The sequence below is a fragment of the Cupressus sempervirens genome, chromosome 3 (genome assembly GCF_028749045.1).
Source record: "Cupressus sempervirens isolate cs-2001-9-10 chromosome 3, ASM2874904v1, whole genome shotgun sequence".
Classification (NCBI taxonomy): domain Eukaryota; kingdom Viridiplantae; phylum Streptophyta; class Pinopsida; order Cupressales; family Cupressaceae; genus Cupressus; species Cupressus sempervirens.
In genome coordinates, this window is record NC_143120.1 from 765,806,352 (window position 1) to 765,878,440 (window position 72,089).

The following is a 72,089-nucleotide window of genomic DNA, read 5'->3' on the forward strand; positions in this document are numbered from 1 at the left end:
GCTTCAACCCTGTTGATTCATGAACCAGGAAGCAAAGATGATCAAGGTTATCTTGCGATCTGATCTTAGCAATCAATTCTGACCTACCTGAAATGAATGCAAGGCATAGGGAAACACTCCACCATCTCAGTCGATCCATCTACTATGTCAAGATCATTCATTGACGTCACTTCTATCTACTCGAGGCGTTCCTTCAGTCAAATATCCAATTTTGTACTTCAGAACCATGCTCGAGTGTGATCTTTGATCAGATATTTTGGGGTTCAATGGCAGTAGTTGAGCAGTTAATGCAGAATCATTTCCCTCAGTTATGCCTGAACTATAAAGGCAATTTTGTAATCTTTTCCAAGGGTCGACTCTTTCTAATTTCTTTGATATTGCTCTGCAACTCTCAGTGTAACATTCCCTGTGCCTTTGAACTGAATGATTCTCTGTTTTATCTCCTTCAGCCATTGATGTGTATGTGCATCCCTTTTGCCTCTCATTGGTGTATTGTCGAGATCTGTAACTTGCATACTTTATCTATTTTTTGCCTACTGGATAATATATAAGTGAGATTCCTCTCTCCTTGTGTTATTCAATTTTGCTTCTTGATTTGCATGAGGTTATTAGATCAAAACAAGCCTGTATGTATATATCCTTAGTTTCATTCTGGTTCAATAGTGCATATATGGGCAGAAATGGGTCTGAACACTCTATTTTGGTGCATCACCTCCGTAGTTTAAGTAGGGTAGAGTTGTTTTCTACATCTCCTTCTTCCCCTTTTCCTTTCAAGAATAGTTAGGTGCGCCCTGATAGTAAGAGGAAGCCGGCCTTCTTCGGAGACTCAACCTCGCAATTCAAGTCCCACAGCTTGGAGGTTGTTTCCATGTTTCACTAGGTTGTCCTCGCGCAAAGGCCTTGGAAAAGGGTGCAAACCTAAGTGACAACAGGATCATTCAGTACTTCACCTTTTGGGGTTGATAGTCGATAAGCTCTAGAGCCAAAAGATTTTGTGACAACATATTAACCAAGCCATGTGGGTTCAAACTTGACCTTCTTTTCTCGGCTGACCTAGACTTAAATATTTTCTTTGAGGACCATGTCAACTTCTTGAAACAATCATGGTTGAAAATTTTTATTGAAGTTATGATTGAGGCAATTTTGTTAGACTATGAGATGGTCATAGGCTTGTTTCCTTTTTTCATCAAGTAGGCCTAGTTGTGTGAGTATGCCTACTCTATAGTCTTCATCTTATATTTGTCCTCACAAAGAAATGTGCAAGGATGAGAATTAAACTTCAATAGGTAGGACTACTTTGGCACCATAGACCAGGGAGTATGGGGTTGTTCCTGTGGATGTACAGAATGAGGTATGGTAAGCCCATAAGGTGGAGTTGATTTGTTAATTCCAATCATGGTCAAAATCATTGACAACTTGCTTGAGCATCTTGAGTAGGGTTTTGTTAGTTGCCTCAGCCTGACCATTACCTTGTGGGAAGTAGGGGCTAGAAGAATGGTGATGAATGTGGGGGAGGTGCACAACTCTTCCATATTGAGGCTTTCAAAATTACCTCCATGGTCTAAAAAATTGGTAGTAGTGATACCGAAGTGACATATAATGTGATAAAGGATAAACTTTGATACTTGAAATCTTGTGGCAATGATAAGTGGGACTGCTTCTACCCACTTGGTGAAGTAATTTGTTGAGTTGTGATTATCCATTTGTGACCTTCTAAAGATAGAGGTGCAATAACACCAACAAGGTCAAACCCCCAGCATGCAAATGGCCATGGTGGTGCAATGGGTTGAAGATCTTGAGTTGGAGCTCATATTAAATTTGCATGTTGCTAACAAGGTAGACAGCATTTGACAAAGTCACAAGCATCAAGTTCTATGGTAGGCTAGTAGTATCCAACTTTGAGTATTTGTCTGGCTAGGACTATATTGCTTGTGTGAGCACCATAAAGTCTGGCATGTACCTCTTTGAGAGCCATTGTAGCCTCATTTTGGTCTTTACACTAAGAAAGAGTATCATGATAACCTTGAAAATATAGAGTGTTATCTACGATAGTGTAGTAGGATGCTCTATGAATAAGATTTTGGCGTTGGTTTCTTGTGAGGTGAGGAGATATGATACCATTTTTAAGGTAAGTGTGAATTTTGTGGTACCATGGGGATTGGGGACCAACCAAGATGCATACATGTGATGATTCATCATTCTTGTATATAGGCTCATGTAGCTACTCAACTAAGAATTCATATTGTGTAGATTCTTGAGGGATATTCAAGAGTGAATCAATTGTGGTCATGGCATCTGTAGCCTTGTTTTGTAACCTAGGCACCTATGTGAATTGGATTTGAATGAAATGTTGTTTTAACTGATCAACCAATTCTTTGCAGGGTTGAATTTTATCATCCTTTGTTTTGTACTCATCAAGGACTTGCTTGATAATCAGTTATGAGTCTCCAAAGACCTATATCTCTATGATGTTCCATTTAATGGTTATCTTGAGTCCTGCAATAAGAGCTTCGTACTATGAGATGTTGTTCGTGCATTGGAATTGAAGTTTAAAGGATTTAAAAAATGTAGTCACCTTGAGGGGTGACCAACAATATGCCAGCTCTGAAGCCATGTGATGTGTAAGATCCATCAAAGTATAGTTTCTATGATGGTTATTCCTCTATCATTCAAAGATGTTCATCTAGAAACTCTATAATGAGAGGGTGCTCAGTGACTAAGGGTGCATCAACCCAAATGATGTGTTATAGCTTGTCCTATGATTACCTTCTTGCTAACATATTGGATGTCAAATTTACTAAGAAGCATGACCCATTTGACTAGGTGGCCTATGAGTATTGTGTGTGACAACATGTATTTCAGAGGATCAATCTTAGAGATCAATTGTACGGTATGACTCAGGATGTATTGACAGAGCTTTTGAGTGGAAAAGAGCACAACTAAGCAAGCTTTTTCCATAGATGTGTATTTAAGCTCGTAACCAACTAAGATGTGACTAATGTAGTAAATAGCCCTTTCCTTTCTATTGTCATCGAGTTGTGCTAGAAGTGCACCTAGTGTTGTCAGAGTAGTTGTTATGTACAATATTAATGGTCATATGGCAACTGGCAGAACTAGGATAGGTGGGTTAGACAAGTATTGCTTGATCATTTCAAAGATGCGTTGGCAAATAAGATCTTATTTGAAATTATGATCCTTTTTTAGAAAATGTGTGAATGGTTATTTATCTACAAGCTATGAGATCAATCTTCTAACTGATTGCAACTTGCCTTGGAGAGAGTGAAGTTGTCATAGTATTTTGGGAGGAGACATACTCTTGATACAATGAAGCCTAGAAGCTTTCTAGATAATATTCCAAAGACACATTTCTTGAGGTTCAACATGAGATGATACTTGGTCAATCAATCAAACACTTCCTTGAGGTGAGATAAGCGATCAAGGGAATTAAGAGATTTGACCAAGATGTCATTCACATAATCTTCAAGGGTTTTGTGGATGATGTCATGATTGTCATAGCTCACTAATAGGTTGCCCCTACATTCTTTAACCCAAATGGCATCATGTTATAGAAAAAGGTTCCCCAAGGAGTAGTGAATGTTTTCTTATCTTGGTCTACTTTTTCTATATGAATTTGATTATACCCAGAGAAACTGTCCATGAGAGATAATAATCTCATGGCCTGTTGTGAGATTGGCAATCATGTCAATATTTGGTAAAGGGAAATCATCTTTTGGACAAGATTTATTGAGGACACTGAAGTTAGTGTAGATCCTGATATCACCCAAAGGCTTGATGACCAGTACCATGTTATAGATCTAATCAAAATAGTCAATGGGGCAAATAATCTTCACATCTAACATCTTGTCTAACTCCACTTTGATGAGTAAAGCAACTTTGGGATGCATCTTTCAAAGTTTTTGCTTTACTAGTTTAACCTTTGAATCTATAGCCAAGTGATGTACCACTAACTTAGGATCGATTCCTGGCATGTCTTGATATGGCCATGTGAACCATCCTATATTTTTCCAAAGCACCTCAATGAGAAGGTTAGCTTGTTCTAGTGGTAAATATGTTGCAATATATATGATCCTTCATATCTCTGTTAGACTGATATTGACTGGTCTAGTGTCCTCTATTAGGATGGATGATACTGCAAGCCTGTGATCTTGTGGGAGAAGGATGAAATCTCCATATTTAGGTTCCTTAGAAAGGTTTTCACTATCGAATACATCTTTTATTTTTATTTCATTTTTTGAGTGATCTGATGGCACTTTGGAAGAGTTTTCACCAGGGGATACTTTTGGTTTTCTCTTTTGCTTTTTGTTTTCTTTCTTTTTGATCATTTTTATGACTAGATATTTCATCCTCCCCAAAGTAACCTTTGGGATCCAACTCAAGTAGACATAAGTTGATTGTGCTGGCGACATTTTGTGTGGTGTCTCAACTCACATAAAGTTGAAGAGCACATGCTCCATAGAGAATTTGTCAACATGAATAACGCTTGATTGACCCCAATCGATGAGTTCAGGATAAGTGAGAAGGAGGTCTATGAGGTTAATCAATAGTTCACAGAGAATAGAGGCTCCTACAATAAGTTCATCAAGGAAAAGATCATCATAGGCTTTCTTTTTTACTTAGGGCTTTTTTCAACCTTGATGAGATTATTCAAGATGTTTAAAAAGGCATGACTGTTCGTTGTGGTGCCCCCACTTGTGGGGAGTCCATAGTCGAGATCTTTTTTTCTCTCTTTCTTGAATGCCTCTATAGGGTGTCTAATGCCTGACTCTTCATGTCCTAGGTCGCCTCCTTGGTAATCCCACTTTTTGATAGCAAGGCGATGTGAGTGTGGTTATTTTTGTTTGAAGTAGTCAAGGAGCTCTTTACCTTTTGGAGATGGTTCTTTGTATAACCATTTACTAATATTAGGGGTGGTTTCCTCTCCATTGAGAATCCAATTTTCAACAAATATGGTGAATCCAAGTTGTTTGATCTAAGGATTCATGTCTGGCTTTGGCCCCTAATAGGTTGGGTGCCCCTAAGTATGTGGATCAAGTGGTAAAGCACCAAAAACAAAGGCATCTAAAATACTATATTCTCCATGACCTTGCTAGTTGATCTTAACTGTGGAAAGAGTGGAGGCTAGTATGGTATCTAGATCATGGCAAGTACCAAAGGAGTTGGCCATGGTGTTGCCAATCTTGATTCTAGGGAAATGGTTATCATATGAGGCATCAATTGCATTGTAGTAACCAAAGGGTTCAGGATCAGCATGGATTGTTATCTCAGTGCCACGATGTGGAAATTTAACACATTGATGATATGTAGAGGGAATGACCTTGATAGCATAGATCCATGGTTGGCCAAGGAGAATGTTGAATGGTAGATTAAGATCAACTACATGACAAGCTATCTCTTGAGTGGTAGGGCCAACTCTGATAGGTAGCAAAATAGTTCCTTCGGTGGTCCACTCCAAGTTATCATAGGCTTTGAAAGTGATGACTTCATTTATGATATTTGCCTTAGTGTATCCTGCTTGTTTGATGAACTTTAACATATAGAGATTTAAGGCTGATCTGTTATCTATCATGACTCTTTTGATAACAAAGTCAGAGACCGTGATGACTATGCAAAGTGGCTTAGCAGCTGGGATATCAAAAGTTTTGAAGGACAAGGCACATGAGATGGAGAGATGGCCTACCAAATTTTGGAATTAGGTGGCATTGATATCAGTGAGAACACAAGACTCATGAAGGACACTATTAAAGATTTATTTATAAAGGGGATTAGTGTATAGGAGATCTAAAATAGAAATTTTGGCTGGTGTGTTCCAAGATATTATATTGTGGGCTTGATGGGGTAGGTGCAGATGGTCCAGCTATGTTGACTCACTTCCTCCTGGTGCTAACTACACATTGGTTATATGGGCCTTTGATATTGATAAAATTTACAAAAGGCTCTATTTGAGATATGCAGCCAATCATATTTTTGTAGTCTAAGTAGGATGGGTATAGTTCTATGATTTATTGTGGTTTTCACCCTGTTTGGTTTTATCATTTTTTGGTTTGTCGGTGTTGTTAGCGGTAGTATTATTCATAGGGGCTTTGCCTGCATTTTTGTTGTGTGGAGGAAATGCATTTTGATATATCAATAATCCTACATTTGGGGAAGTTTGTGCCCCACTATAATTTCCTTTTAATCGATGAGATCTTGCAAAAATTCTTTAAGCTCCATACACTTGAGGGTGGGGTGCCCTTTAACACGATGGAATTTATAGAACTCATTTTCTTTATACCAGGATGCCCTTGATTGACTATTTTCTAATGGTTGAGTATGTGGGTTTTAGATAAGATTATTTTTAGCCAACTTTTCAAAGATGACATCAAGTGGTTCCCCCAAAGGGGTGTATACTCGGGATTGCCTCTAGATGCACGACCTTGACCCGACTATGATAGTAATGGCATTCATCTAATTTAGAGGATTTTGTGCTTGTGGATTGTGTTGGGTGTGTTGTGATGGGGGTTGTTGGTATGATTGTTGGTATGTGATCTATTGATAAGCAGATTGTTGTTGTGGCATTTCTGGACAAGGGGGATTAGGTGCACTGGGTGCTACCCCTACAACATGAACTTTTCATTTATCGGTGGCACCATCAGTGACTATGTTTTTATTTATGTTCCAATATCATGGTTTGTCATTATATTTCCCTTGGTCTTGGGTGTTTTCTTTGTAAATTTTGATGACACCATCTTTAATGAGTTCTTGCTCAAGGCCCATTCCCTTTTCCTTGATGTCTTTGTATGTTTGTAAGTAGTTTATAACCATGTGGTGTGCAAGACTAGGATGTGCATTGTTAATGAACATCTTGATAAGGTGCCATTCATCTATGGTGCATGAGATCTAAGTTGTGAGAGTTTTCTATTGTTGTAAGTAATCTACAAAGCTTCCCCTTCTTTTTGTTTGGTATGAACTAGATCCACTATAGATAACTTGGTCTCGACTAGATGAGCATATTAGGCCACAAAGGCTTCCAAAAAGATCAACAAAGGTACTAATTATGCCCTAGGGTATGTGACAGAACCAATCAAGAGCGGGGCCTCCTAGAATTTTAGGAAAAAATCCACAAGAAGAATATGTCATTGTAAGCCACTTCTTGGTAGTGCATATAAAACTCTTTGACATGTGTGACCGGATCATGTTTTCGCCTAAATTTATCAAAATTTGGAATTTCAAAGTGTTTAGGGAAGGTCATCATTGTTATAGTCTTGTCAAATGGATATGGATAGTCATTTTCAAACTTGAAGGTTTTGGACTTATTTCCATCCTTGAGTGCTTTTAGAGCACTTCTCATTTCTTCCCATCAGGGTTGATAGGTGTTATTATTATTGCCCCCAATCTCAATGCCCCCGATGAAGGGTATGTATCAGATTGTACTAGTGAAGGTAGGTGACTATGGTTTGTATATTGTAGTGGATGAAATGTGGATTGTACCACTATTGGGATGAAAGTGATGGGTTGTTGGAATGACAGTTGGACATACTATTGTGTTTATTAGATGTAGCTTTGATAGGTCGGGTGTTGTAGCAGAGGGTGACATGGGACTATTATCCAATTAGATGATGTTGTATGGGACTTTGTACATGTGATGACTACAATAGGTTTTGTTAGAAGGGTAGAGGTAGTGGATATAGTGGTGTTGCAATTTGAGATTGAGTGCTTAGTTGAGGTGGCAACTAGGAGTTGTATGGAGCCAAATAGTTAGTGTAAGGAAATGCACTTATTGCTGGCACTGACTAGTGTGGCCTAGTTTGGTTGCTTCCTAAAGGTGGCATGGAAAAATAATTTGTGATTTTAGGTGTGGGGTTGAACAAAAATGGTGGCGTAAATTGGAGATCAGGCATGAATATCCCCTAGTGAAAAGGTTGGTAGGTGGACCTTGTGATTGCACAAAATTCAAAGGACCTAGTGGAAAAGAGGTGGCAGTGTTATGACTAGTAGCAAATGGGTTACTATTGATGGTGGGTAGGATAAAAGGTGGATTTTTGGACCCCAGGGATGGCATTTATGTGGTATAATGAGATGTTGATTGGTTGTGTTGTTAAGAGGAATAGATTGTAGCACTAGTAGATGCATATGAAGTGGAAGTGGAGGATGTAGTACTAATGAATGGGATAGAAGTAGATGGAGTAGTGAAGGTGGTGGTGTTTATAGATGTAGTAGGTGTAGTGGTAGTATGTTGGGATGTGGCGTGGACTAAAGATTGTGCTATGGCAGGTTTATTACTTTGTAGAATAGGAGGATTGAGTTGGATTAAAGGTATATTTGGATTTTTGGGTTCTCATTGTGTTGATGGATATCCTTTGTTTGGTATAAAAAGGGGGTCATTAGGATTAGATGGACCAATAGGTGGTGGTAGTCATCTAAACAATGGATGTCTAGGATCATTTATGTTGAAAGGTGACGGTCTTCCAACATTATCTCTTAAGAAGTTTCCCATGATGGTTTCCCTATTTTGATCTATGATGGCATTGATGATAGTTGTGTGTCCGGGTTGATTCATAAAGGACTCTATGTCTAGTGAAGGGTCGAATTCCTCTAGATTCTATGGCAATGGATCATGTGTGATTGTAGATACTAGTGGGTATGTCGAAGGCACCAACATTATCTCTTAAGAAGTTTCCCATGATGGTTTCCCTATTTTGATCTATGATGGCATTGATGATAGTTGTGTGTCCGGGTTGATTCATCAAGGACTCTATGTCTAGTGAAGGGTCGAATTCCTCTAGATTCTATGGCAATGGATCATGTGTGATTGTAGATACTAGTGGGTATGGTGGTGCACTAGCTGAACTATCGCTAAGACTAGGATCCATGTCTTTCTTCTTTCATTTATTCTTGGTGAGACATGTGGTAGGTAGCATGAAATGATTATGTTCCTAAGGATGAATTGCAAGATGGTAGGTCAATCAGTGCAAGGATAGATAGGTGGATGCACAAAGATGTATGATAGATGTGTAGGAAGGACCTTATGTCTAATGGTATGATACCAATGAAGCCTAAGGATGAGTGGTGTGATGCCAAAGTAAGAGAGAGGATTTTTTCCCCTATGTGTATGCTCAAGATATGATGGTGATGTCAACTCTAAGGTAGATTTGTGACCTTTTGGAAGACAAATGATGATCAAGTGTGGAGCCCAACCTTTTTCTCAAGGTGATGAGGGACACATGAGACATAGATAGTTCACAAAACATTAATAAATTTGGGGGATATATACATGTCTCAGCCCTCTCTACTATAAAACCCTTCTCTCCATCATTGACGTACCTTGTACTAGTAGCTAGAAGATCATGTATACATACTCCAAAGTCATTGTCATCTTGCCTATCGACAGATGAAATATACTGGTCTCATTGTACCAACAGTTGCACAACATTGTCACCATAGCCATATGGGTCTATGTGTGAGGTATTTTGGCTAGGTATCCCATCCCAATGGTGTCAATCCTCGCCTAGCCTACTAGTGTGAATTTCTCCCTAGCATGTAGCACTGCATCACGTCACTCTCATGACACTAATGCATCTAGTGACCATTTCATCCAAAGCATAACATGATATCAGATCTACTTTCATTTAAAAATTTCTACCTATATTTCATCCCCCCTCCTCCCATTTCCACCAAATTAGTACCTTACCCTTTATCAGTGTTTCCACAAGCAAGTTTGCATTCTCACAACCCATATTTTCCCTAGTTGTCCTACTCCTAAATTTTTTAGTGATATTGTGCCTTAACCCTTTGCTCTTCCCATCAACCCTAACTCATTCCCACGTTGACTCTCCCTAAATTACCCATCCCTGTAGGACTATATTCCCACTAACGGGAATACTTTTTCACATCCAAGTTCGCTTTCCTGCCAAACCTATAATGCAAGTTCACGTTCTTGTGACAACTATGAACCAAATTCACGTTCTCACAAAAATGGCTTTCATCCCCCATTTTTCACCCTTATCCTCAGCCCTTTTGCAAGATCATGATCCCACTAGACCCGTGCTTACAGGAACATCTTTTCAAATTTTTAGGAATGTTAAAACATAAACATAAAAAATCACAAATTTGGGTTTTTAACACCTACTAATCGGTCTAGCATCTGCCATGCCCACACTCATCGTACCACGTCCACATGATGCTCTAGTTGTCAATGTGCAGCCATTATGTACTCCAACTTAGAGCTCCAAATCACAATATGTCGATGTCAATATAGAGTAGATAATCTTTTTTGGGCCCTCCTAGACCCTCTTATAGGCCCCCTACAATGCCCTATTTCTCTCTTTGACCCCTCTAGCCTCCCTAATTCATTTGACCATGCTCTTTTCAAAATTCTATTGTCATTTTCACACTCTTTTAATCCTTCTACATCTTCTTGCTCACCCTAGATTCTTGTACCTTTTAAATTAGTCATTGAGCTTTGTCTTCTCTCCTTGCCACCTTCTTAAGGGAGCATCATGCAGTCTAGTCTCTCCTCTTCTACTCAATAATCCATGTGCTCCCCTCTTCTTGAATCCTAGCCCTCCTTTATCAAACCTCCATCCTCACATCCTAATCTCCATCTCACTACCCATTAGCCTATAAATTGGACCCTTCCCCTTTCACTAACCATCAACTTTTAATGAAAACTTATAATGCTCCGTTAGCCACCACGGCATAGCTATTACATCCTTACCATGTCAAAATACATCCACACCTCCATTTTTGAATCCATCTTCATGCTTGACCAAAAAACCCACCACTTGAAGCTTGAGCACACATCCCTCAGCATTGGACAAATCAAAGTATCAAGGCTACACTCAGGGAGCTTACCATTCTTGGTTTTCCTTCCTCCACATTGTTCCCTTCACCTAATCGTACATGTTGCTAGTTATTTAATCTGTGAATGTTAGACTAGTTATTAATGTTCTTGGCATACTAGGTTCCATATCATACAGTTAATAGCTCTAGAATCAGTACACATTCTCCATTCTCCATTCTTCTTATGTGCTAATAAAGTAGGCACATCACATGCACTCAGACTTTCTCTAATAAAAACTTTATGTGACAACTCATGCACTTGTTTGTCAAGTTCTTCATTCTCTATAGGTGTCAATCTATATGGTGCTTTATTTCGTAAACTAGCTCTAGGAATCAAGTCCATACAATGATTTATACTCCTTACTAGTGGTAAACCATCAGGTATATCTTTTGCAGCAATATCTTTATACTCATTCAACAAATTGGCAATTTCTTCTGGTACTCAGGCAATACTATCAGCTTTTGTTGTCACTCGATTTCCACTATCTATTACTCGATTACCACCAGGGTCTTCCACTCGATTGCCAGTGTTTATCACTTAGTTATGACTAGCATAACTTGGTCTCCTTGGAATTATGGAAAAACAAATTTGATTCGTCTTCACTTCTTTTTCAAATTGCTTTCCATTAACCATGTGAACTATCATAGTAATACAATTAACCTCATCTAGACTTTCAATCAAAGGCAACAATATTTGCTTTCTTCCATTCACCCAAAGAGTTTATTGGTTCAATCTCCCATCATGTATAGCATATCTATCATATTGCCAAGGTCTACCCAACAAAGAATATGATAAAAATCCATAAGCATAATACCTCACAAAACTTCATCAAAATAATGTCGAATCTTGGACTTCACAATGCATTGTTCACTTACCAATATCTTATGCTAATCTTTGATCCATGAAACATGATAGGGTTTAGGATGCTTCAGCCTCTGCAACTGCAACTTTGTAACCAGCTCTTCTAATGTCAAAATTGTAGAATTTCCACTATCAATGATCACCTTGCAACATTTTCTAGCCATCTTACATCTGGTCTTGAAAAGACTTCTCCTTAAAATAGGTTCTTCATCACTTCCCTTATTACTTTAGGTTCTTCTTACCATCATATTTTCTCTAGCCTTAGGTCCACTCAGTAAACTCTTAATGTATCCTTGAACCATATCATTTATGTTTTTTTTATTCTTAGAGGATGTGCACTCAAAGAATATATACCCTTCTTTGCCACATCTGAAACAATTACCATGAAAACTACCTCTAGAATAAGAATTACTTCTTCCTTGGTAAGAACAAGTACCTCCTCGGTAAGAATTACCATGTTTCTACTCAATCTTAACTTTTTCATCATTATTCCATTTAAATTTTCCCTTATCTTGCACAATGTTGTTAGATCTACCACCTTCTCCATAAGATTTACATTTAGCTCTCTAGAATCTTCCATCTCTACCTCTTTGTCTTTGTTCATGCTTCTTTGTCAAGATCTCCTCAGATTTCAAGGCATATTGATATGCTTCCTCCATACTTTCCAATTTCACAAAACTTATTTCATTTTGAATTCCATATCTCAATCCATTTAGGTACCTTGCAACTTTCTCAACATCACCATCCACATGTCCAGATCTGATGTCTAATCTATAGAATTCCTTAGTATACTCCTTTACAGTCATGTCCCTTTATCTCAAATTTTGCATCTTTCTCAACAAGATAACTTGGTAATTAGCAAGAAGGAACTTCTTCTTCACCTTGCTCATCATTTTGAGCCAAGTTTTGATCTTCTTCTTTCCTCTCCTTTGTCTATCAATTTGCAAATGCTCCCACCACAGTGAGGAATGACCCTTCAACCTAGTAACTGAAATTTTTACCTTCATATTATTAGATGTGTTTTAAAACTCAAATAAATTCTCCATGTCAGAGATCTAATTCAACACAAGGTTGGTGTACAATTTTCCATCATAAGTAACAACTTCTATAACAGGCTTTGAATGTGCCCTAGACAATACTCTCAACAATCTTTCCTCATCTTGATCTTCTTCAGGTTTTGGATTAGGGTTGGTGATATAGCTTCATCATTACTTGCATCATCAATATGTGCTCCTCTCCTTTAGGTTGTCTCCACAACATCTAATCTGGCTGAAATTTGTCTCAATGTATCCAATATGGCATTGTCAGCATTTCCTCTACCTCAAACCATCTTCATAATCAGGGTCCTGCAAGATCGTAACCCTCTACAAGTTATAGGTCAAATCCTCAAATTTTTTACCCTACAACCAAATCAACTTAGGGTTCTACACAAACCAATCTTCACAAGTATGAACCTCAAGCTCTGATACCACTTGGTGCAAGGAGAGATGAAGAAACTAGGGCCAAAGGCACACCCAACTATCCAACCACCTTGCTAAGTAAACACAATAGAAGAAAAACACAGAAAACAACACCAAGGAGAGAGAGAGAGAGAGAGAGAGAGAGAGAGAGAGAGAGAGAGAGAGAGAGAGAGAGAGAGAGAGAGAGATTACTTTTATTGATTCATCAAATGTTCAACATACATACCCAGTTGTCAAGCCTTCTAGGTTACGGCCAAACATAAAATATATATCACTAACTTCTATATTCAGCTTCAAACTTTCAACATTTTCTCTAACTCCCAGTCCTCTAAGTTCTCTCCTAATCTAAACCAAATACCTCTACTTATACTTGCCAAAATGACTTATAGAAGGTTATAGAACATTACATCAAAGAAAGGTCGACCTCAAAATGGTCAAGACTCATCCCTAGACAAGATCCTATCATTAAATTCATGATCTAAATTAAATACAAGAGTTGTCTCCAACTAAGAACCAAAAACACAAACAACTTAGTCAAAGAAGGACCTGAGCATCAACAACATAAGTTCACTCAGTGAATAATGAAATGCTTAGTCAGCACAAGAAAAACTTAGTTCATACTGATGGAACTTAGTCACCAAAGGAACAGCTCAACTCATACTAATGGAACTCATTCACCAAAGAAATAGCTCGGTTCATCTAAAGAGCTCAAAACTATCAAGTGCAGGATTAAAAGGAAACCCAGGATGCTCTTGCATCATATTTCACCTTAGATGTTCGATTTTGATGAAACAAAAGTCGATTTAGGGGTTTTTTCACCTTTTGAATGTAATGCCAACATCTTATTTACACCAAAAAGCTCCAATATTGACCTATAATTTTTTTTTTCTCCAATGGCTATGTAATGAAACTCCTATGGCTCTGATACCATGTAAGAATCTGGTATAGTTTTGATACCATGTAAGAATCTTCCTCAAGATATTTTACCATGTAAGAATTTTCCTAAGGCAAGAATGAAATGGAAATATCTAGAAGCTCAAGAGATAACACAAGAGAGATAAGATATGATCAAATGAGAATGGATTAATTAGATAATTGGATAGATACATCAAAGAAGTGCCTTGTATATAAAGGCAATCAAGATGAGTATGAGTTATGCAAGAGATAAGCTTAACAACTAAGCACATGTCCACCAAGAGTGGATTATCCTCTGTCATGCATGAATGTACACACAATAATGAGAGGATAAGAATACAAAGGTGTATCCCATAAAGAGATGTAGTAGACAACATGTGCTCAATTAGAGTGCGAACTACTGTATTTTCTACATGACAACTCATATGAATATACAAACTCCTAGGTTTCTACATGATAACTAATATGAAAATGCATTGACCCAAGTAAACTTAAGTAAAGTGAAAATAGTAAATACTTATTTACACCAACAAAGGAGATATTAGATAGTCATGTTGAGAGGAGCACAAGGAACAAAACATATGGAGTATCTAGTCAAATGGAAAGGGAGACCAATAGAAGATGCATCATAGCTAGCAAGGGAGGAGGTTGACCATTTTGGTTTTCCTCTAACTACCTCAGACATGATTGGGTCACTTCTCAAATTATCTCGAGTATCTAATGCAAGAATATCATGGGTGTAAGAGAAATCATGCATCACCAAAAATGTTTCCTTTCTATTTCTTGGATAAGGGTTGTCTTAGTACAAAGTTTTTTTCTATGGAGGACTTTTAATTAGTAATTCAATCATACAATCTCATAATGTCCTAATTTCATAGGTGGATGTTCATCTTGGATATATCAACCTATTGGTTGAGGCTCACTATCATATCATGAGTATTCATGAAGTTATTGCAGATTTTTGGTGTGTGATTTTGGTACAAAAAATTCACACTCAATTTTGAAGGCCTTAGAGGCTCTAGATGGGCTATGGAATGAGGTTGAATAGAACTTGCACAAGTTGTGCTCTATATATCAAAAGATGAGGTTTCTAGAATGGGGTTATAATAGCTAATCTAATCAATAATTTGCAAGTTATGGTCTTCTAAAGTTGGGTCAACCAAAATTTCCAAAATAAAATTTATAATTGATTTGAATTGACTCTATATGTAATTTTAGGGTTAGTTGGCCTCAAGGGTTAGGGTTTGATGTCTAGAGACTTCCTAGGTGGTGTAAAATTGCATATATAGGGAAGGCTCATAGATTGTCTAGGATAGCTTTGGGTGTTAGTTCGTAGCTCTATCATGCAAAGTATCATAAGGAAGGCACCCGTGTGGGTTTGCATATTGTATTTCAAAATTATATAATTTTGCATTTGTGAAGATAATAAGAAGCCCATATTCTGTTCTCACAAATCGTTGTTGTTTCTTTATTTTTGTTATGTGTTTATGGTATTAAGGAGAGCACCCTTCATCAAGGCATCTCCTATAAAGGTGGTGATTTACTTATGGATGGAGACTAATGGTTGCTCTATATGGTTTTATTTTGATTTTGGTTGCTCAAATGTGATATTAGTGTTCATTTTACTCATGGTTAGTGATTTTATGCTTCATCTTATTTCTTTCAAAATACGTGGATGTGGGACTCTATGGAAAACTTGGAACCTTCCAAGGTTCAAAAGAAGTGTCTCTCTTTTGTTGGATTCATGTAGTTGGCACCTATGTTGATCTATTACGTTATCATTTTTTTGTTTGGTTTGGTTTGTAGTTGTTGTCTCATCTTTTCAGTTAAATTACTTATCTTTGTTTTCATAATCAATGGGTTTCTTCCCATTAACAAGATATTTTTGTTATTTTTCAAAGGGTTTTGTTAGAATGTTTAGAATTTTTTGGGGGGGGGGGGGGGCGTGAATCAGTTATCCAAGGTCCAGATGTACCGATTAAACAAACAAACACTTAAACCACTTCAACTTTTAACATACATTAGCTTAGCCTCTATAGTAAGCTTTTAATAACATAAACTAGTAGTCTACTATCCTAAATATAACAGACTTGCAGAATGTAAACATTAACACTAAATCATCACAAATAACATCCACAAAATTTTGACACTAGGATTTAATGTGGAAACCCAATTTGGGAAAACTAGCAACAAAACAAGCCATCAATCTTTTCACTCTTCACTCTTCTATAGTGAGCTCTATTAGGAGCCAACCCTATAAAAGGTTACAAAACACACTCTTAAATGTGACCTTTTTAACGGATTTAATCACCTTCTTAGGAGTGGTCTTGTTAGAGGACTTTAGAACATTCTATTAGAATGCCACCTTGATTAAAGAATTTACATATGACTATTAGGTCAACCTTGATTAAAGGATTTCAATACTGATACAATAGTTAGAAAGTAATAATAGGTTTTGATCTGGAAAATACAACTCACTTTGTAAAGACAAATCTTAGATTGACTCAAATGTTGATCCACAAATTGTCCTTCATTGTCATCTTAGTCTCTAATTCGCTTGGCAACCCTTCAACCAATCACTCTTCACCTCTTCTCAACTCTTCTCAACCTTTTACTTAAGTTCACCAATCAATAACAACAACAACTTCTCTAACTTCATTAGGTTATCCCTTCTTTAAATAGGTAATTATGATCTTTTTCTGCTAAAACACCACCATAGATCTTAAGTTTAGATCAGATTCATCAAATCCTTCCAACACTTCATATCTTATTTTCTCTTCTAGAAACTTCTCCTTGAATCCTTGCATAGAAATGTACAGACATAGTTTTCCTTGATTTAAATGTTCCAAGTCATTCATCCTGATCTTCATCACACTACATATTCCAAGAAATGAACAATGTTGGATGGAAACCACAATTTCTCATAAACTGTCAAAATGCTACCCCTCGGCCAACACTATATTATGACACTCATTCATTTAGTTACTCAATTGCTACTAACTTTTTTTTTTCAAAACATATGTTGTCACTCAATCAATACTAATGCTCAATCAACACTATTTCTATTCAGCACATACCGTGGCTCAGTCAACACTAGCATCACTCAACATATATTGCAAGGTCCTTAATCTTCTGCTCTATTGCTTGGTTAAGCCTGTGCATTTGGTCAATATTTAATCACTTCTTCAAGGCTTTAGCACAACTATCTTTCCTACTTGTAGCATGATTAAACAATCATTTTAACTTGTCAAAGTTTAACTAATCAAGTGTCCATTGTAGTTTCTTCTCATAACTCAACCTTTCATCTAGGTGCTTTAGTTATGACCAACTTCTCAAATCCTCTTCATCAATCATCTAGATATGACACTCAAAATAGATAGAAAACTATCTTACCAGTAAGGTTTGACATCAATGAAAACATAATAATTGTTCCAATTGTAATTTTTTCCAACAATCTCCCTCTTTGGCATTGATGACAACACCTCTAGTTACCATGCAATCCAAAACATGTACTTCATCAAGAAAACTCCCTTTGCGTATTGTATCAGATCTTCATTAATATCCTTAGTTTCATTATGCTTCTCATCTTTGAGTCCAACAATCTCTTCTTTTAGTTTCATTATGATTCTCATCCATGCAACTTTGATATGCAACACATTTTCTCCCTCTATCATATCAGATCATAAAGTCAATCAGATTCTTCTGTATTGCTACCAATGCCACTAGTTCTATGAACTCCTTCTTGCTTATTCAATCTCTCATGGTAACACATAATCTCCCTCTTGCTGATCACTTCACAATTAATTGTTTCAATATTCTCCATCTTCATGGTAATTGAATTATATCTTCTTCTTACATCTTCTCCCTCTTTGACAATAATGCCAGAGACACTTTATCTATCATATGCATCTTGATTATGTAGATATCTTCATGTCAATTCTAAATTCTTCCTTTGTCATCTATGTGTGATTGATACAACATTATGTCCTTCTTCCTTCACTACTACTTTTGAAAACTCCTAAAGTAGGATTGATTGCATCAATTTGTAAGATATTTTGATCAACACATTTGATGTAGAGCACTATTTCAGCTTAAGTAGCCTTATCTTGGGGAATCACCCCTAATTTACCTCTTACATATTCATGAGAATCCTTAGGTAAAGCGTTAGTGAATATATCAACTATTTTCTCCTTGGTGTTCACATACTCCAATCTCACTTCTTTGTCTTGAATATGTTAGTCTTTATGTGCATTACAAGATTCTTTGATATGTTTATAGCACTAGTGTTATCACAATAGATAACAACTGGATTAGTGATTTCTTCCTTCATACCTTTCAACAATTGTTTGATCCATGTGATATTTGAATAGTTTACTTTTGTTGCCACATACTCGGCTTAAGTTATTGATTGAGAAATGTAGTTATGCTTCTTGCTTGTCCATGAAAGTAGTCTCTTTCCTAGAAAGAAAGCTCCTCCACTTGTAATTCTTATGTCATCAACATTTCCTGCCCAATCTGAATCAGTGGACACCTTTAGTTCAAACTTGTCATTCTTCTTGTAATACAACCCATAGTCTTATGTTCCTTTTAGATATCTCGGTATCCTTTTCGCTACCATTATGTGATTCTCCTTAGAACTTGCAAAAAATCTTGCAAGTATCCCAACAGCTAATGTAATATCAAGTTTTTTATGAGTAACATATTGTAGCTTTCCCATCATTGATCTATACAATGTCTGATTCATATCAGTAGAATCATCATTCTTAACTAACTTATGTCCTGTCACCATAGGTGTACTAACTAGTCTTAAATCTTCTATTCCAAATGTTTTAAATATCTCCTTGATGTATTTGGATTGAGCAATGAAGATACCTTGCTTGATTTGATATACTTGTAAACCAACAAAGAATTTGATCTCACTAAATATATACATTTCAAATTCCTTCTTCATCTCATCTACAAAATATTTGCATAATGCTCCCTTGCCTCCAAATATGATATCATCAACAAACATTTTAGATAACAATACCTCATTGTTATTGCCAATCTTCAAGTATAGATTAATGTTATCATTAGTTCTAGCACAACCAATCTTCACCAGATAATTTTGTAGTCTTTCATACCATGCTCTAGGGGCTTGTTTCAGACCATATAGAGCCTTGTGCAACTTGCATACCATATTATTCTTGCTAGGGTCAACAAATCCTTTTGGGTGCTCTACATAGACTTCTTCTTCAAGTATTCCATTCAGAAATGCATTGACATCCATTTGGTATATCTTAAATCCTTTATAAGGATAGTATGCAAGTAGTGTTCTAACTCCTTCTAGCCTTGCAACAAGGGAAAATGTTTTCTCATAGTCAATTGCTTCTTCTTATGCATATCCTTTGCATATCAATCTAGCTTTGTTCCTTGTGACTTCACCTTTTTCATTCACTTTGTTCTTGAATACCCACTTTGTTCCAATAATAATTTTGTCCTTAAGTCTAGGTACTAGTATCCATGCTTTATTCTTTTCTATATGTTCAATTTCTTCATTCATTGCTTGAATCCAAGCCTCATTCTCTAGAGCATCTTTTATTGATTTGGGCTCAAACTCACAAAATAAGCATGTCTCACTTCTAAGTCTTTTCCTTGTCATAACACCAAATTCTTTTCTCCAATTCTTTTCTTAGTGCATGATGTCTTGTCACATATTTTACTAGTATAGGTTCTTTTCTTCTCACTTCTTCTATAAGGTCATCTTGAAAAATGATTTCAAGCTCATTTTCTCTTTCTTGTTCAAATTTTGGTTCATGTTCTTCTTGTTGGACATTGTCTTCCTAATGTTCAACTCCTTTTGTTTGTGACTCGACATCATTTTTTTTTTGCTCGGCACCCACAACCTACTTCTCAACACCCACAATCTACTGCTCAACAACTTGCTATTGCAACTCAGCATTCCCATTTTGTTGTTGGTTTGCAAATTTGTTCTCTTGGTTAGGTGGGGTGTTGGGAGTACCTTTATTCACATATACGAATGTACTATAGTCATCAAGTTCTATCTTGCATTGAACTTTATTCTTTTCTATATATTCATCAACTTTTAGTTTGCATTTTTCCACAACTTTGTTAGTGTTGGTTTTTAAGCTTTGTCTTGGTGAACTAACCTAGGAATATGCCTTCATCACTTTCAGCATCAAGTTTTTCATTTTTATTATCCTTAAGTATATAGAATTTGCTTCCAAAAACTTTAAAATACTTTACATTAGGTGCATATCCATACCACAATTCAAAAGGTGTAACATGTGTACCTTTCTTGACTTTCCCTTGATTTGTAACATCCAACACCATTGTTACTATAAAGTTGATTATTTGACAACCCTTGGGTTATAATGTAGTAACGGTCAACCCCCTTATTAGGTCTTTGAACTTAATCAAAAACATCTTTAGCTCCTCTCAAACTTAATAAATACATTTAGTTATTGCATCTATTGATCAACTCAATTAACTTTATCTAAGGTTTGAATATAGTCTTTAATTAATCCTTATTCTTATATTTAATATAATTTATGTAGAGAGTTAAATCTTCTTCTCTACAATATTATCATATTTGTTTCTTATAAATGTTGTATTTGTGAATAACCTTTCTTTATCATTCATTTATATTGATTAAAGTGAACAAGGTTACATTAGGACGATTTCATCTTCATTTCATCAAAATATTGAACAAATCTTGTAAGCACTCTAACTTTGATAACAAGGCTTTATGTTACATACTTATCCATTTGTTTTGATGTAAGCATTCCAAGTTCTTACACATTGATGGTTCTAGATTTTTATTTACATATATCAAAATAAAATTTTATATATTTTTATTTTGAATACAAAAATGTATATTATGACACTAGCATGTGCTCAACTAATGGCCACTGTTCCACTTAAGGATTTGTAACGTGGCTTAACTACCTCATATGTTTTATAAGTCTAGTGGTTGTATCAGGCATTGAAATGTTGATCTTTTGGTAAAACAAAAACCCTAGCTTATAATAAGTGGTATCAGATCTTGGTCACATGTTTGAATATTCTCGGATAATGTTGAGGGGGGATTGTTGGACTCACCAGAAATGTTCCCCTTTGGGATTTGTGAGATGGCTTAGCCACCTCCTATGTTCTATAAGTCTAGTGGTTGTATCAAGCATTAACAGGTTGAACTTTTGGTGCAATGATAACCCTAGCTTGTGACAACATGTTCACCAATATTTTCATATATAAAAATATATATTTGTAGATGCACTCTTCGCAATGAGTATCCAAGACAAACATTTACCCTCTTCAAAGACTTGTATAATGATCCCTATATCTTTATGGGTTACAAGGAACAAAGATGTTGGATTCCCATCTTTTAGAAAATATTTTATCTTTGTTAATATTTAATCAAATAATTTGCTTCTATAATAGTCATACTTTAAAAAAAATCTCTAGTCAACTTATTTTTCTTAAGAATGAAATAAATATCATGATGAAAACTAGATAAATATTATTTTTTACTCATATGTTCTCATTCCTAATTTCTTACCATACCTTTTAATCCCATCGACATTTTCAACTTTTTCATGGACAATAACATGATTATCTTGACTTATCTTAAACAAAAACAACATAAATATTATTTTTGTTTTCATTTACTTGTTGCATTGATTGATGAAGTCAATGAAATTTATCTATATTTTGACTAAGTATGTAACTACTTCCTATTATCAAATATGTAACTAGTTCATGTTATTAACTTTAATATATATTTTATACATGATTTTATCCCATTATCTCCAATTTTAACACATTTTATTCTTATATATGTTCTATGTATCACTATCCCTCCTTTATTATTCATTTATATTCATCAAAGCTAACACATTTACATATCCATTTCTTGAAATAATTGAAGAGATCTTCTAAGTACCCAAATTTTGATATCATACCTCTATGTTGCATACTTGTCCACTTTTCATTAATAGTTACATTCCAAGTTTTTACATTATGATTTCCATATACTGATGTAGACTTTTGTGATTTTGTTCGATTAAAAAATGTATATTATGACACAAAAAAGCCTGCCAAACTTTTTATTTTAAAGCCATCCAATTTTTAGATGCCATCTTCACATTCAACTCTTTGATAATATCAATTAGGGTTAGTTTTTATATTCATAGCTTGTGGTCTGGTCTTTGTTTTCTAACCATGGCTAATCTAACCATTCTTCATAGTGAGAATGTGAGGCAATCAATTAGCCTATTCAAAGACTTGTCTAACTCTTCCTAGATATTTATGGGGTACAAGACAATATTTTAGCTCATTTCCAAGACTAAATTCCTCTCTAGACCTTTATAGCTTCTTTTCCCTATTACAAAAAATATTTTAATTTTGTCAATGGCTAGGCAAATATTTTGCTTCTCCAATATTCATTCTAAAAAAGTATATTTTACCCAATTTATTTTTTCCTTAATTATCAAATAAGTATCATGATGAAAGCCAAATCAATTTATTATATTTTACTCTTATATTCAACAATTGACCCATTTACAAGGATGATGACTTGACAAAAATCTTTATGGTGTCATAATAATAATTTTAACTGTGGCAACTTTCTTGAGAAGCAAGATTGTGATAGATTTGGCAAGCTTGTCAAAATTGTGAACAATATTTTTAGTGAAAGCTCGCGTATGTACGAAAGTACTTTGTAGGGTGTGAGGTGAATGTTCATTAATGACAATAATTATGATAAAAGGTGGTCTTGCACTTGTTATTACTCTTTGATAAGATATTTTGGGTCTAACTTTCATATTAAGAGGTGTCTTTTTGCCATTTTTGCTAGCATTTGTTTCTTTTTGTGGTTTACCCTACAATTCTTCATCACGGGAGGAGAAAATCTCATAACCGAGCCTAGTAAAATTGATTAAGTTTACAAGAAAAACTCAATGGTGATGTTTGTTTGTAAAGAAGGCAGAATCCTACCCTTCATGGAAAGTATGGCAAGAGGGTATGATAAGATGGTGTCTCTCCAATTCATCTCTAGCTAGAATGAAGGTCGTGTGACTATGAATGGGATTTCTTTAAAAATCAATGAAGTTGTGATAGCTAAGACTATTGGGATCTCCACTATGGGGCATAAATGGAAGAAGACAAGTCAAATTTCAGACTAGGGGAGTTTAAACCAGTTATTTAGGGCCCTTGAAGAACAATCAATAAATAAGCAAGGAGGTTACATCTGCAAATATCTTCACATAATTTGGTTCCACCTCTAGAATATCATCATGAAATACTTTACCTTGGAAGGTAAGTTCATTGTCTTCTATTTTATCACCTTTCATTATTTTTAACTAGGGAAAATTGGTTTTAATGGGGCCCTGCAACCTTGCAATAGTAAAAGAAAAATATAGATAAATCGCTTAAAGTATCATCAGCATACAAGCCACTAACAGAAATGACAGCCTCCCACAGCAAAATAAGAAAAAACATAAATAAAAAGGGAAGCAAAGAAAAAAAACCAGGATGAGCCCAAAAAGCTAGGAGAAAGGCTCAGACAATTTCTCTAAGGATTTTTGCAGCCTAAATCTCTAGCTCAATCATTCTTCCAGCCACCTCTTTCAAGTCTAAAAGATCTTTCTCAAGTTCTTGGATGTGCTTTTTCTCTGTGTTGGATTTGGTTCTCTTTCTTGAACCATCCTCCGAAGTCTTGTCCTTCCCACTGTTGGGAAATTGGTCATCCTCCTTATTGGCCCTGTGTTCTTCAAGTTTGTTTATGAGCACCTTTATGTTGTCATTTGATTCTTTTAGAATGTTATAACTTTGCTCAGCAATTCTCTACAGATTGCCCTCCATAGTTTGAACTCTACTCTTCACTTCCTCCACTCTGTTATCCATTTCTTTTTCCTCCTCTATTTCCTATTATGCATGGTACAATCATCCCTTTCTAGTCTACCCACTCTGTATCTAAGCTCTTGGATTTCATGCAAAGTCCATTTAGTGGTTCGATAACTATCAATAACATTTTTTTAGCATTATTAAGCACATCCATCTAAGGGTTTTCCTTTGTGTTGTCACTCAAAATAACAAGGGTAGGGTTAGGTAGCTCCTCCATTTTAATTTTGCCCTCCTTATTCTCCTTAACCAGAGTTTTGATCATCTCTCTCTTGAGCCCCATCCTTGCAGAATTATTATCAAAATTTCTCCAAACCACCTTCATGTTGTTGCCCAAAATGATACATGTGTACTGGCTAGACCCAAATTCCTCAAATTTCTCAACTTTCATTGTTGAATCATCTTAGGAATAAGAATTTTATTTAATTTAGTTCTATTTACTTCACTCCTCGATGGAGAGTAATGTGGATTCTATTAAAGAGGCTAAGGCCATTGGTAAAGAGTTTGCCATTTTGTATTGGGGTTTAATTTATCTAGGTTGTATAAGTTTCACCTTGCCTTGTGTCTCCCTATCAATGTGTTGGTTAAAATGGTCTCCCAAAGTAAGCACTCCCCTTCTGCTTCAACTAAGGACAATGGTCTACTCCTCCTGATTGGGAATAGGCAGAAATTATATGTTAAAAATCCCTTCAAGAAAGAGCCTTCCCCTATTTATGACTCTAGGGATACTAAGAAGAAAAAAGTTGAGAGTCCTCTCATTGAAACCCACCCACAAAAAAAGGGTAAGAAGGTTGTATATAATGTTGAGTCTGATGAATGCATTGAAACCCCTAGTACCCATAGGTCTAATAGGTTGGCCAAAGATAAATACAAGAAATCCCTTAAAAATAGTAATTCACCTAAGTCAAAAACTTCTAAAGATATTAGCAAATCGATTGATGAGTCCTCCCAACATTCGTCTAGCTTAGAAAAAGATTTACCCCCTAGTGATTACCAAGGTTATTTTTGGGCACACCCCTACCCCTCCTCTCTCTCCTTCCCTCAAGCCCAACAATAACCCTCCCTAAACTCCTAGCCTTAGTCCTATTCCTAACCCCTCTACAAGTTGGTGTTGAAAATGAGCAAAAGATGGACACCCACACCCCCAAAGCTGGTGGCATTGTGGGAAGAATTAGGCATCAAATCATAGATCTTGAAGATGTTTTGAAAGTGTTGAAGAAGGAGATAGTTGGTCTCAGTAGCGGGATGCATGACACCAAAACAATTGTGATAAAAGTGATGCATGTTTTCTCTATTACCCTATGCTTGATACAGGATAGGATCATAGGAATCAAATTGGGTGTTGATGAGTACTACAAATACCTCTTTGAATTTCTCAAAGAGGAATGGGCTTTGACCCTCCTTATTAAGACGTTGGATGGAAATGCTTAATGTTTGATTATGGAGTTTTTGGTTTTTTGTTGTTATGCTCATAATAGCCCCAGGGGCTATGGTCTCTAATTAAATATTGTGTTTAAGACTTTTATTGGCCCTTTGTGGCTCATGTTTTATCTATACATTTCAATTAACTATGATACTATGGTTTGTTCTATTTTTGCTTTTAGATACTCTAGATCGTTCCATGCTTTTGATAGAAGTAAGAGTGGTTGCACTATTTTGTTGTTACAAGTGTTAGTTGTTGTTAATGTGCTATTAATGCTCTAGTTCCTTCCTATACTACAAGCCAATACCCTCTTGCTGCTTTTATATTAAAAAACAATTGACTCATTCATTGAGCACTGGCACTTTTTAAATTTTTATTCCATACAAAAATATATGTTATGACACCAACATGCTCACTAATCTTTTTATATCAAAATAAAATTATTTTCAAATGTTCTCTTCACAATGAGAATATGAGGCAATCATTTAACATTGTCAAAGATTAATATAACTCTCCTTGAATATCTATACATTATAAGACAATCTTTGAACCTCCTCCAAGATTGTGAATCTCTTTGGATATTTACAACATACTTTTTCTCTTTAATAAATGTTTCATTACTATAAGTCTAAAGCCAAATACTTTGCTTCTCCAACACTTATAATAAACTATTTTTCATTCACTTTGTCTATCTTAAATATCAAATAAATATCACAATGAAAGGTAGATCCATATTGATATTATATTCTTATATTCACATTCCTAATTTCTTTTAATCATTCATGTATACTGCAATAATTTTCCATAACTAGGATTCTCTATAGATCTTTATAGTTCACATTTCCTCTTTCAAAAAGTGCACCATTTTGTCAATGTCTAGCCAAATACTTTAATCCTCCAATTTCCAATCAAATACTTGGCTTCTTCAATACTCATAATAAAATCCCTTATATCTAACATATATTTCTTAGATACCAAAAAGCTATCATGGTGAAAGCAAGACCCATAGTAATATGCTACTTGTATATTCTTATTCTTAATTTCGTTATCATACTTTTTGACCCCACCAACAATTGCAATTTCACATTCAAGGATTTGGTAATATCAATTAGGTTTAATTTGTGTACTCATAATTGGTGGTTTGGTCTTTGCTTTCTAGTTCTGGCCAATGATCTTTATAATTCAAATGACAATCTTTTAGCCTTTTAGAAATCTCATAGAATTATCTGTAAATCTTTATAACTTATTTTCCCTCTTTCAAAAAATATTTAATCTTGTCAAATATCACTTCAATTTTGTCAATATCTAGCCAAATACTTTGCTTCTCCACTACTTCAACAAAAATTCCCTATATCTAACTCATCTTTCTTAAACCATCAAACAAACATCATGAAGAAAACAAGATCCATAACAATACTCTACTCTTATATTCCCATTCCAAATATATGTATCATATAACTTTTACCCCACCAACAATTCTACATAGCAATACTCTACTCTTATATTCCCATTCCAAATTTATGTATCATAACTTTCACCCCACCAACAATTCTAACTTTTTCAAAAAGGTAACATCATTATCTTCATTATCTTATCTTATCTCTAAGTGGAACAAAATAAATATCTTAAGATTGCCCACCAAATCCCAATTAAAAAAACAAATCCTTGTTACTTTTAACCAATGTTGTCTTCCAATCAAATATATATGCATTTAAAAAAGAAAACATGAGCATAGTGTTGTGGCATAACTAACAAAACCAAGAAAAGGAAAATCCTTGTAACCACCCTTGGATAAGTCGTCCTACATATCACATCGATCGTGTTGGAAGCGCGTACAATCGACTCAGTTCTTGTTTTGAATTTCCGTTGATGTTGATCATCATCATAATCCGTAATACCTAACAACGGCCCCACATTCATTTTGCATGACTTAAACACCGACAATTAAGGACTTAATGAAAAGTGTTTTTTCCCATAAACAAATATATAAGTCAAATGTTTAAGGGGTAGGTACTATATATTTATTCAACATTCAAATTCAATCCATTCAGGGATAATGGTACTTTATTCCACACGAAGGAAGAAGGAAGGAAATTTGGAACTTTAACAAACCAACGTGTGGGAAAAATTATATGATATCATAAATCATGGGTTTAATGCTCCTAACGACCACTTGTTCAAACCAACATTATCCATTTGCTTGTACGCTAGTTGGGACACCGACACTCCACCTTCTAAAACCTCCTTTTTAAAATTAAACCCTTTTTATTTATTAATTTTCATCTAAAGAAATTGATTGGTTAATTTGTGATCTAAAGTTTAGTTTTTTTTTTTAATATGTCAAGTCATTTTTATAGTCTTTCACACAAAGTATATGTGCACTTGTTTGTGATTTGTTAGTTACTATTGAATTAATTTTTTTAATCTTGGTTATTAATAATTTAATCTGTGATTTGAAGTTTTATTCTTTGATAGACTTAATTTTGTTTTCAATTTAGAGACAACTCTTTCTACACGACTGACCCTCATCATTATTTTTTTCAAACCATGTGCAATGAATGTGGATCGTGTTGTTAATCTCTAATGAAATCTCATTTTCAATCCTAGTAATTGACTTTAATATATGATTTGAACTTTAGCTTTTTTATATAATTAGTTTTCCTTGCAACCTTTTAAATAATATGTTTGATCTAGATTCAAGTCTCTTTTTGACAATGGTTGCTCTTAATGTGTTGTGGAGGTGTAACTTGTCCACAAATTTATTTTCAATCCTACTAATTGACAATTTAATCTCGTGTTGTTAATCCCTAATGAAATCTCATTTTCAATCCTAGTACTTGACTTTAATATATGATTTGAACTTTAGCTTTTTTATATAATTAATTTTTCTTGCAACCTTTTGAATAGTACATTTGATCCAAATTCAAGTCTCTTTTTGACAACGGTTGCTCTTAATGTGTTGTGGAGGTAGAACTTGTCAAAAATTTCATTTTCAATCCTACTAATTGACAATTTAATCTACAAGATAAAGTTTGGTTCACTGATAGGATTAATTTTCTAAAAATCTTTTGCAATCCAAAGTTTAAGTCTTTTTGACACGACTTTTCCTTCTTATAATCTTTCTAACAATGTGCAATAAGAGCGGGCCTCATGAGCAATCACCAAAGAAATTTCATTTTCAATCTTATATAAGTTAATCTATGTTTTGAAGTCCAACTCTTTGACATGATTAGTTTTCCATATAATATTTTGGACAATAGGTCATTCACAATTCAAAGTTTAGTCTCTGAGATAGGTTAGGTCTTCTTTATAATCTTTTCAATGATGTGTTCTTGACATGGACCTCATTTATAACCACTAAATTCTTTCATTTTCAATACGAGAAATGTACAATACAGTCTATAATTTGAAGTTCAACTCTTTGTCAAGATTAGCTTTCCCCATAATCTTTTGGACACTGTATTATTTTGCCATTCAAAGTCTAGTCTCCTTGACAAGACACACCCTGTTCATAATCTCTCACATAATCATCAAAGTAACTTTATTTCAATCTTAGTAATCAATGATTTGATCCATAGTTTGAAGTTTAGCTCTTTGATATGTCAAGTCACTTTTATAATCTTTTACACAATGTAGATATAGACTTGTCTACTAATTACTAATGAATTTTTATTTTTATTCTAATTATTAGTTATCGACAATTTAGTTTGTGATTTGAAGTTTAACTATTTAGTAAGCATAGTTTTCCTTAAAAACTTTTGAACAAAAACTTACATCTCAAATTCTCAATTAGGAACTAACTCTTTTCAACATGATGATCCTTCCTTGTAATATTTCCAAGTGACATGCAATGGGTGTGGGCCCTGTTGATAATCTACAAAGAAATTTCATTTTCAATCCTAGTAATCGACTTTAATTTATGATTTGAAATTTAGCTCTTTGATATGATTAGTTTTTTTTGCAATCTTTTGAATGCTAGGTTAGTATTGATCCAAATTTAAGTCTCTTTTTCACAACGACCCCTCTTTATAATCTTCTCGATTATGTGTTGTGGAGGTAGACCTTGTTAGAATTTTCATTTTCAATCCTACTATTGACAATTTAATCTACAATATAAAATTAGGTTCATTGATAGGATTAGTTTTCTAAAAAACTTTTGAATGATTGATTAATTTGCAATCCAAAGTATAAGTCTTAGACACGACTATCCTTCTTATAATCTTTCTGACAATGTGCAAAGGGAGTGACCTCGTGAGCAATGACCACATAAATTTAATTTCCAATCTTATATAATTTAATCTGCATTTTAAAATTCAACTCTTTGACATGATTAGTTTTCCTTATACTATTTTGAACAATAAATTAGTTCGCAATCCAAAGTTTAGTTTCTAAAACAGGTTAGATCTTCTTTATAATATTTTTTATGACGTATTTTTGACATGGACCTCCTCAATAACCACTAATAAAGTTGTTTCATTTCAATTCTAATAATAAACAATGTAATATGTAATTTTAAGTTCAACTCTTTAAATTAAGTTCATCAAATTTTCACACTCCATAATAGATGATTTTTTTTTTTTCCTTTCCACCTAATTTTTTGAACACTATATTAGTTTATGATCCAATGTTCTACTGATTGAGAGGACACACCTCTTTCTCTCTATAAATGACATAAGAGTCTATAAATAATCACCAAAGTAACTTTATTTCAATCTTAGTAATCAACAACCTAATCCAAAATTTGAAGCATAGGTCCTTGACATAATTAGTTTTCCTTGCAACCTTTCACATGGGACCCGAGAGAGAAACATGATTTTCAGTCTAGTCATCAAATTGACATTGGGAAGTTCGTTGTTGTGCGGAGTAACCATTGGGAGGGAAACAAAAAATAATGGGAGGATATGGTAGATTATATATATATTCCTATTATAGTTGAGACATAAAAAAATGTTCATTGACGGTTGGTGCATAGATGCGGGATAACGTTCAACCGACTCCCATGTGCACTGCTGGCTTATCATTATTTTATTATTTCTTATACGGCTAAGTAAGAGATGATCAGCCTGGCTACGTAAACATTTCCCTGTCACTTTTTCCGTGCCATTGTTTTCTTCTCAGAACTCCTTCAACGGATAAGGCTCGTGCATTGAAATAATCTAAGGTTTTTATTATCTCACTCGAGGACGAAAACAGCGACAGTCGCAAGACGCTCACGGATTTCCCTCGCGGACCTTCCCACAACGCTGCCGGCACCACCATGTTAAAAAAGAATCTGCAACACTCCATTTGAGACATGGATATGATATTTCATGCTATTCTCTTCTCTTTTGGCCACTACCAACATGTGGGGATATAGTGTAGTATTTGGAAATTTCGAAACTGTTTTTGAGTCTGATAACTCTAAGAATATGCATGACCATGTATTGTGCATGATGACTTTAACAATATGTAATTTATTATGTATTTTGTATCTTTTTAGGGTTAGTTTAATGATTTGGAGCTAAGTTTTTACAATTAATATTAATGTGTGTTTAAATCAGAATCAAATTTGCGATTGACCTAATGTTAGATATAGTTCTGAATGGGCTTATAAAAGATCACGTCTTGTTGAGTGCATGGCTATGGCATCGTAAGGAATGAGGTGGATTTTAGGCGGAATGGATACCCCTCAACCATTGACTTTTAGTCTAGAAGGTTCTTTGAACCTTCAAAAAAAAATGAAAAATCTGCGACCCCAAGTACTTTGTAAGTTTTATTCTTTTAAAAGTTGAATGTTAGTGTGCGATCTAGATCTTAGCTCTTGGAGTGTGAGTTCCCATATTGCCTCTTGCAATTTGTAATAAACCTAACACCACACATCATGTTTAAATCTGGCTTCAAACATGTAATCTTAACTATACCTAAAGTGGCAGTTGAGACTGAGTGAGCTGACCTTTTAAATTTAATAATAAAGATCCCCTCTTTTTCTAGCCAATATAAGAATTGTCGAGCTTGGATAAATTGATGATGTATAGTACATGTATTTGGATAAATTAGTGCATTTTGACTGTATCAGAATATTAAATTTGAATATTTTTTTGGAGGAATAAGGGGTAGTTGAATGATTTGAAGTTGTAGTTCAAGCTTCTTGTATCATTTCTTAGCAATGTGTAATGGACTTCACACCACACATCGTATTTAAATAAGGAATTGAAACTACAACCCAAAGTACCTACAATAGTAAGATCAAGTGAGTTGACAAATTAAATTCAAATGTTAAAAAGGTATTCTCTTTTTCGTGATATATTAAGACAATTAGCTTTACTACCTTTGTGTGCACGTGAGATGTAAAGTTGTCATTTTTATTTTTATTTGGATTTCATTAATGTTGGCATCTTTGTCATTATATAATAAGATACAACAATTGGAGTAAGCATGCATCTAAATTTTAAAAAATAACTAAATAGTCACAGAGCATGATCTAGTTCATCGAAATCACTCAAAGATCAAACTTGGCATAAATGCACCTTCAAGGGTTTGAACCTTGCTTGATGTTTTTTATATTATGTGCCACCATCTTCGATAATTGAGCTACACTCTTGATTACTTGACCATCAAGTTATTTGGTGTTTAGGTAGAGTGACACACTCTAATACAGTTTTGGGATAAATATAGACCTTATAGTGTTCTATTTAAACTAGAGTTCCCAGACTCATACTTGACATGGGTGACTCAATTTGTGGCTCGACAAAATGAAGAAGCCCTTGACATTGCATAAGTTTATGTACATACATAATACATACATACACATGCATATATAGATATATATACATACACACACCCACACACATATTTCATGACTTGTGTCGAGTCATAAAAACTTAGTCAAGTTTGTTATGCTCAACAACTTGGATTATCTGCACGACTTGACAATAAGTCATGGAACTTTGATTTAAACTTAGAAATTTATTGTATAGTCTTTGGGTTTATATTTGTCTCACCATATAAGAAATTTTGTTGGTTAGACAAGGTTGACACTTTCCAATCGTGGGTTACAAGTGTTTTTTTCTAAAATACTTGTGTTACTTGGTTGAGCCCTACTGGCAACTGGACCATTTTAATATATTTGTTAGTTGTATAGATTATACTCCATACATTATGCTATGATTATGGTTAATGGTAGGACTTTACTTAGTGATTTCAGTTTAATGATTTTACTTATTAATAGTTATTACTTTGGATGGGTTGAGATGCTTTTTCAAGGTAGAAGATAAATGAGCACATTTCTTCCTCCCCTGCTTTGGTTAATGTTTAGGATGAGTAATTGGTGAGTTTGGGTTGTATAGGTTTCTTCTTTGTTTACCAATAGATTTATAACTATCTCTTTGTTGTTGATACGTTGTTAATGTGGGTCTGTAGTCTTGGCTACAAATCCATGGTTGTATTGGGTCAGCCCCCTTCTTTGATTGCTTATTTATCAAAAACATATTTTTTACCAATTCTCATTTTTAAAAAGATTTATATTGCATTAATAATTTTTAAACAATTGAATTGACATTGTCACATTACATGTGTTAAAAGTTAACATTTTTCAACTTCTTTCTTATGAACATTTTTCTTAAATACCCGTGTCTCTTGACAAAATATTAATCAGTCATTATTTGTAGATGTGTAATCAAAAGTTCTTCCAATTAATCTACTCCTTTGTTAATAATTTTTTAATGCTCAACTTTGTCCTTTCATAAACTACCACCATTAGAGGTAATTGAATTTTGTAATTATATTTAAGATAAAAATGTATTTGTTACAACACGTGGTGCATACATATAAATTAATATTAAACAATAAAATATTCAAAATGTAATTAGTCGTTGTACATTTCTTTGTAAATTATAAAATTAAAAAGATCTTTCACACTTTTAATTTTTCATCTCATCGAAATAAATTAGGTAAGAATTAGGTAAATGTTCCAAATATGACATGGGAAATAAGGTTCTAATAAGATGTCTTCTAAAACACACACACACACACACACACACACACACACACACACACACACACACACACACACAATACTTGCTTAATAGTAAAGTTATTTGGGTTTATCAACCATTTGATAACACTTAAAATCATAAAACTTTTAATTTTTGTACAAATTATAAAATGATATTTTTCTTGATTTCACATCTTGGGTTTTTGTTACTACACATGGTTAGATCCAAAAAATATGAATTAACATTTGGTAACATTGTTGGGTGATGTTACTAATTTTCAAAATATTTGAACATAAAGATATTTGATGGTATGTGATTTCAACTCCTACACTTCTCTCACACTAGAACATGTGGGAGTGTAGTGTAGCATGTGGAGGTAGTGTGTAATATTGGCAAATTGTGAGGTACTATTTTAAGGTTGAAGATTTTAAGAATGGATTAGATTAATTTTATGTCTTGGACACATGGCTCGTGAAATAAACTAGTATAAATCCCAAATGACACATGGCTCATAAAAAGACTTCCAAAAAATGACAAACACAAAGTACTTGAGTGAAATGGCTATAATTAATGTGTGTTTGACAACCATTTGATAACACACATGGGTGACGCCTCTAATTTGTAAAATACAAATATTCTTAATGTGTTGTTTTAAGTTCTAGTCTTTTTTCCCAAGATATAAAATATTGGATTACAACATACCATGTACGAATATTGTGTAACATTTAGTGAGTTGTGGGGCACTATTAGTACAATTTTTTCTCAAGAATGGATGACATAAAATGATAGTCTTGGATATATGTTAAATTTTACATGAATTTGACTCTAGAAATATGCTGACAACACGAAAACTATAGTCCAATGTTTATATTACAGTCATCTTATTTGTTATAGATTCGTGTATCTTATAGTAGTTTTGGTTCTAATTAACTACATAACATATTGGTGCATTTTTATTATTCAATAAATACACATATTGTCTTCACACCAAATTGTTAACAATGGTTGGTTTATTGTAGTATTAATGCCAAGGTTGGAAGGTTTGCATAAGCTCTTATATAAAATTTACCCCCTGTGCATTATGGTTTTATGGATGTGAGTATGTATAATGAGGTAGTAGAATTTCCAACATGTGGTTAACCTTTAATATTTCAAATTCTTGTAGTTTTTGTAAGCTCGTCAACATTTAAGTTAAACGTACAACTTGTATGAATAAAATTTTATAATGCATATTTATTGCTTGCTTAAAATTATTCTCAAATTTATTTATTTTTTATTGAATTACAACTAATTAGTATCCCTAATTCTTCCATTACTCAACGGTTAATATTTTTGTGCATCTTGTAAGTCTCTTTAACTTATGATAATTGACAATATAAATAATAAAACTATCTTCCGTTGAAATATTGTGCCCTTTTCCACCAGTTAAGGGGAACAACAATTAAATAATTCACACACACTTTTTTCTATTATCTTGGAGAATGTTGACTTGTTAGGATTGTTCCTACCAACTACAAGATTTTAGATTATCATTATAAATTTTTAACTCAAGTAGGTTCATGCCCAAATTGAAAACAACAAATACACATAAAAGCATCAAACATATTATGATGAACACCATGACTTACTAACCACAAAAAAAGAAAAATAATCACTGAAGAACTCAAAATATTATATATACCAGTCAATCAAGGACACAAACTAGACCTAAAAGGGATCAAAACCATCTACAATACTTCCATTGGTTTCTCTATAGCAACATCAAGAAATTTAATAAAATATTTCTTACTTATTTGAATGTTCCCATTCCTAAACAATATGATTCAAGATAAATAATTGTTGTTTGCAAGCATCCTCCCTTAAAATCATTTATAGGTTGTCAATGAATATTTATAAATCAAAATTGAATTACATTAAGTCCTCAGATTGATTAGAGGAATACTTCCCTCAAACATTTATATAGGCTTTCAAAAGGTACTGTCATGTTGCTACTTTTGCATACACTAATAAATATTTCATCGCAATTGATCTCCACATGAATAAGTTTAGAAGCAAACATAACAATATAAAATCTCCTCATAAACAACCTTATCAACAAAACTAAGTTGTAAACCCCAATAATACCTAAACCTTAATTTTCTCCTTTCCTATGTTCCTTCGAGTATTTGTACCAAGAAACTTATAAATGGAAGCCAATGCAACCACATCCATTAATTTGGAACATTCTTATCAACCTTAAATCTAAATTTTTGTAATTAACAATGGAACATAACTTGCCATGCTACCCTTCTTCAACTCCAAGAACACTAAGTTTAAACCCACATCCCACATTTTGGAGTAACTTCCAAACTTCCACCAAAGGCCAAGCTATTCTATAAATGAAAACTACAATCCTTAATAAAAGTAGTAACATTAAAGAACAATAAATGTGCAACATATGATGATGAAACAATAAATATTGTTAGCAGAATGACTAAGAAAATATACTCCTTACCATGTGTAAGAGTTGAATTTAAAATCAATATGAAATTAGAGATAGGAGAAGGTTGTGGAAAAAAATGATATCCAACCTTGAGGATGTTTAAGATGTCCCATTTACTTGGGCCCTTACCAACCTCACACATAAAATAAATTAAGAGACTCTTACATTCATTAAATGATCCACTACCCCATTTATTTCTCTAAAACAATGAAGACAATTCAAACCAATCAACTTCACTATTCTATAATTTGCAATGTTGCATGTAATAAGATATCAATTCAATGCAAGTCCTATATAAAAAATCACATAATTATCTAGTGGTTAATAGACTTTTCCTCACACGATTTAATACCCCCCAAAAGTTGCATGAAACATCTCAATCTACAAGAAAAAAATCATTCTTTTCACTCACTAATACACTTTTAAGCGAGACACACCATATTCTCTCTCAACAAACTCACCCAACCTTTAAAGAATTCAATGTACTTATTAGATATACATATCTATCTTATCCTCAAAAACTTTATAGCAACAATTTTATTAATAATATCAAATTTCCACAATCCATAGAGTTGATTGATTGCTCCTCTTTCTAAATCAGATCGTGTCAAAGATTTATGTATCATTGAATCAAAATCTATGATTCATCAACATGAATCATTATCACAATCTAATGATTTTTTTTGAATTCATTGACTAGTAAAAATAATCACAAATATGATAGAAAACATTAATATAAAAAATCCCACAGTATTTGATCTAAAAATGATAATAATAATCATAATAAAAATTCGATTTGATTGTTCTAAGCCTTAACGGCGGGGGGGGGTTGGTGGGGTTTGGCTATGGAAGGGCCAAAATGCACCTCAAAACTAATTTGTTTGTATTTTTTAACAAATGAACATTCATATATAAATTTATAATTAATTAATAAAAGTGCATTTTGGTCTTTGTATAGACAGTGCCTTAACGGGGTAGCCTGTTACTCCAATCGTACCTTTTTTAACTGACTTACATTCAACACCGGGAAGAATGGTAACCCTATATAGCTTCGGCTACAAACTTGTCTCATTTATAAACTATAATAATAATAATACACTATAGCTACACAAGATACGCCAAAAGGTCAAACAAGTTTCTCTTTTCAAATCTTTTGAATATACACATAAAGGAAGCATTTGGATGTATTCCTGCGATTAGCCTAGTTCGTGTGTAAAATTGAGCGGGATGAATTTGTTTGCAAATAAGAGGGTAAGTAGTCAAATATTTTCGGCTATATTAAGCGCGATAAACCGAAGGGTTTTAGTAAACAAAAAGGAGTCTCAGTGGAATCCCGGGTTTTTCGATTTATTGTGCAAGTAGCGGGCTTTAGTTGGTTTTGTGCGCTCAAAACATTTTAGGGATTCATTCATTCAGTTCTGCTGTTTTTGGTAGTTGAACAACATTATCCAGAGAGTTTTTAGGTTGGTTAGCACTGTATTCAACAAAGTCATGTTATAAGATTCTGCATCAATGTAATCTGTAGAAGATATATGTTTAACTTTCGTGTTTGACATTCATGGCAAATATGCTTCTTTTTTGATATGTGTTTCTGTTTTGGGCTTGCTGAGTGTTTACCTGAGATTCATTGTGAGTTTCTTTTTCCTTTTGGCATGAGAAGCGCTGCAGAGTATTATTGACTGTGTTAAGAAGATGAAGTATGTTTTGGTGTCTGGCGGAGTGGTGAGTGGGCTTGGTAAGGGGGTGACTGCTAGCAGCATCGGGGTGGTTTTGAAGGCGTGTGGACTTCGTGTCACTTCCATCAAAATAGGTAGATTCATTTGTATTTTCGCAGAGACATTTTCACGCATTCATCACATGGTGATGTAATATGGATTGTGGGTTTTGTTGGAAAGAGGCTTAATATGCGTTAATCTGTTGCATTTATTCAATGTTTGCAGATCCTTATTTGAATACAGACGCAGGGACCATGTCTCCATTTGAGCACGGAGAAGTGTTTGTGTTAGACGATGGTGGTGAGGTCAGTACATTCTGTATCAACCCATTCCTTCTTTAGGTTTTCTTATATTGCTGTAGAGCCTGATACCATCTGTATTTTCTATGTGCTGGATCCTCAAATTCCACCTCCTGCAAGTTCTGATGCAATTCCCTATTCATCTTTTCATTTCTTTAAATACTGATGTGATCTTGTTCGGAAGTGATTGCAGATTCAATACTTGGTCATTTCATGTCCACTTAAAATGTGTAATGGAGTAAATTTGAAATGTAAGCTAGTAATGGGATTTATCGTTATGATGGTCACATTCTTTCTTATGGTACTGTGACCTATTGTGTGTGTAGGAGACATGATAATGTCTCACTGCTTATCTGAAAATTAGTATGGAATTAGGCTCTGCATTGTGTCAAAAAGTGATGTTATGGGTATGAAATTGTAATTGCCACGGGGTATCTGGAAACCCATTTTGTCCAATATTTTTAAACAACAGGCATTCTTAGCAATAATATTGATTTCATAGCCATGTATGCAGTTTTCAGTTTTCTCAGTTTGCTTTTTATATACTTTGATGCGCTATTTGCTCTCCAAGTGGTCTTGACAGCGCTGGGCATGCCTCCTTGAGCAGTCATATCTCGACAGCACCAAGCATGTCTATGTAAATAGTCATGTTTTGATAGACCCAAGCATGCTTCCTTCAGCAGTCATATCTTGACAGCCTGGGTATGTCTCTTGCAGCACTCATAACTTGATAGAACTCAGGATGCCTCTACGAGTGGTCATATCTGGATGAAAGCGTGTATCTTTGACTAGTCATGATTCAACAGCACTGAGCATGCCGATGCGAGTATTCATGTCTCAATAGCACCGAGCGTGCATCTTCAAGGAATCATATCTTGACAGCATCAATTATTTCTACTTGAATATTAGTTATATCATGGCAGCATTGAGTGCTTGTCTGCAAGTTATCATATCCGAACATCATGAGCATGCCTCTGTGAGTTATCATACTTGATAGCACAGAGCATGTCTCTATAAGTTATCAAACTTAATGGCACAGAGCATTCCTCTGCAAGTCTTAATGCATTTTAGTAGATCTATCTTGTAAGATTGTTTGCGTGTCAAATTAAAATCTCATTCTCATTCATGAAATTGTGAGATGAATGGACCGGGGGCATCTATAAACTGCTTTTGGTGAAACATGGTCGATGCATCTAGAGGAAATATACGCCCATGGTAAACTGCAATTGCCATTGTCCATGGGAAAATATGTTGTTATGTTGCTCAAATTTTGTCAGCATCCAACAAACCTTTACACTTGTCATACACAATGATTAACTGTATTCTTCATAAATGTGTAGCAAATCTAACTCTCTTATATCTGGATGCCAGAGTGGATTGGCCTACTCTTTGTTGTAGGATGTTGGTGATGCAGACCACACCAGATGAAGATACAAAGAAGAGTCTGCTGGAGGGTTTTGTTGCCTATACCTGCCAAGTCTTATCTCTTATCATACACAATTAATTAAGCATATCTTGTGAAGATTTGTGAGTGACTGATATAACCCCTGTCATTGTTGATAAGGGTGCATTTGCTCACCTTGAGTGAAAGTTTGTCAATGTGGAAATGCAGCTGATGAAAGATAAAGAATAGTTTGCATGAAGGTTTTGGGGAAGCAGATTGATGGAGCCTAAAGTTGTGTAATGGTGCAGATTGCCTTTCATGGTGGTTGTTTCTTTTTTTGTTTTGTCAGAAGCCTGAGCAGTGCAATAGCAATTAATTTTTTTTCCTGCAAGATGCAGTCTATCTAGATTTTAAACGTGAATGCTAGTTTCAGCCTTGATATGACTGTCATATGGTTACACGCTGAATACTGGGAGCAACCATTACATGGTTGGAATACTTTCTTTGATATTTGCTTAATTATCTTCTTGTTTTTGATAAGTAGCACAGTAAGTATCTAGTTTGCCAACGTTGGAAACTTTCTCAATGGGTAAGGGTTAGTGGTAGTTTGGTCGAAAGAGAAAAAATATCAAATTGTGGCAGCCACTCATTTATGGCCCATGACAGCCGTTACGCTACATTAAACTATTAAGAAAACATAGAAGGATTCCGGTGTTCCAGAGCTGATTTATTCACTCTCTCAGATTGGCTGTCTTTGCAAGCTCAAGCATGTCAATCAAGTCATGTTACTCAGTAATGGAGGTGGCAGTGACAAACTATTTTGTGTATAGGTTTGAACATGGATCTTTGGCAGAGAAGTAATGCCTTGTGTGGGAGTAGGGGAGAAAAATCTCCCTCTCTTTTTGTCACTGGTTTTTGGTTGTTAATACTTGCTAATTCTATTGTACATGTCAAATAAAAGAAGGGATTTGTAGGTAATATTATCAATAGCAGAGATGAAGGACAAATGCAACTGTAAACAAGGGGGCTCCTGTCTTTTATTTCTAGAGATGCTTACTTCTTCTGTTTGAATAGGGATTGAATTTTGAGTTGTCAAGTGGTACTCTATATTCTAACTGCGCTGTTGGCTGATTTTGGAATGGATTATTGCTTTCCAAATTTTAAACAATTTTGAGACCAATTCCTCTATAAAAATACATTTGTCAGGAAAATCTTGGTGTAGCTTCTTCTTGAATAAGATGGAGTGATGCTTTGGCATTTCTGCGTTCATTTTTGGTTTTCTTTTTGTGGGTTTTCTAATTGCTGTGCTTTTTGTTTAGTCGTTGTTTTTCCTGGTCTAAAGCAGATACTTAAAACACCTTTACCAGAAGCCAACAAGATGTAATTGCCTATAATGTCAGATATTTTGACATTCTCTTTTTCACATAAAAAGAAACCCTTCTCACCCACCCTTGTCACTCTTTATACTGTTATATTGAATTCTGCAGCAGCTATTTCAACCCATGGCATAATTTGTGAAAATAATACTGTATTCCTGGGTGCTGTAAACAAAGTGTAAAATGTTTTTCAATGGTTCTATGTGCATCATTGTGTCAGTTAATTCCAAAAAACCTGTGATTGATTCCAGTAATTGCAATCCACCACATTTGCTGTTGTGCCATTCCTTGAGTTTTTCAAAAAGTTCTGATTTTTTTCTCAATACAAATCTAATCTCTACTTGGTTTGTTACCTTTGAGGGGAAAAGTACATGGCACTTAATGGTTGAAGATGTTTATGAAATCATTTGCTTTGCTGTTTCACAAGTTTTCCCAAAAATTATGATAATTTTTTTCCAATATATACCTGCCTTTGTTTGATTTGTTTACTTTGAGGGAAAAAAAAAATACAAGACACTTAATGGTAGAAAGTTGTTTGCGAAATATTAATATTTATCTCATTACATTTTTGGGCTGATTTTTTAGATTTAGATACCAAAAGAAAAAATTAAAAGCAGTGTTTTAATTTATGTGTAAGGTCTTTGATTTTTTTTTTATTGTGTTTAGCTTTGATTAGATTTATTTTGGACTTTAAATTTTGAACTCTTAAGAAAGATTTGCTTTAAATTATAATCTACTGAGAGACTTTCTCTGACATTTAGTTTCTATGTTGTGAGGGCCTACCATTTAGGTAAACAAACAAAAGCCAGTCCCTAAAACAATAGCGTTGCTTTATGATAACATGGGCACCATTAAAAACAGCAGTGCTCTCTAACAACATGGCATGCTATTTTAAATCCATTACTTTGTTACATAAACCCTCCTATGTAAAGTAAAATAGTTTTTCTAATCCTTACTTATAATTTTAATAATTGACATTTCTTAATGCACTATGCTTGACTCTTAATGATTCTATATTTATTAGTTATTTTTGATACAAAATAGCATTCTATTTCTTTTTCTTTAGCTATACAAATATTTTATTATGTTGAAAACAATATAGCAATTTTTTTTTTGTATTTTTCCAAACATTTTCCTAGTTTTTGGAGTTATTTCCAAGTTTGTCTTGATTTAGACTTGAGTAATGGAATTTCATTTACACTTTTTTCACGATGTATTAAATGCTGTGAGAATGGAATGCTACCTTGGTTTGGATGGTGCCAGCCTCTTTAAAGCAGTCACATTTCTAAGTAACTTGGTAGTTGGTTTATATATGGTTTTAACAATGGAGATTGGGGAGTTCTAGGGGGTTTCTGGAACGAAAGGCTAAGGAGAAGCCTGTGCTATCTACGATCAGTTCAACTGGTAAGATGCTACCAAGGGCAGCAGAAGTTATGACCTCTCAAGCTAGCAGCAACAGCATCTGTAAAAGTTCCAAACAATTAAGACCGATGCTAGGAAAATATTTCTGATAGTCTGATAGTTGCATATTACATTCAAAAGATATTAAAAAAATGAACTTACTACAAAACACCCACAGTTCTCCTTCTAATGAAATTCTCTATTGATATGATGAGTTTCATAGAGCTCTATACTTTGAGAATGAATTTGAAAGAAATACACTTTAGCATAAAGCATACATACAATAAATTTGGCATCCCAAGCTAAGGAATAATTACGACTTGTTTATATCTAGATTGTTAATGATGTTATCGACTTTTAAGTTTTTATCGGATAAGAATTAGATTACACAAATAATGCTTTATTGTCTAAAGACAGATACTGATTCTGGAATTTTAGCATATGATTGTCAAACAAGTAAATAGAAAACAAAATTTTCAACAATAATGTTTTATTAAAAGATATTTGAGGCATTTTTGGGGCCTAGCACTTGAATGAAGGTCAACATATATGGACGATGGTCTCTCTCTCTCTCCCTCCCTCACTCAGAGAGAGAGAGAGAGAGAGAGAGAGAGAGAGCTATAATTTGTCTTTCTTAAGATTGTTAGAAGACATACTGCTTCTAGACTTTCAGCATGTGATTGTTAAACAATTAAATGCAAAATAAAGTTTTAATGATGATGCTTAATTAAATGAAATTCAAAGCATTTTGGGGACTAACACTTGAGTAATGTCAACATTTAAGGGAACATGTTCAATTTTTGTTCACTTAGCCAGGATCTATCTTCCTAAGTAATTCATACCACTCATATGCAAGTCGCAAGCTAAAGCGTCACAAAATATGCAAGTTGCAAGCTAAAGCCTCAGAAAATTAGCTTATTAAATAATATGGAAGAGGGGTTACAAACTTGTGAGTTCATGTATGGTAATAAGAGCATTGAGCCATTGGTGGGAATCACTTGTAGAAGGTGAGAGATTTACCATTATTGACATCTTCCACAATAATAGATATAATATTTCCGTAACTCATTTTATTGAAATATTGAATGCTTCTAGATGCAGATGTGAGTTTTTTACATCAATGTTTTTCATATCTTTTACTTTATTTGAATAGAAAATATTTCTTCATGATTTTTTAGTTGAAACATCTAGATTGTACACTATTTCAGTGAGGAACACCATGCACTGCTAAATGTCTTAGAACTTCACAAGATTATATAGCTTAAAGATAGCACTGGGTGGCATATACCAGTGTTACATGAGAAACTGTTTCCAGCATAGTTTGAACCATCCTGGACACTCAGAAACCCATCCTCTGGCTGTCCTAAAAAATTAATGTTTGAATTTTGATAATTTGTTTGACTTCACTCTCATGTGAACTCTCAATATAAATATTTTAACACAATTATTATATTTTAAGGTTCTATGATGTATACAAGCAAGCTTTAGCCATGATTTCATATGAATATTTAAAATTTTCCCATAAGAAAACTTTATCCATGATTTTGTCCCTTAGATCCGTTTGTGGCCTCCTATAAATTTATCTATCTTATCTTATCTTATCTTGTATATTTAAAAATTTCTCTATTTTTTATATATTGTCTCTATGCCACCCCCTTCTCCGGGAAAAAAATTCTCTCCCAGAGACCAATCCCCCTGTCCCCAAGCCTGGAAAGATGGAGTAGCATAAGCATGTACCCTCTGTATGGTGCCGTGTGGCTCCACTAGTTACCATACTATATGGTCTGGAAGGAGTTTTTAATTTGCAATTATTATTGTGGAAATGATTTTGCATATAGTAGCAAAGATATGGTGCAAACAACTCTTCAGAAACTTGAGATAACTCATTACACCTGCAACTCTCTTTGGCCTTCAAAGCACATTTTTCTTTGTATACCATATTTCCACTTAACCAATGAGGCAAGCCATCCTCTGTCAAATACATAGAATACATATAATAATATTAGTTTCCTGGATTACCAACTACAACACAGCAGAGTGTTGCATTTGCATTTTCTTACAGGGAAGAAATATTGCTTTTGGAAAGTTGCTTTTCAGCTTTCAGAATTATTAACATTTGCATGTTAATCAATTCCAGTTCTTTACATCCCCATCTATTAATGCAATAAAGATAACTGTGCCTACAAAGTGCTTATCGTTCACCACCTTTTGGCAGGTTGACTTGGATCTAGGTAACTATGAAAGATTTCTAGATGTGACTCTGACTCGAGACAACAATATTACTACTGGAAAAATATATCAGGTGTATATACATTCAAATGCTCTATTTTCATTAACATGAATGAAATTTATCTGAAGACATGAGTGACAGAAAAGTGACCTTGGCTTCTTTGCATTAGATTTTTGTAATTGTGTACACATTTATATATTTTTAATTAATTAATGTTTGACTACCTTTTTCAGTCTGTTATTGACAAAGAACGAAGAGGAGACTACTTGGGAAAGACTGTCCAGGTGTGAGGCCTTGCCTATATATATATATTGCTGAAGTTTTCAAGTGTAGTTAAAACTTCTTTTTCTGTTGCATGGGCATTAGTGTGAATCTTATATATTTGTTCTACTTCCTACACTGCTTTGAACCAAACACAAGTTTATGGTCTTCTCACAATAACTGTGAAGTCCTGTTTTTAATCATCTGAGTGGTGCTTTTCATTGTTTTAATATTGATACCATGCAGTCAAATTTTCAATATAAATATCATAATTTGACACACTGCTGAAAATACCTCATGCGTAATAATTGAAGATCAATTTGTTTTTGTGAATTCCAGGTAGTTCCACATATTACAGATGCCATTCAGGAATGGATTGAGCGTGTAGCTCTCATTCCTGTAGATGGGAGCACACATGCTGCTGATGTATGTGTCATTGAGCTAGGGGGAACTGTTGGTAAGTGCAACTTTGCCCCACCTTCCTTTGAAGGAGGGCTATAGTGCATTCTTCTTTTTTGAATGTGAATTTATTGTATGTACTTGTTCAACATATGCAAACTGATTTTCCTTTGGATGTAGGAGACATTGAGTCGATGCCATTTATTGAGGCTTTGCGTCAGCTCTCTTATCGTGTTGGTGCGTTCTCCTCAGCTCTGGCTTTTTGCGGGGTGCATTACGATTGATGCCATAAGGAAAAATATTGTCTTTTGATGAATTATTTTTTCTTTGTGGGACTTACTGTAGCTTAAATGTACTGATTTGCAGGCCCTGGAAACTTTTGTTTGGTTCATGTCAGCCTTGTACCTGTTTTAGGTGTTGTTGGTGAGCAGGTATAGAACATGATGATCTACACAACTATCATACATGAATCTTGCTATTTGATTCTCTGGTTTCCACAAACTTATAAAGGCACTGTGGTTTATGGATAGTAGGTTGAGTTGCAAGGATAGTTCTCATTTAAGAATTTTTTATGAGAAAGTTTGCTTGCCGTTTTGCTTTTTCCTGCATTGTAGAAAACAAAACCAACACAGCATAGTGTCCGGGAACTTCGAGGATTGGGTTTGACACCAAATCTTCTAGCATGCCGCAGTGCACAGGTTATTTCTTTTTGCTGGCTTGTTTGATTTTCTCTATTGTTTGGATTATTATAGAAAGATTGGTTAGAAATTTAGAGTAGGTTTTGGAAGATACATCTAATTATTTATTAGGACAGGCTTTGGAAGAAAATATTAAGGACAAGCTATCACAGTTTTGTCATGTTCCAGTAAGTCTTTTTTCATATTGTAAAGGGATCCTTGTCTTTATGTCATAGGTTATGAATGATTTTCAGATAAATAGAATTTAATTGTAATTTTATGTTTCAGGCTGGGCATATTCTCAACATCTATGATGTTTCCAACATTTGGCACGTTCCTCTCTTACTAAGGGTGAGTGGACTGCTGCACTGGAATAACAATTTTAGCAAAGTGGTTGTTCACAATGCTTATAAAAAAGCCAAACATTGTTTGTTAAAAGATTTGTCCTTTGGTGGATTTATATTTCAAAACACCTAACCTTGAACTGTTGATCAATAATTGTTAAATAGTTTAGATATGGTTGATAATCAATAATTAGTTACATATTTAACAAATTTAGAAAATGTTTCTATTACTTATATTTGCAGAACCAATCAAAAGCAATATTGTTTGAATAGGTAAATGGAGGTTGTTGATTGACCTTCCACCTTTCAAGCCATAGTTACATGACTTGTTGGTACTTTTGTAGACTTGGTGAGTTTTGAGGCAAGTAGGTTGAAGGGCTCATGACTTGGGTATGTGGCAAATTTGCTCAGACTTGTTGAGTTTGCCAGTCTTGACAAGTATTGACTCGGTCAATTAAAGTCAAGAAAAAGGCATACAAAATTGAAAATGGTAAAACATAAAAGCATGAAAAATGGTTTTTTAAGGGTTTGGAGGACTCTTGAAGGATGGTTGAAAATTATAATAATGGAAAATGACATGCACCATGATGGCTTGGGTGGTGTCAAATGCATTAATTTGGGCTTGCTAATGAGGTGGTTTGTAAGTGGATTTTACAGTCTGCTATGTTGACCTTGATCCTTCAGAGGGCAAGGCCTCCTGATCTTGTTGGAGACAAACCCACATTGAAGTGCTACTCCCGAATGCCTTCTCAAGTTTAAAATAAAAAAATATAATAATATTTTTGGGCCATGTTGCTTGAAAGTGTAACATTCTATTAATTTTTATAACCTATTAAATTCCTAGTAATTAGATTGCAGTTATTTTCCGAGTCAAATCCTATCGTAAGTAATGCTCCTAAGGCTACAGCAAGACTAACAGACTTGTGTGAGAAACAAGTGAATGATAAAGCTAGTGATGTTGGCTTCAGCGATAGGAGCTCCCTTTTATCATATTTCATAGCTCTATAGTATGATTTCTATTTTGTATGCTAAAGATATCACAATCTACGAATTCTTTACACCTCATTCATTCAACAATATTTAGATATCTTATTGTTGCTTCCTTAACACTAAAATCATTTTTTGGATATCTTAATGTTGCCCCCTTCAACTAAAATCATTTTTCATACTACTGATTTATGCATTCTTCTGAATGTGATTAAAATAGCTGCTTTTGATTAGTTTATCATGTCTTTCAAAGTTAATTTTTTAAAGGGTGCATCAAACAAGTTTTAAAACCTTAAACATCTCTATATTTCATAGGGTTTTTGATATACATTTGAGTTCTATCAAAATGGCTGCTTTTTTTGATTATTATACTTGTGAATTTTATCAAAATAAATGTATTTTGATAAGCTTTTTCAATATACTTGTGCATTTTAAAAAAAATATCTGCCTTGCAAAGTTAATTTCTTAAAGGGTGCATGAAAATAGTTTTATATCCTTAAAATTTCTATATTTCATAGCTTTTTCAATTTGCTTACTTTTTTGTTTATAGGTATTGAGTTTGAGTAAGTGCCAAAAATCAGTTTGTTGAGTCCAAGGCGTGTCTAAATTTTGTAACACTTCTTTAAACAATATAGTAGTAAGAATTCAAAGCATAAGGCCTGAGAATATGAAGTTATGAACACATTTTGGCAGTTTTGATCATAGAACAAAAGATTTGTGATTAAATTGTAGAAATTGTTGGGAAGTTTTTCCTCTGAAAATTGATATTTGTTTGAAACTGTGATCAATGATGTTGATTGTTCATAAGCTGTTTTGCATTTAAACTGCAATAAAATGGGGCAAGACAAGTCTAATGTGTGTACTTTTCTTTTGTTAGTTTTTTAATGTTATAAAACTGTTCAAAAAGCTCTAATATGTGTATTTCAATGTCGTGCCAAAATGTTCAGATGTGACTGACATATTGCAGAAGGTATGATCTCATTTTATTGCCCATTTTTTGGGATTTTGGGGCAATCCATGGGCTCCTCTTCTCAGCAGTAATATTTTTTTCGTCTCGTTGCATTCATATCAACACCGGAATTTGAACTTTAACTCAAATTATTTGGGAAGCTTGTTGAGAGTAGATCCTGCCAACTGTTTCATTGCGACGTAAAGTACTTGTTCCTAGAAACTAGTATTTTACTTGTTTTATATCCCAGTAACATTATCAATCTCCTACTAGCAACCTTGGTTTTATATGATTTCATCACACTTTTTTGGATACGTTTGTTTACATTTTTTTGGCAACTTTTTACTCATCTGTTTTTCCATCCAGTTGGCTTTTATGATTTAATGAGTTCACCATCTATTGCCCATGCATTCAATGACTTTATATGCTCTGTTCTGACTACTTCAAATTTGGCACCTGTATACCTGCACCTCTTCACTGTAGAAGATGCATTGAAATAATAAGGAATGGACAAGGAATAACGAGTTCACCTTTTTACTCATCCGTTTTTGCATCCAATTGGCTTTTATGATTTAACGAATTCACCATCTCTTGCCCATGCATTCATTGACTTTATATGCTCTGTTCTGACTACTTCAAATTTGGCACCTATACACCTGCACCTCTTTGCTGTAGAAGATGCATTGAAATGATAAGGAATGGACAAGGAATAAGCTCTCCAATTGTTCTTGTTTTTGGATCTATTTTATATCAAATGGGTTCACAAAACTGTCTATATTCCACAATTCATGGGCTAAACTATCATTTTTATTTGCTCTCTATATTTCTATGCTATTAGAATGGCTTTGAATTTAAAATGCAACTGGTGAATCTCTCTTTTTTTTTGCTTTCTATTTTGTTAAAGTTTGTAGCTTCGGTTAGACAATATCTGTAATCGATATCAGAATCTATACATATGGATATATATATCAATATGATTACATACTCACACTCACTCACACACACACACACACACACACACACACACACACACACACACACACACACACACACACACACACACACACACGCGCGCGTATATATATTCTGAATTCTGTCGATTCTGTATTTCTTGGTTTCTGTATCATAACCAATATCATATATTGTATCACAGTGGTGGCTCATATATACCGATCCTTGTTTTGAATCAATACTGTTTTGAATGCTTCAAATCGGGCTGTGATCTCACTATATTGGTTATCAATATCATTATCAATGGTAAACATGTAATTGTTGATTATTACTTGTTAACTCTGATTGGGTATGATCATGAATGGTCATGACATGCCCATTTACCATCACACCCTTTCGTGATGTATATATAATTAATCTGCCTGATCTTGCTAAGGATCAAAATCTATTAATGCAAGGCAGATCTGAAGGAGAGTAAAACCAAACTTGAAGAATATTATGATATATACATTCTGAACCATTTCATTGCCATTCAACCTGCAATCAAATTGATTAACTGTCAGCATTTTCCTGAAATCTGATGGAAACTTTACATATTTTAATGTTGTTTTTGATGGAGTCCACTTTTCTTGAAATTTTTTTTTTGGTTTACCAATCTTTTCCCAAAAAAAAGGTTTTTGCTGCTATGGTTTTGAGGATCTACTGAAGGAGAACATTTCTAGTTCATCTCACACTGTCATGTTGAGCTGGATATTTGCATCAAAAGGCGCAACTCTATAGTGGGAGCAAGGGTTGGACTTTAATGGCATGAAACTGTTAATAAAAAATGTCAAACTTGATAGGCATTTTATGTGTCAGATTAATAATATTTATTAATAAACATGCTATTAGTCTATTATTGATTCGTTGTTAGAGTACAAACAACAGTTAAGCCAAGCAAAATGTAGCTCTAAGTAAACACTATCTCAAATAAAATAGCTCTTTAGTGTATACTAAATAAAATAGTCTTTGCGTCTTTTCTTTTCTGTTTTTGGGTCATGCATTTCTAGAAAATTTTAATTAACAAATTCTGATGATGCGACAGGATCAGAAGGCTCATGAAGCAATTCTAAAGGACTTGGATCTCCTAAGGTAAATGTGTATTTATATTTTTTCTCTGCTTTTCAATCAGATCTAAAACTTTTGGTATCTTCTGAAGACTTGTGCATTATATCTATCTATTTGTTTTGAGCTTTTTATTTGGAAACTTTTATCAATATTTGGCTGTTTCAAGTTTCCTTTTGTGATTTGCTCTTATGCTGAATTACTTGTAATTCATTTTTGGCTAGCAGTGTTGCTCAAACCCCTTGTCTGGATGAGTGGACTGCCAGAGCGGCTCAATCTGATACCCTCACAAATCCAGTATGGCATCAATTTTTTATCTTTTAGTTGAGAAAAGTTGATATTTTTGGGCTAGGGTTTGATTCTGTTTTTGAATTTGATGTCTCAAATATCTAGGTAAGAATTGCAATGGTTGGAAAATACACTGGACTTTCGGATGCTTATGTATCTGTTGTTAAGGTAAATGCTTTCTGCAACACATATTTTATAGAATTAATGATCATAAGGGAACCAAGAAGAAATTGTTGAAGAATTACAAGAGCAGTCCATATTGCTTTAAATTTTTATTTTAAACTGGTGCCTTCCTCTGTAATGTTAAGTAGCCAGTGATTCAATAATCCTCTTTTAGAAAGATTGAAATCCTAGGAACTTGCATTTGCCATGCTTGTCTGTGGCAAGAAGTGTTAAATATATAGCATCAGGAGAAGTGTTTATATATATAAGACTCTTATATACTCTCTCTCACACACACAAACACACACATATATGTATGTATGTATATGATTAAGTCTATGTTAGAGAAGTCATTCATGTTTGTTATATCATATATATGTATATATAAAGTGTTATGTCATGAGCAAAAGATAATTGATCTAAGAATCGGTTAAGTTATAATATGTTTAAAGCGGCAGTGATATATGTATTAATTGGTAATTAATACTACTTCAAGTTACAGTATCGATTCTTTGCAAGAGTCTTTATTCACTCGGTCTGATAACTATATCAGACATTAATATATTATATTCAGTCTGTCATTTTTATTATCAGACTTTCAGTCTGCAATTAATATAATAGATATTCAGATATTATCTATCAGATTGAAATAGTAAAAGCAATTAGAGTCTCTATCAGAGATCCTTAACATTAACAAGAAGATATTGTTTAGTTAGTGGTAGTGTTATTGCATGACGTGCTGCATGTACCACAAATACTGAACTTACATTTAGTTATTGTGTCATACATTTTTTGTTCTTCTTTCAGCCTTCAATTGAAAATTTGTCTAGTTAAAAAAAATGGAATGGGTGATTTTGTTGCATTTAGTTCATTAATTTAATTTAAACTTGGATTCTGCTTTTCTTTTTCTTGAAGGCACTTCAACATGCTTCAATCCAATGTAATAGGAAATTAACAATAGAATGGATTGCGGCATCCGAGCTCGAAGACACAACTGCAAAAGAGGTATGTATATGGTGAAAACCATGAAATAATCTGGATGGGTACAGCATATCCCATATACTATTAGCAAAATCTTTGCTTTCTATATTATTCAGGATTCAAGAGTTTCTCTTTATTTGTTACTTATGATTTAAGAGTTTTGCTTCCCAATATAGGCACCAGACAGTCATACAGCTGCATGGAACTCTCTGAAGGTGAGTTACAAATGTGAATTTCTCCTTCGTCCATCCACTTACCTCCTTAAGAAATAAAAAGATAGAATAAAGGTTTCATACTCTTAAAATGCAAAGTTTGGAAAAAATAATACTATTGTGTTATGTTTGAGATTGTTGTATTTGGTTTCTGATATTAATTAATTAATATCCTTGATATATCAAATGATATCTTGTATCAGGGTGCAGATGGCATTTTGGTTCCAGGAGGATTTGGTGACCGTGGTGTACAAGGAAAAATATTGGCAGCAAAGTATGCCAGGGAAAATAATGTTCCCTATCTAGGCATTTGCCTGGGAATGCAAATTGCTGTGATTGAGTTTGCACGTTCAGTAAGTGTGATGTCATCAATGGTTGTTTGAGGGGTGGGGATTCAATGCACATATTTATTTTGTACTCATGTTACAGGTACTAAAAATGGCAGGAGCTAACAGTACAGAATTTGACTTGAACACCCCTCATCCTTGTGTTATCTTCATGCCAGAGGTCAACATTTCTGTGCCCAAATGTGGTATTTCTACAGTTGAAGTAATTAGGTTCCAACTTATTTACATAGACCAAAAGGATCCAATCATTTTAACATATGAGTCTTTTAGATGGCAAAGTGACAGACATTCTATCTTACAGGGGTCAAAAACTCACATGGGGGGTACTATGCGTCTGGGATCTAGGAGGACATATTTCCAGAATGCAGACTGCGTCACAGCAAAGCTGTAGGTCTACATATTCTTATGTGATTATGTAGCTTTTTTAGCTTCCAACATGTTGAAGGGTATCGTAATCTTTTAGGCTGAGTTGATGCAACTGAGGTTGACTTTTGAAGTTTTCAGGGTTTTATACATCTGTAACGTACTGATTAAAACAGTTTTAAGTGTTGATTAAGTGTATGCACTTTGCTGGTTACTTTTGAAGACAATAAGCACCTTTTTAGCTACCGACTGACATTTTTTTTTCTGTGAAGATATGGAAAATCTGATTATGTTTATGAAAGGCACCGGCATAGATATGAGGTTTGATAAACAAATTGAGCTTACAGCATTTTTTTATGGTTTTTTGTAATTCATTTTAAATATGGCCCATTTGTAGTTTTGTTGGTTTGGTTGGAAGCTAAAGGCTGCTCGCCTGAATAATCGATTGTGAAATGTCAGTTTTTAATTCAATATATCATCTTCACAGGTCAATCCTACAATTGTTGAAAAGCTAGAAAAATTTGGGCTCATGTTTGTGGGCAAGGATAAGACGGGTAGCCGCATGGAGGTAAGTTCCTGTTTTCCCATGTCAGTATTGCTTTTTACATCATTAAAGTGGGGATCAGGTTATGGAAGAGACCACACAAGCATGTCTTAGGTTCATAACCTGGGCGTTTTTGGTTAGTTGATTTCAATTTTGTTGTGTTTGTGAGTAGATACTGGAATTATCAGAAGTAGATCACCCTTATTTTGTTGGAGTCCAGTTCCATCCAGAGTTCAAGTCCAGGCCAGGCAAAGCATCTGCAGTCTTCTTAGGTGCTGTATTGCTATTCTGTCTTGCACGTGGAAAATAAGAGTGGATTTGTTTTTTAAATTTCATGCCAGAAGAAGGCTTTACTTTTAAGGTTTTCAGTCATCTGTTTTATCACTATTTGTTTAATTTGAAATCCAATTTTTAATTGAAAATGCACAATGCTGTTCAGCCTTTATATTTGGCATAGTGGGTACGAACCTTGGTTTGCCCTAGGGACTCAGATTGGATACTTTGGGTTTGGTTACAGGGGCTGTGATGAAAATTCTTGGCTACTTAATTTTTTTTCCTGTAGCAAAAGATTATGGTTGCCTGATGAAATTTTATGAATCTATTAGCTTTGATGAGATTATGATTTATTTTTCATTATTTCAAGTATGTTCACATTCGTTGGGTGTTCTACAGGCCTCATATTAGCAGCATCAGGTCAGCTGAAATCACACTTGAAGCGGTTGCCCAGCTTAATAACTGCACAAGTAGTTTCAAATCATAGATTTGAAAATGGAATTTCAAGTGCTATGAATGGCTATACAAAGAACTTATCTCCACTGAAATACCCAAATGGGAATGGGAACCATGCCCATGCATAAACACCATGAAGCAATTCAGTTTGAAGTGTAGTGACAGGTCCCTCTAATCCACGACATTTGTTAGCATCAGTTTTGTTGGAGATTGCTTTAGATGTGTTTACACTCAGCTGTTATGCAAGGATTATGTTGTTTTCTCAGCCATTACGTGAATGTTCCAGATTCGCAGCTCGTGGCATGTTCTGTACAGTATTAGGGGTGGTGTAGCAGGGATGTCAAAATTCACCTGTTGGATATGAACATATTATATGTTGCCAGCGATTCTTGACGTGACATGGGCTACAGGGTATGAGAAAATCAAATTATTACTCTCTCACATTGTGGGAACCCGATACAAATGGTTGCTGCTGATTCTTTGGTGAATTTGTTTAAGAGTTTGTTGAATTTCAGATGCTCTCAATATTAGAAACCAATGTCCAAGTTTTGGTAGGTTGCCCCTGGTTACTGCCGATGTTGTAGCAAGAATACTGCAGGTTTCGATCCTAAGGCGCATTTATCTGTCACCAATGTATTTATGTGGTTCTGGCCTGGGTGGCAAGTTGGGTAAATGTGAATAACATACCGGCGTTTTTTTTTCATGAAGTGTATTTTGAGGACATTTTTTGAATTTGGACTACAGCTATCCTTCCAGACCTTTTTTAAGGGGCTTGATTAAGATAAAAAATTAAGGATGGAAAATTTTCAGTGGTATACTGCTGCCACTTCTTTCGACTTCACATATAATGAAAGAACACATAACAGCCTATAATAGTAATAATACTAGTAATTTGCAATCATTTCAAGTGTAGTGGTGAACATGAATTTTGTTCTGGGCACATCTCAATCGTTCAATAACATTTTTTTGATGTATATGTTTGATGAGTCAATTATCAGCTGCCAGGTAGCTGCAATTGCTGGCTTAAACTATATCAACGTGCAATGATCACTGCTTTTATCTGTGGAATACCCACACATCAATTATCCATGAAGATGGGGTAATCCATAAAAATGACACAGTTTCCAATGCTTCTAAAAACTTGTTAGTCCCTGCTTAGGCAGGCTGTAATGGCTGGCTTCAACTAAATTTCTTAAACTTGTATAATCACTGCTTGTATCTGTAGAGTAAACACATTAATTATCCATGAGTATAATCCATAATTCTTAAACTTTTATAATCACTGCTTGTATCTGTATAGTAAACACAGTAATTATCCATAATTCTTAAACTTTTATAATCACTGCTTGTATCTGTAAACACATCAGTTATCCATGAATATAAGCCATAACAGGGGCCAAGGCAGGCTGCAATGGCTGGCTTTAACTACCTTAATTGTTATGGTCAATGCTTGCAACTGTGGTGAATATGATATATAACAGGTGCTAAGGAGGCCTGCAATAGATTATTTCAACTATATTTGTGCTAAGGCAGCTTGCTATATAGCTTACTTCAACAATGTTCCTTAAATTCTTATGATCGTGGCTTATAATTTTTAATAAAAGAGTGCAGTCCCTTTAACTGCATCATGACCGCTGCTTGTGGAGTACAGTAGTCATCCACGAATAAAATCCATAATATGCATGTCACAGATTCCATGGCTTATAAGAATGCCTTTGTGCTTTAGGCAGGCTGTAATGGTTGGCATATACTATATTTCTAAAGTTGTTTCTGGATAATTATAAATTTACCAGTTGGTCAATTAGAGATGCTTACAAAAACATTGCACTAAACTTGTAGGAATGAAAGAAGCAACATTTAATAATAATAATTTTATCTGCAGTTGTTAAGATCAACTTGTGTATTAAAGTTTTTTGTTTTTTGAATGTGACTTAAGTGCTTTTAGTCATTTTCTTGTATATAGATAGTCAAGATAAATGTTGTGGGATTCATTTTGTCACATAGGTCAAAAAGTGGTCATTTAGAAGCATCCCTTTAAATTTACTTAGATAAGTCTCAAAAGTGGTCATTTAGAAGCATCCCTTTAAATTTACTTAGATAAGTCTCAATTGTTTCTGCATTACAACCATCTAAAAATATGCATTGCTAAATCAATATGTTTCTCTTTAATAACCAACTTTAACGATACATAACAAGTGCCTTACAAAAAGATATAACACGGAAGACAAATGTGGGGAAGGTAATGAAGATCTCACTCTCCACGAGGATAAGGTAGAAGAAAAGTTTGGAAAAAAATATATTATTGTGGAGGGTAATGTTGATATTGACAAAGGGTTTGGTGTGGAAGACAAGGAGATTCATGAGGATGAAAATTATGCCAGTGATGAGATTGAGGACTACACCAAGGAAGCTAAGGGGTTGTCTCCCAGGTCTCAGGAGAATGAGAATTGTAGTCAACACACCAATTTGGAAGCCATGACAGTGAAATCCCTAAATGACATTAATGACAACCGGGTGGATTGTAATACTAAAATTGAATAGGAAATTGTCAAAGCCCAAGACACTATGCTGTTGGACCAGTCCAATACTAGAAATAAGGACAAGGAAATGGATAACTTGAAGATTCTTGATATTACTCAAGCTAAGTATTGTAATTCCCTTCAGTTTGACAATTCGCTTGTCAATGAAATTCAGTGAATTAAAATGGAAATGAAGGATGCTAGAAAGGATACTGGTGATGAGAAGAATACTGAGATGATTATATTGGTTAAGAAAATGGAGAACAATATTAATAATTTTGATTGAAAGTACAGAAAATAATGAAACTATGCTGGTTACCATTTTGGTCCATAATCACGAGCAACTAAAGGCTCTAGGATGAACCATAAAAAGCTCTATGAAATGTTGCAAAAATAGGTGGTCATTAATTTGGAAATCACGGGTCCTAGCAAGAGAATGAGGGCCAATATGAGAAAGAAGATGAAGACAAGACCAAAGACTAGAATGACCACACAAGAAAAGGAAAATATTATTATCAATGAAAAATGCCCTATGGGCTTACAATAGTATGATTTTGGAGAAAGAAAATTTTCACACAGTACCTTCTCTCTAACTCCACTAAGAGCTGCCTTTACAATGCCAAAAATGTTCTTAAATAAGTCCCAAATGGTTTAGGGTTAGGAATACATTCTAGAATATGCTAGCTGGCATCCACCGCCAAAATAGAAGGTTCCAGAAATCACGTTAGAAGTCGGTGTAAAATTAGAAGAATCCAAAAACAGTAGTCCAACTTTCAGGAGGCATAATTTTTGAACTGTAATTTCGATTGACAAACCATTTACATTTCCAGAAAGCTCTCAAAGCACTCTACAGCCCTATGGACCAGCTTTGCTCGTCCCCCATTTTTTGGGCATGTACGAGGCTGTTTAGTGCCCCATATTTGACTTTGAAGTGCTTTTAGGAGGTCTCTAGGAAAATTAAAACTGCAATAACTTTCTAACTATAAAGCCTTTTGACCTGATTCTTTTTCTGGAGTGTTTTAAATTACAAGTACAATCATCCCTTCAAATTACACTCTAATTCATCATAATTTTGGCTCAATTACAAAATAACTCATTTTCTACATCTACACGTATCCCAAGGTGCTTAAAAACTAATAAAACTTTAACTCAGAAAACTAATAGTGAAATTGTGAGAGTTGAAACCTTTATTTGCCCCAAATGGGTATCTAAAAATGAAAACACATTAAACATAAACAATCTCTAAGCATATTTTTGGGTGATACAGGATTGCCCTTACACCACTGCATGCTCCTGCATCAGACACCTAGGGTAGATTGAAAAGTGACCTTGTCACTTTATGGTAGAGGAAAACCCAAATGGGCAACCTCCACTGCTAATATCCAAGTTGAGTTCTTTATTGGTCGTCCTTTCCACTTCATCAGGTACTCTTCATACTGCCTATTTTTGGTACTACCCACATGACTATCCAGAATCTCTTATATCTCATCCTTCTTAGAAGTAGGAATCAGACATGGTTCCAGCATCAAACCCTCATCTGCACCATCATCATGATATTCTATTAAGTTTGCAATGTTGAAGATAGGAGAAATGTGAATCCCATCTGGCAACTCCACCTCATATGCATTTCTCGAGTCATGTTTCTTCAAAATTTTACAGGGACCAAATTTCTTTATCTTCAGCTTGTTGTAAGTACCCACTGGAAACCGCTCCTTTCATAAGTGTACCATAACCAGATCCCCTACTTGGAACTCCTTATGTCTCCTTCTTTGATCTGCCTTGGCTTTATACTGTTGATTCATCTTGGTGATGTGTGCATGGACCTCCTCATGTAGGCTCTTGATATGTTCAACAAATTCTTCTGCCTCGACACTTGTCCTCTCCCCTTGATCCATTTTCCTCAATTCTGGTGCAGTCCTCTTCTTTGCATCATTCAAATTTTCACTAAAATATGCAATAGGCTTACCTTCTTGGCTTAATACAACACCAATAGCACTGCCACTAGCATCACAATCTACTTGGAACACTTTATTGAAATTAGGAAGTGCCAACATAGGTTGTTCTGTCACCTTCTTCAACAGTTCAAAACTCCTTGCAGCTGTTGTAGTCCACTTGAACTCTTTCCTATCCCCCCTTATTGTTTCAATCAGGGGTGCACATATGCCACTAAAATTCTTAATGAACTTTCTGTAAAAACTAACCAGACCATGAAATGATCTCACCTCAGTAGCAGACATTGGAGTAGGCCATTCCAAGATGGCTTTTACCTTCTCTGGATCCATTTTGAGACCCTCAGATGATACAACAAACCCTGAGTAGACTAACTCCTTTTTTACAAAGCTACACTTCTTCAAATTAATCAACATTTTCTCTTCCCTCAACCTTTCTAGGACTCTATGAATGTGCAATAAATGTTCATCCAAAGTCTTACTGAAAATTAAAATATCATCTAAATAGACAATAACAAAATTTCCCAAGAACTTCTTTAGTATCTCATTCATAAGCCGCATAAAGGTGCTTGGCGCGTTGGTCAGTCCAAAGGGCATGACTAACCACTCATATAGACCCTCCTTGGTCTTGAATGCAGTCTTCCACTCATCTCCCTCTTGTATCCATATTTGATGATAGCCACTCTTGAGATCTATCTTTGTGAAGTACTGGGCTCCACTCAAGCAGTCCATAAGATCATCCATTCTTGGCAAAGGAAACCAATACTTGATGGTTATTTTGTTTATAGCGCGGGAGTCTATGCACATTCTCCACTCTCCATCCTTCTTTGGTGCCAGTACTATAGGTACTGCACATGGACTCAAGCTCTCTCGAATCAAACCCTTCCTCAATAGCTCATGATCTTGTCTGTTTAGCTCCTCAGTTTCAGTAGGAGTCATCCTATGAGCAGCCTTGTTAGGAAAACTAGCTCCAGGGATTAAATCTATTTGATGACTGATCTGCCTTACTGGTGGCAACCCTTCTGGAACATTATTAGAGATGACATCTCCATACTCACTTAATAAGCCTGAAACTTTAGGTGGAATTTCACTACTACCTTCCTTATCTCTTCTAGGAATCAAAGCACAACACATATGCTGATGTTTCATGCCATCCAAAAATTTTCTTCCATCAATAACACATATCCTAGCACTACTACATACCTTTTCACCTTCCTTTATCATGGGCTTCAGTTTGTGGCGAACTCCATCCTTTGTCAGAGAGTATGTATTTGTATGACCATCATGTACAACATGTCTATCAAATTGCCACAGTCTTCCCAACAACAAATGGAAGACATCCATTGGAATAATGTCACAGAGAACTTCATCATGGTAACTCCCAATCTTGAACTTCACCAAACACTGTTCACTAACCAGGACCTTATGATCATTCTTCACCCAAGAAATCCGATAGGGTTAGGGGTGTTTCTCCCTTTTGAGCTTTAGCTTAGAGACCATCTCCTCAGACACCAAGTTGTCAGCGCTGCCACCATCAACAATCACATCACTACACTTATCCTCGCACTTGCACCTAGTACGAAACAAACTCCTCCTTTGTCCAGGTTCAGTCTCACCACTTAGTAAGACCCTTTCATTTACGAGTACCTCTCCTCTTTCTGCATCCTTAGAATGTGATGACTGTGCATCCTCATCCACATGAGCAATCCTTGCTTGACCATTAGCTCTCCTATCTATCATTCCTTGTCGTTGAGGGCATTCAAATGCACGATGACCTTCTTCATTGCAATGAAAACAGGTACCAAAAAAGCCTCCTCTTCCTGATCCTTGTCCACGTCCTCTACCTCTTCCTCTCTGATCTCCAAAGTTTTGATCATAGGAGTGGTTGAAACCCTCATTTCTCTGGTTTCTGCTAGTACCCACATCTTCATTTTTCTTTTGGGTCTCATTTTGACCTCCAGATGACCTACTGTCGCCCCTTCCTCCTTGACCACACCCTCTTTTCCTTCCTTCAAACCTTTTATTTAGTTTCTCTTTGACTCGTAGGGAAAACTTGTATGCCTCTTCAATGCTAGTCATTCTAACCAGACTTAACTCCTCCTGAATGCTAGGTCGTAACCCATTGAGGTAATGGGCAACCTTCTCTTTATTTTCTTCTGCACGCCTTGCCCTAATAAGAAGTCGGTAAAATTCCTCCGTATATTCTTGGACAAATTTTCCTACTTGCTTTAATTCTTACATTTTCTTGAACAAATCAAGCTCATAGTCAATAGGAATGAACTACTTCTTTAGTTTGTCCACCATGCAATCCCATCTTGTGATTTTCTCCTTTCCTCTTCTATTTCTTTCTAGCTGAATCTCTTGCCACCAGATTTTGGCATGTCCTTTCATTTTGGCCTTTGCAAACTTAACCCTATCTGGATCCCTAATATCCTCATACTCAAAATACTCCTCTAGTTCATTGATCCAGTCGATCAACTCATCTGGGTTTAGATTTCCTAAAAACATATCCACATCAATTTTAGGTCTTTTTCCAAGCTTAGAAATGGCCCTAAAAAGCCTCTCCTCTACCTAATTTAGGGCTTCCCCTTCGTCTTCCCCTTCCTGTCCAATATTTTCTTCTTCTTCATTTTCTTCCTCACTCTCGTTGCCTACGACAACATTTAGTCCTCTATGGATCTACTCATGCAATGCTTGAACTTGTCTTTGGAGGGCTCTAACCTCAGGAGTAACAACTCTGGCCCTTCCACCACGTTCCCTTCGTGGAGGCATCTTCTTGTCTCAAACCCACAACCACACAAACTACCTCACAGTTGGCGCTTTGTCTGCACACTCAGGAAAACCTGCTCTGATACCACTTGATGAAGAAAAGACCAAAGATCAAAATGAACAAACAAGAAAAGGGAAATATTATTATCAATGAAAAATGCCCTATGGGCTTACAACAGTATAATTCTGGAGAAAGAAATCCTCCACACAGTACCTTCTCTCTAACTCCACTAAGAGCTGCCTTTACAATGCTAGAAATGTTCTTAAATAAGCCCCAAATGGTTTAGGATTAGGAATACATTCTAGAATATGCTAGTTGGCATCCACCGCCAAAATAGAAGGTTCCAAAAATCACGTTAGAAGTCAGTGTAAAATTAGAAGAATCTAGAAACAGTATTTCAACTTCCGAGAGACATAACTTTTGAACCGTAACTCTGATTGACAAACCGTTTACATTTTTGGAAAGCTCTCGAAGCACTCTACAACCCTATGGACTAGCTTTTCTCATGCCCCATTTTTTGAGCTTGTACAAGGCCATTTAGTGCCCCATATCTGACTTTGAAGTGCTCTTAAAAGGTTTATAAGAAAATTAAAACTGCAATAACTTTCTAACCGTAAAGCCTTTTGACCTAATTCTTTTCCTGGAGTGTTTTAAATTACAAGTGCAATCATCCCTCCAAATTACACCCTCTAACTCATCATAATTTTGGCTCAATTGCAAAATAACTAATTTTCTACATTTACACATATCCCAAGGTGCTTAAAAACTAATAAAACTCTAATCCATAAAACCAATAGTGGAACTGTGAGAGTTGGAACCTTTATTTGATCCACATGGGTATCTAGAAATAAAAACACATTAAACATAAACTATCTCTAAGCATATTTTTGAGTAATATAGGATTGCCCTTACACCACTGGATGCTCCTACATCAGAAGACAAAGGACACCAAAGTGGAAGAGCCTAAAGAGGACTCCATCCTTCAGACTCTGTAAAAGTTGGAAGATCTGGACAATCAAACAAAGTGTCTTCTCCTGGACTTGGTCTAGTTTCCTAGTTTTTTCTGTGCTGTTTTTTTTTGTTTTCAGTATCTTTGTTGGACTGTTTCACTCTTACCACTTCTGTTGTTGATGCTGCATAGTTTCTTGTTGTTGTCTTTTTGTTTTTTGTTGGTAACTGTATTATCACTGTCTTTCTCATGTGTATCTACTTGTAAGAGGCTTTTGTTGTAAAGGGTTTCAGATCCCTTCAAAACTTGTTTCCAAAACAAGTGACTTACAAGAACATTATGAGTATTAATAAAATTGTACAACTCTAATTAATTTTTATAAATTTTAATAATTAAGTATGCAAATAAGGTGCCTACTGTTTGTGGGGTCCTTTCCCCTTGTGACATGAAGGTTTGGATTTCTTGATGATAACAAGTGGCTATGAAGTATTTAAATAAACTCAATTTTGGGTTTATTATAATAAATTCTAGTAGAAGGTATATGTGACACTTTATGATAATAATTTTTCTATTATATACATTTTGTGGCAACTTTTCAAGTTAAAATAATGAAAGGGTTTGTTTGGTTCGAGTCTTGAGGCGGAAGTATATTCACTTTCATATGTATAAACAATATGTCATGTCTAGTGATGATGCAATACCCAAATAAAACTTTAGATCATGTCATATAAATTAATGTGGGAATTGATGTAAATTTGAATTTGATCCTCTTTGGCACCTCTTAGATGTATTTATTCATGTTCTTATTTTGTACAAAATTTTATTCATGTTTTTTGAATTGCATTCTCGTATTAATAAGCATAAAAACTTACATAAGATCTAGAGATTTTTGTGAGCTCACATCATTTTGAGACTTCGTGACAACTAACCAAAAAAACCCAAGGCAACTTGATATTTCTGTGAATTAGTAGCTAGCCCACCAAAATTTCTTCTAACTAATTACTATTATTGATTTATTATCATATCATGTGTTGGTTGGTGGTGATTGATTAGGCAAGCACTATACAATTTTTAAGAGATTGATTTTTTTGGTTAGCTCATCAAACATATTTTGAGTTTACTTATAAACCATTTTCCAAGGTTGTCTTGTCAAGTTTATTTAGGGTTATCTTATTAATTCAACATAAGTCATGTAATATTGGCTTAGGATTAGAGTTTTCTAAAGTTGCTATATACGTTCTTGCTGTGATATTGAGTTGTAAAAAAGGGTAAAGATTGCAACAGGTTCAAGTTATTGAATAACAATATTGGACTTGCTTGGTTGACGTAGCCCAAGGATTGGGTTCATCTTCTTACTCTTACTTTGGTCCATCCTCCATTAATGTTTGTAATTTGTCTATTTCCACTAGGTTTCTTCCTTTATGAAATCTCAGAGTCGACCCTATCCCTCCTCTAGGACCAACCCTAGGAATAGTCTTGTGGTAGGGAAATTCCAAACCCATCAATAACATTATTTAGCATGTCCTCCATTTCACCTAGAAACCTTTCCATATTTTCTTTTCATAGAATGCTATTGCCATTTTTGTCATTTCATTCACATGAATAATTAATGTAAGGAGCATTTTAAATATTTCAAAATTAATCAACTATCTATGGTCCAATTTGAGAAAAAATCCCCAATGCCATTTTGATGACACAAACAATGAGGTCATGGTTGGATTTAAACACAAGGTGTAGCCACTTCTCCATCACCTCACCCAAAAATACTATTTTTCTCTTCTTGTTGAGAAGCAAGACTAGTGCATTCATTATCCCCTCAATTTTCTCATACCACACAATTCTCTCTAGAAATTCCCATCCCTTTAATGCTAGTGTCATTAAACTTTTGTCATATCTCATGCTTGATATCCTTTTCAATGGTGTCCTTCTATCCTCCAACTACCTCTCAATACATAAATATTTTCTTTAAAATCTTTCTATTGTTGTTTGCACCCATCCTTATGTCAACCTCCCACTACTACTCTACTAGCTCATTTGCCAGCCTTGGGCTTCCCAATATGTGTGGGATATATTACACCCATCAATATATTGTAATAGCTCCAATATTAGTGTGTGATGTCCCACCCTGACCTATCATAGCTCAATTGATACTTTCATATTTTGACTCTCTTATGTTGTGTTATTTTGATACATTTAGACTTATTAGACAAAGACTTTATATCATTAGACATTATATGGTGATTTTGCATTATGTTGACTTAGTGCCTATGATGATGATGTCATGAAATATTCCTACATGCTTTTTTTGGATCGGGAAGAGGTTGAAGCCAAGATAAATTATTATGTGTTTTGATTAGTTATTATTATTTATTAAGCTGGAGTAGACTTGAACCCAAGACTTCCGAGATATTTTTATAGTATGATCCAAAATACTTTTCCTTCCTTTACTTTTCTTCTCTATCTTCCCTCTAATCCTTCTTTATATGGTAGCTTCCATTCCTTATTTGTGAATATGGAAAAAGTTTGCATACACTTGTTCTTGACCAAGATCATTGTTAGGATTTACTCTATTTAATACATGATATAGAGAGGAAGATAATCTCTTATTGTTTGTATAATTTCTACTGTGTGAAAAAAACTAAGCTAGGCAATCTCCAACTTTAGATATAAGTAATTTAGTTAATTGGTTTTCTTCCCATGTCTGAATAATTTTAGTGAAGATTTGTAATTGTTTACTTTAAATCTAAGAATTGGATTAAAGATTAGATGATCTAATAATTCTTTTACAGATAAGCTTCACCATCTGCTCCTTTATTTGCTAATGTATCAACTGATATGTTTGCTTCTCAATATATATTTAATGCTAGTTTCTTCAAATTTATTGATTAAGGCCTATTTGAGTTTGGAATTTAGTTTCCTCAGTATTAAGGTTACTACTTTCCTAAAGGCATTTAGAATAATCTAACTATTCAAAGCTAGCAGTAGTCTAGAGCAACTTTCTAACTTATACTGATCATATTCGCTTGTTTTATTAGAATCTCTTCTCCATCTGCTCCTTTATTAGCAAGATTATCTACTTCTCTATTGCCTTCTCTATAAATATGTTTTATATTGTTTCTTCAAATTTATCAACTATGGTTAGAGCATATTCAAATTTAGAGTTAAGAATCTAGTTTGGGGTCTCTCTTTTTGTTAACACATTTAGGATAATTTTCAAATCACCTTCAATAACTAATTTATTGATACCTATCTCTCTACGTAGAGTTAAGCCTTCAACCAGATCCTCTAATTCTACTAAGTTATTAGACATCACTCCTTAGGGCTTGATGTATCTCATTAAGCATGATATGTTGTCTGAACAAATAATACATCCTAAGCTCATTGGTCCTGGATTGCCTCTAGAGGCCCCACCAAAATTTAAATTTGACCTTCTTGTAGGAGGAGGTTCCCATTTACATTTTTTCCTATCAATCTTATTGGATCTTGTTTAGGTCAATGGTGGATTAATTAGGTTAAAACAATATTTATGTATTTATTCATCCCAGTCTAAAAACGAGCCTTCCTTCTTAGACGAGTTTATGAGATTATTGCTAGCTACCTCAGTAATACACATCTCCAATTTATTGAGAAATGATGTTAAATCCATACTTTCATTAAAAAAAATATTATATTCCTTTTTTTCCATAATTCCCATAGGAGTATGGAAGGGGATATTTTCCATAAATTACTATATATCTTAGAAAAGCCATGTTTAGGTCAACTTCTTAAAAAATTTATAGATTTTAGGTAATGCTATTTGCCAATTTAATTTCTTACATAACCAATACCAGCAATTCTTAGCAAAGGGACAATCATAAAGCAAGTGTTCAGATGATTCAGTGTTTTTTTTTTGCAAAGTGGGCATCTTGATGGTCTCTCAAAACCCATCTTGATAAACCCGTTTGTTGTTAGAATTCTCTTTTGAAGAGGGTCTCAAAGGAAAATACCTTCTTTCAAAAGACATACCAGATCCCAACACATTGGATTGTGGGGAATTTATTATCCTTTCATACCCTAGTTTGACTTTATAATTTCCATCTTCAAAGCTCCCAATATTAGTCTATCTTTCTTGTTTTTGTGATTTGTCTTTCTACTATTTAAGAATTGTTCAAAAATATACTTTTTCTGTAATGAAAGTGGATTTTCATCAAGGTTTTTCATTGCCATCCTCCATACTATTTATTATTAATTTTATTTCTATAATCACTCACATTCTTACCCTACAGAGTGGAAATAATGTTTTTGATGTTAGTTGGTAGATTGACATTGTTTGGAGAAGGAAGCTGTTGGTCACTTTTGCCTTCCCGCCAGAATCACCACATTTTAATTCAACGTAGTAACGTTCACAAGTTTTAAATATCCAAATATTCAAAAGGGGCACAAAATACCTTATGCTAACCTTGTGATATTTCTTCCCTGCGCATTTTAATGTTTCCACGGGCTCGCAAGTCCCCATCGTTAGATCGAGAAATACCCACGGTCGGTGCTATCTCGCTATGGGAAGTTGCACGTTTTTTTTCCATAGTGATATAGCGCCTTTTGGCTGCATGGCCGGTGGGTCCTCCCTTTTTCTTGTTATTTCTCCGGCGCCGAGTTTTGATAGATCCCCGGAGGGCGCTATGGCGCTATCAAAAAATTTGTGTTCCTCGCCGTTAGCAACATAGCACCCAAACGAAAGGTGATACTATAGAAACATCAGAAGGAAGGTGGGTCCCAAGTATGCCTCGTCAGATATCAGTGATGAAATTTGGCACGCATTGGTAGTATTATTGGCTAAGGTATGACTGTGTAGAATGTGGGTCCTTCTTCACTTGGCGGGCCGCAAATGAGGATTTGTCAAAAAGGTTGGCACATGGCTAGTTTCTTATTGGTTGGTATACTGATAGGTCGAATCCATCTTGCTCGCCGCCAGAACTCAAAAAATCAACGATGGGCGCTATCTCGCTATGGAAAGCTGCGAGGATATTACCCATAGCGACATAGCGCCTTGGCGATGTGTGGCATAGATGACATCATGGGCCTGCCCTTCTCCAAAGTAATATTATGGCTCGTCCGCAGTGGCAGTTGTCAAGTGGGTCATAGTACAATGCTGGTATTTCGTTGGTCCACTCAGCCAACTTGGTGTGCAGTCGTGCAATTTTCTTGCTCGCCATAGATCTAAGGAAAATCAATGGTGGGTGCTATCTTGCTATGGAAAGCTGCAAGGATATTACCCCTAGCGACATAGTGCCATTGTGCCACGTGGATCAGTGGGGCCAGGTCATGCCAAGATGAAGATGCCAGGTGTGCTGAGTGGTTTGTAGGCCTAGGTTTTCAAGTTTTTTTAAGGGAGATAGCGCAGTAATACGGTGAGTCTTCACGATCTTTAGATTAGTCTAGATCTACGATGGGCGCTATCTCGCTATGGGAAATTGCTTTGAGGATACGCATAGCGACATAGCGCCTCGATGATGCATAGAAGGGTGGGGCCAAGTATTATGAAACTGTCGGTTGGTGCCAGTTAGGATCACGAGGTTCGGCTAAGGTATAAACATCAGTTAAGGCATTGATGGTTAGTGGCCGATGGTTAGTATAACGTTGCGGTTAGGATTTCTTTTAAAGAAGATGGTGCGGTTAGTAATGAGAGAGGTGGTCAACTCGGGAAGACCTTGTGAGGTGGCAGAAAGGAAAGAAATTATTGGCCCACATGGCTCGTCTTGCTTGCAATTTTAGTTTGACTCATTGACTTGCTGATTCACGAGCCAAAATGATGGAAAACGAGGGTTATCTTGCGAATTTGACCAACCCAGAATGAGTGCAGAATGAGAGGGACACTCCACTACCCATTTTTTGATCCATCTACCTAGTCAGAATGGCTTAATGGAATTGTTTCCATCCTCTCAAGGCATTATTTGACACAGAAGATCAGATATCATTGCATCTGGATCTGTATCTAGATTAGATTTTCTTCATGATTGTTCTCTGCAGGACTTAATGATAGGTTGTTGTGAAGTAATTACAGTCGGAGGACATCCCAGTTATGCCTGAGCTATAAAGGCAAAATTTTATGAATTTTTTAGGGGTCGACCTTTCTCTGTTTTCTCTATTATTGCTCTGTAGATTCTCAGTGTAAATTCCCCTGTGCCTCTGAACTACATGATTTTCTGCCTTATCTCTTTTGGCCATTGGTATGAAAGTGCAAGAACTCTTTGCCTCTTATTGGTGTTTTGTAGAGATCTATGATCTGCATGACTGTATCTCCTTGGCCTATGAATGATAATATAAGTGAATCTCTCTTTCCTTGTGTCATTCATCTTGGTCTTCTGATCTTTATGTGATTATTAGATTAAAGTAAGTCTGAATGTGTATATCCTTAGTTTCATTCTAGTTCAATAGTGCATATATGGGCTGAGTTTGGTCCGAACACTCTATTTTGTTGCATCACCTGTTTAGATTAGATTAGGTAGATTTTCTTTCATGCTCTCCTTCTCCCTTTTCCTCTCCAAGAGTAGTTAGGTGCGCCTTGATAGTAAGAGGAAGCCGGCCTTCTCCGGAGACTCAACCTCACAGTTCAAGTCCCACAGCTTGGAGGTTGTTTCCATGTTTCACTAGGTTGTCCTCATGCATAGGCTTTGGACAAGGGTGCAAACCTCAGTGACAATAGTTTTTGGCACACTCGGTGGGACAACTTTTTCATAAAATTTCAAGCCTACTGGTGTCAAAAGGGAAGATTTCAAGATCAATACCGAGGAGATAGTACTAGCTTCGGTGTTTAAGCCTTCAAGAGGCTCATTCTTCTAAGTACTTGGCGACTCTGAGCTTCAAATACATATCTGGCATCTTCTAGAGGTAAGTTTCAGTATCAAGAGCTTTCATTTTCAAACCCTAGAAGAAGGAAGACTAGAATATCTTTATCATTGGTTAGGAGTGCAATAGTAATAAATACACCTACAAGATCTATCTCTACTCCTCCTGCTGTTAGATCTTAGCCTAGACTACCATCAATACATATCAATAGATCACTTGTCTATATGGCGTTGCCTAGAGCTCATACTTTTGCCACCTTTAATGGTGGGAGCCCTCTCTTATTAGCCCAAAGACATGACATACGAGTAGATGCCCTCAAAAGTATACCATAGTTTACTGGTGAGACTTCTATCTCTCCCTCAGAACACATTCAAGAGGTTGCAAATGTCTGCAATATCCATGGTATTATAGAGGATGATGTTGCAGTTAGGCTCCTAGCCTCATCCTTGAAAGGAAAAGCACTACAATGGTATAGAGGTTTAGCTCATGGTTCTATAATAGATTGGGATGGATTAGGAGCAGGATTGTGCAAACATTTTGAGGATAAAAGTGACTATTTGTCACTTTTAGAGCAGTTGACTACTATAAAAAGAGTCCCCCATGAATGTATGACTAATTTTAATTATAGATTTCAAAATACATGGGATAGAATACCTACTTCAGTTAAGCCTACCCCTGGTAATGCCTTCTTGCATTACCTTAGAGCTTTTAACAGTGATATTGCCACTACAATCCAAACTATGAGAGGAGATACCTTGCCTAATGCTTATGACATAGCAATAAAATCAGAGAACATCCTAATACAAGGAGGTAAGCTAGCTCCAAGGCCTCCTATGCCTTTCTTCCCTGATGTTCCAAATCATCAACCAACAATGGCTCCTCTTCCCACAACTTCTACATCACAATCCCTTATCCCAGACCCTCAAGCTTCCACATCTTCAAATGGGATAGATGAAATCAAAGAGATGATGCAATCTCTGATGCAGAACATGGATAAAAGACAAAAGAACCTAGAGAAAAGATTGCAAGATTATGGGAAGAAGTTGGAGGATAACTCCTCTATGATGCAGAAAGTAAGCAACAAGGTGGTGAATTTAGAAAGACAACAAGCTCAAGGTAGTAAGCCTCATCAATTGTAATATCAAACTCCAAGTAGTGGTAGGCCTCCAAATCCTAATCATTGGAACAATTCTTTTGATCAGAGTAGGCAGGATGGCCATGCTTCAACCTCAAATGTAAACCAAAGTAGAGCCATAGTCCCTCAAAACAATATGGCTCAAGATCAATATTTTTGTCCCTCCTGTAACTACTCCTACGCCTATTGTATGTGTTTGAAGGCTGAATATTTAATGGCTTTGATAGTCCAAGAACCTGCAACAAAACAATCATACAAGGAGGACCAATTTAAAGATGCCTCAGATATGCAAAGACAGGGCGATTGCTCTTTTATGAATCATCAGATGGAGGAGCATTGTAATGTAAACTAGGATTCCATTGCTCATAATACTAGAAGCAAAAGAGGAGCTATGGAAGATGTTGTCCCTCCTCCTCCCAATCAGGCCTCAACTTCAAATGCGATATCTCATGAACAAGAAGCAAATAATCAATCAAGTATCTTTCAGCAGTAAAGGCAAAATCATGGCAAAAAGGATGCAAGTGATCCTCAGGGTATTCCATCTCAACCTCATACAATCACAACTCCCAAGGGTTCTACCAAAACACCTGCTATGCCATTCAGTGTGGTAGAGCAAATGAAGAAGACAAATGTGAATATCTCCATGTGGGATGCTGTTGCTACTATACCCATGCAAAAGAGGTTGCTGTAGCAAGAATTGGAAAGAATTGAACCAAAGGATCAGACAATTAGCATGGAAAGTGCCACAATCCTACTACAACCATCAAGGGAGGTAGAAACAAGTAAAAAGGTTAAACCTTCTCCATTCTACGTTTCTCTAATTATAGGGGGAAAACTAGTTTCCTCCATGGTTAAACCTAAAGTTTGCTTGCAAAACATTCACCAAGTTTTGTGCCTTATGAACCATTCATTAGAAAGCCTCTTAAGCTCATCAATTGATAAGTAGGAGATGATTCCACAACAAGTCAAATTGTGATATTGCTATTATGATTTAACTGTGTGATTTTGAGTCAAACTCAATCCATCTCTCATGAGAATAAATGGAACACTTAGCACTCATTGGATCTAGGTGATGCTCATAGGGGTGAAGCACTGTGACTTCCTGGGAAGTCACCCATCCCAGAACTACTCCAGCTTGAGCGCGCTTAACTACAAAGTTTCCTCCATGGTTAAACCTAAAGCTTGCAACCCCATTTGAAAAACCTTCACCTAGTGTTGTGCCTTATGAACCATTCATTAGAAAGCCCCTTAAGCTCATTAATTGATAAGTAGGAGATAATTTCCAAGCAAGTCAAATTCTAATATTGCTACCAAGATTTAATTATGTGATTTTGAGTCAAACTCATTGACCCATGCTTTATGAGTAGTGATTCAACATGAATCCATCTCTGATGAGCTTAAGGGGCTTTTTAATGAATGGTTCATAAGGTACAACCCTTGATGAAGGTTTTGCAAATGGGGTTGCAAGCTTTAGGTTTAACCATGGAGGAAACTTCGTAGTTAAGCGCGCTCAGGCTGGAGTAGTACTGGGATGGGTGACCTCCCAGGAAATCTCGGTTCTTCACCCCTGTGAGAATCACCTAGATCCAATGAGTACTAAATGTTCCATTTATTCTCATGAGATGGATTCATGTTGAATAACTACTCATGAAACATGGGTCAATGAGTTTGACTCAAAATCACACAGTTAAATCCTGATAACAATTTCACAACTACAAATTTTTATGCCTAGGCCTCCATATTCTTTAGGTCTACAATTTTTTTACCATTTTATCAAAGCTCATTTTTTCTTATCTCTGATACCTTGCTAGAAGAAGTCTTTTTAGTTTAGAGTCTAATTTCCTTTTTACGCTTTTAGATAGGGAAAGGTATTGCTTTGATCATAGTCATCCTACCTACTTTAGTTAACCATTTTCCTTTCAAACTTCCCATTTTTTATCCATTTTTTTTCTAAAATCACATCCCAAGCTTTACCTTCTCTAATGCCTTTTTCAAGTTGAATACCAAGGTATTTGCATGGGAAGGTTCCTTTTCTATATCCCATTATTTTACAAATCTCTCTGCACTTCCTCTTTGGCTTTAATAAAGAAGATCTTTGTTTTGTTAGCATTTACGTTTTGATGTGTGATGCTTTGATATAATTATTTATTATTTGCTTGAATTTGTGAGCTTCTTCCAAAGTACTTTCTTCTAGTAGAATAATATCATTCACAAAATTTTGATGTGTTATTTTAGGGACCTCCTTAGTTATTGTGATTTCTCTAATATTCCTTTCTATTTGAGCCTTTATTATGGCTCTAGCAAAAGCTTCTGCCATAATAATGAAGAGGAAAGGTGATATAGGATCCCTTTGTCTGATTACTCTAGATATGCTAAAAAAGCCTT

At 35.1% G+C, this 72,089-nt stretch overlaps 1 protein-coding gene and 1 long non-coding RNA gene across 10 annotated transcripts; both read left to right on the forward strand.

Annotated features, from left to right (window-relative positions):
- The first annotated feature begins 36,928 nt into the window (after positions 1-36,928).
- On the forward strand, positions 36,929-54,458 carry LOC149569058 (uncharacterized). 9 transcript variants are annotated; one of them, XM_089821845.1, is made up of 23 exons: positions 36,929-37,105; positions 37,515-37,664; positions 37,795-37,874; positions 44,245-44,331; positions 44,493-44,543; positions 44,860-44,977; positions 45,100-45,156; positions 45,286-45,350; positions 45,534-45,617; positions 45,734-45,784; positions 45,885-45,947; positions 49,912-49,958; positions 50,159-50,228; positions 50,325-50,387; positions 51,297-51,386; positions 51,539-51,577; positions 51,778-51,927; positions 52,004-52,081; positions 52,223-52,308; positions 52,557-52,605; positions 52,772-52,852; positions 53,001-53,100; positions 53,501-54,458. In XM_089821845.1, exons 2-23 carry the CDS (start codon positions 37,547-37,549, stop codon positions 53,683-53,685), a joined length of 1,812 nt encoding a protein of 603 aa, XP_089677971.1. In that variant the 5' UTR covers positions 36,929-37,105; positions 37,515-37,546; the 3' UTR covers positions 53,686-54,458. The 9 variants fall into 9 exon arrangements, with proteins under 9 accessions (XP_089677971.1, XP_089677969.1, XP_089677968.1 ...); XM_089821843.1 differs by having other exon boundaries at positions 36,992-37,105; positions 37,523-37,664; positions 45,103-45,156; XM_089821842.1 differs by having other exon boundaries at positions 37,053-37,105; positions 37,523-37,664.
- LOC149569059 (uncharacterized) lies at positions 39,299-39,643 on the forward strand. Its single transcript, XR_016362680.1, has 2 exons — positions 39,299-39,395; positions 39,481-39,643. It is a non-coding gene; the product is annotated as an uncharacterized LOC149569059 (long non-coding RNA).
- Positions 54,459-72,089: the final 17,631 nt, after the last annotated feature.

What these genes read in the sequence shown, in the direction of transcription:
- LOC149569058 (XM_089821842.1), top strand. Translation starts at nt 37,082, where the DNA reads ATGAATTTGTTTGCAAATAAGAGG. An exon ending in TGTCACTTCCATCAAAATAG is followed by an intron (nt 37,665 to 37,794) that starts GTAGATTCATTT and finishes CAATGTTTGCAG; the next exon opens with ATCCTTATTTGAATACAGAC. An exon ending in TAGCATGCCGCAGTGCACAG is followed by an intron (nt 45,618 to 45,733) that starts GTTATTTCTTTT and finishes TTATTAGGACAG; the next exon opens with GCTTTGGAAGAAAATATTAA.